Source organism: Apteryx rowi, unplaced genomic scaffold, assembly GCF_003343035.1.
Source record: "Apteryx rowi isolate R43461 unplaced genomic scaffold, aptRow1 scaffold_148, whole genome shotgun sequence".
In the NCBI taxonomy this organism is placed as follows: domain Eukaryota; kingdom Metazoa; phylum Chordata; class Aves; order Apterygiformes; family Apterygidae; genus Apteryx; species Apteryx rowi.
The window spans coordinates 1,068,350-1,129,297 of NW_020447730.1; the positions used below are offsets into that span (position 1 = coordinate 1,068,350).

The 60,948-nt window shown below is 41.3% G+C and overlaps 1 protein-coding gene across 2 annotated transcripts; it reads left to right on the forward strand.

Moving 5' to 3' along the window:
- The first annotated feature begins 17,839 nt into the window (after positions 1-17,839).
- Positions 17,840-58,549, forward strand: DENND3 (DENN domain containing 3). 2 transcript variants are annotated; one of them, XR_003252295.1, is made up of 24 exons: positions 17,840-18,018; positions 23,254-23,527; positions 23,866-23,981; positions 24,501-24,640; positions 29,850-29,961; positions 31,476-31,595; positions 32,561-32,779; positions 34,130-34,251; positions 34,710-34,865; positions 38,306-38,402; positions 42,268-42,371; positions 42,689-42,870; positions 43,474-43,995; positions 45,173-45,435; positions 45,981-46,151; positions 46,769-46,898; positions 47,367-47,474; positions 49,269-49,408; positions 50,668-50,828; positions 52,441-52,574; positions 53,660-53,775; positions 53,910-54,047; positions 56,931-57,182; positions 57,214-58,549. XR_003252295.1 is itself a non-coding variant. In XM_026058517.1 (23 exons), the coding sequence occupies exons 1-23, from the start codon at positions 17,935-17,937 to the stop codon at positions 57,129-57,131; spliced, it is 3,810 nt and encodes a 1,269-aa protein (XP_025914302.1). In that variant the 5' UTR covers positions 17,840-17,934; the 3' UTR covers positions 57,132-58,549. The 2 variants fall into 2 exon arrangements, 1 of the variants encoding a protein (XP_025914302.1); XM_026058517.1 differs by having other exon boundaries at positions 56,931-58,549.
- The last annotated feature ends 2,399 nt before the right edge of the window (positions 58,550-60,948 follow it).

Consider the following 60,948-nt stretch of genomic DNA (forward strand, 5'->3'; position numbering starts at 1 on the left):
ATGACGTCTGTGTCCGAGTTAAAGGACACAGACACAAAGAGGTGGATAGTACTCTGACTTCTAACGATCACGGGATATTTTAGACAAGTCATTTAGCCTTGTCCTGCCTCTCTCCCCATCTGTTCATTAGTGGGAATGTTGCAGATTGGAATTTCAGTCACAGGAAAAGACCTCACTGTGACTGAAGCAATAAAAATCTGCAATGGAAAGGTAATCCTGCCCCAAATTGCTTACGAGGTGTAAGACAAAAACCAGCAGATGGGTACAGTCACTGAGGGGAATTTAAGGCAACAGGGAAGCAATACAGATCCGCGTGATGGGCAGTCACCACAGGATATAAGCTGTTGTCGGGGCTTCTGTATTGTGGCAGAAAAAAATTAATGGAGGATTTGAAAAAAGCTAATGAGAAAGCTCTGTAAATATTTTTGTAAGCCTAAAGCATGAGAGAAAGCACAGAAGCAACTGTGTGAACATCTAACTAATTTGTGTAGTAAGGATGATACCCATGAATTCATAATGCAGGTTACGAAGGTTAATTCATGAGTATKTCTAAGTGTGTTAAACACCACTGAAGAGCGGAGTATCGTTAAATTAAACATTCCAGGGACAAAAAAAAATCTTAGAATCCTTTTAAAGAATGGAAGCATGACTTTAGACAGGRGATGAGCAAAGAAATTGGAAGTGGCTGGGCCACATCCCTCTGGTATGAGCAGAGGAGGTCATTAACATGAAAATTGCCACGGGGATTTTTTAGCAATTGCAGACTGTGCTATATCGGATTGGATTTGATTTTTCATTTGCAGTGGCTCAAATAATTGGTTGTGGCTGCTCTGACTTCCAGGGTCAGTGTGTGGGTCCTTTCCCAAACTTGGTTTATTTCAGGAAGCAGAAGACATTTCACTGGGGAAGAGAAAGCTACTTACTCGTGTTTTGGGATAAAAGAACTAAAATATACAGTAAGACTCTTAGCCAGCATATTTTAGTATCAAACGGGTTAGCCTATGTGGGCGCAAGTGATGTAGCTATAATGAAGGAAATGTCTTAACTAGAACAAATGTTTCTTTTAAACATGTCTCAGCAACACATAAAATTTGATTTTGAAACTATTAGTTGGAAAAAAAAAAACCCTTAAAAAACAACAACTTTTAATCTCAGAGTCTGCTCCTGATGTAGCCCGCTGACCCTGGATATTTTTGGTCGGCTGTCTGCGGTGGAAACAACCGGCAGGTCCATTGTGAAAAAGACTCTGTATGAAGTTACAGTTATCCATGACATGCAACAGCAGCTACCATGGATCCTGGATCACAGATTCTCTGGCCTGGTATCCTTTTGAACCACTGCAAAGATTTTTCTTTATTTTTTAGACTTAGGGAGATTTTTTCTGTCCTAGGTTTAAGAGGTGAATTTGGGGTTGTCAAATCTGATCTTTTTCCAGGAGCCTTGAAAAAGATCTTTTCTTGTGCAAGATGATTCAGGCCCGAGCAAATGTGACCTCTCCGTGCCCTGTTCCTGCCTAGACAAAAGCAGTCGCCTGCAGCTGTCTCCACCTCACCCCCAAAAGATTTTTAAGATGCCACTTGAAATGCTGGATGTATTTGAATGAATATTTTCTATCATTACCAATTGAAATAACTCGTGCTTTCTACTCACGACCCTCAGAGCTAGAACCCCACAGAAGAAGAGCGTTCTTCCCTTTTAGGACAATTAAAAGTCTGACCTCTCTATGATAGGGAGGAAGTTTATGACATGGGAAATGTTTCCTTGTTCYTGAAGAGAGGTGGTGGGTTAGAAGATCTTTGTAGACATCACAGGGAACTAATTTAACAAGTCCTAARCTCTAGTTTCAGGCTAGCTCAGACATGAGCCCGCTCTGTGGCTGTGGACACATGTGTTGGGGTATTTTATCAAGTCCAGATTTTTGAGTCTCAGTGAACATGAACAGGATTGCCAAGCCACTGTGAAAATCAAATATTCTGTTTTTGCAGAGAGTCTGGAACTGGGCTTAGCAAGAGTTAAGTGGTTGTGAACAGAAGAAATTGGGGTTTTCTCAACTAGAAGATACTGCACGTGAAAAGGAAGATAAAAGGAGTAGTTTGTGGTGGGGGAAATCCTTATCTGAATTTAGGCCCTTTGGAGAAGACAGGACTTTCATTTCAGTCCGTACACATGCTGGCAAGGAACAAATAATTACAGCTTTTTTTTTTGGCCTGTTATCAACAGTATTGGGGAAGGGAAGTCCACACTTCAGCATTTTATCAAACTTCTGCCTTTTGGAGAAAGGCCAAGTAATTTCCCCCAAGCTTCCTCAGAGAGATCTTTGGCTGCCAAGAAGCCATGATGGCCATACACCTCCAGTTTACACTGAATACAACTGGAGCTTGAGAAGACAGCGTTTCTGAAATTTTGGCCTAAGGTGTTTCAAACTCAACACATAAAAACAAACAAAATCAGCAAATACTTTTGAAATGCCTTCCCTCCTTGTTTATGTTCCAAAGAAAGAAATAAAGAAAAAAGTATATTCTTAATTTATGCTTAGATGAAGATAAGGCAGCTGGGTTTTTCAAAAGAGGGAAGGGGTTTGGTTTTATCCTCAAGTTTCTCTTTTACATTTTCATTTACTGCTAACCCAGGTTAGAATCTGAGCTGAGATACTCATAGCAGTTTTAGCCCAAATTGTCCACCCCGGTTAAGAAAACACTTTCTTTTCTCCCAGATCTGACGTGTTTTGAGTCTTCTTATTTGGGAAATTGTTGCTTGTTACCTGCTCCTTCACAGGTATGTTTATGAGTTAATGCTTGCACAGAGCTTGAAATAGTCTTGAGATAAAAAAGATAGTCTTTGTTTATTAAATCTGAAGACCAAGGATTGCATAAAAAAGAACAGAGGCAACCACTTCTGTATATCCAGCCCAGCCTCTTACCTGTCCTGTTCACAATGTTTGTTTGCTTTCAACAGATGGAACAAGGTAAATAAGCTGGTTAAAAATAAATGCTGTGGAGCTATTGTACCTGCTCTTTCTGCACGGAAGGCGAAACAAAGAAGCAGACAGCTCAGGTCCTCAATGTCAAGGCATGATGTAGTTCATCTGCAGCCAACTTTGTCTGCCCTACACAGAGGAAAGCGGCATGCTGGTTTCTCCCGTGCGGTATTACAGAGGTGAGTCGTGGCTAAGAGAGATGCAGCAACAAATATTCTATTTATGAACTAGAGGAGACATATGACAGCATTACTATGCATCATATGGAAAACGCTGGGGGTACTACTTAACACGAACGGGCTGGCAGGGAAGGGAGAGGCAGCTTGCCATTTTTAATTCATAACCTACAGTTCATCAGAACTGTAAAGTTTGGACAAATCTTTCAGGCAGGCTCATTCACTACTCTTAATAACTGCTTGTAAGCAGTTAAAATGGAAAAAAAACCCTATATACTTTAGCTTCTTCGTAATCTTTCCAATGACAGTATAAGCAGAGAATGCACAGATGACATCAGGCAAGGGATCTTTTCTCCCTTCAGTTGTAACTGGAAAGATGCAGATGTGCAAAGGCTTCTTGAGACGTTTGCAACTTCCTATATGTGTTTATTAGTTATTCTTGTGTCTCTGTAGTCTTATTAGACCAATCAGGCCAGGTTTATCACGTCTGTCTTTAGGTACCCGCTGCAGTTCCTAAGCTGAGATTCACCCTAAGCTCTCTCTGTTCTCAGTGGTATCTTCACCCCACTGTCAGTTTGAATCCTGGTCTCAGTTGCTCCACAGCTTCTTATGAGCAAGAGGTACAGACACTTTCCGTAACAACYGATCATCTCAGGCTCTTTAAAAGCAGTATCTACAAGCCTGAAGAATGACAGGCTGGATGGAAAAGACTTGCTGTGGTCTGCTAACAAAAAAATAATAGCAGTAACGGTCAGAAATTAAAACTGCTTGTGGAACATCCTTAATTCTCACCAGTTTTTGCAGGGTTAGTTACATGAGGGCAGTCCTGGGAGAGAGGGAACTTGTGGTTACAGAACTGCAATTATTTCTCACACCACGAGTCAGTCAAAAGTAGACCATTCCACCTTTGTTTATAGCTTCACGGTCTGCATCCAGGACGTTTGTACGCACTTACAAAGAGAGGTTCCTTCCCAACAGGACCCTGCAGTGTGTCACAAATAACCGTGCTATTAAATAAATCAATAGTGATACCGAATTTCTCCTCCTTCCCCAGGAAGAGTCATGGTTCCACCCAAGCTCTTTTTATCAGCTCACCTCCTGTTTTTTCTGTTCTTTGCATGAAGCTATTGCTGGTGTGTTGCCAGCTGGGGTGGCTAGATTTGTTGTTGTGAATCTAATGTGACAGACTTCATCTGGCATCGCTAGTCCCTTGGCTGTCATCTGGGCCTSGAAGTCTCTGCTCTGCAGCTGCTAAGTTTTCAGAGCTTTGCTTTTGTTTGATCTGCAAGCGCCCAGTTTTGAAACACTCAAAGTAGATCGTATCAACACATGCAGTATAAATACTTAGCAATACTTTACTAAGCAGTAACACCCTTCTAGAAGAAAAGTGGATGCCAGTGAGAGCAGAGGATTAAGACTTAAAAAGAAAATAGATGCAGTGGAGGAGGGGAGATAATGACTCCTGCTCACCTTTATGTGTGAAACTAATCAGTCCTTCACTTTGCAGTAAATAACTCTGGTTTGCCATCATCTAYTATTGCCTTAAAACTGTTCTTTCTTGTTTTTCTTAACCCTGTAAAGAGAGAGAGAGAGATTTCTGTGTTGCATTTATGTATCCTGCTTGTATTTATGCACCCAAAAGATCAGCAATGAAAGCAAAGAACTAATCTCGGTAATTGAAAATGTTATCATTTCTTAGTGTCGCAGGATGAGCCTGCATTAAATGATTAAATACCCTCTCTAATTAAAAATAGAAAATGCTGTCCAAGCATTGCTGCCACATTTTCTTTCATTCATATTTTCTTCAAGTACACGTATGAAAAATACTGGCAGTAGAATCTGTTAGCATCACTTCCAGGGTTTCATAAGGAAATATGCATTTACAGCGGTACAGGCATATTTTGGAGATATTGCGGGTTCGATTCCAGACCACCGCAATAAAGTGAACATCACAATAAAGCGAGTCACACAAATTTTTTGGTTTCCTGGAGCATATAAAAGTTRTGTTTACACTATACTGCAGTCTATGAAGTGTGCAATAGCATTATGTCTAAAAAAACAATGTACATACCTTAATTAAAAAATACTTTATTGCTAAAAAATGCTAACCGTCACCTGAGCCTTCAGCGAGTCGTAATCTCTTTGCTGATGGAAGGTCTTGCCTCGATGTTGATGGCTGCTGACTGATCAGGGTGGTGGTTGCTGAAGGCTGGGGTGGCTGTGGCAATTTCCTAAAATAAGACAGCAGTGAAGTTTGCCACATCGATTGACTCTTCCTTTCACTAAGGATTTCTTTGTAGCATGARATGCTGTTCGACAGCATTTTACCCACAGTAGAACTTCTTTCAAAATTGCAGTCAATCCTCTCAAACCCGGCTGCTGCTTTGTCAACTAAGTTTATRTCATATTCTCAATCCTTTGTTGTCATTTCAACAATGTTCACAGCATCTTCACCAGGAGCAGATTCCATCTCAAGAAACCACTTTCTTTGCTCATCCATAAGAAGCAGCTCCTCATCAATTAAAGTCTTATCATGAGACTGCAGCAGTTCAGCCACATATTCGGGCTCCACTTCTAAGTCTAGTTCTCTTGCTATTTCCACCACATCTGCAGTYACTTCCTCCACTGAAGTCTTGAACCCCTCAAAGTCATCCAGGAGGGTTGGAATCAACTTCTTCCAAACTCCTGTCCTGAGCAGTCAGAACACACACAACATTTATCGATTAAGTTCACCATCTTGCATGGGTGCAGTTCGTGGCTCCCCAAAACAATTACAATAGTAACATCAAAGATCACTGATCACAGACCACCGTAACAGATATAATAATAATGAGAAAATCTGAAATATTGCAAGAATTACCAACATGTGACACAGAGACACGAAGTGAGCACATGCTGTTGGAAAAATGGCACCGATAGACTTGCTCAACGCAGGGTTGCCACAAACCTTCAATTTGTAAAAAACGCAATATCTGCGAAGTGCAATAAAACGAGGAATGCCTGTACTGTACGAGACACGTGTGTGAGCATTTTACACTGTGAATGGCAGAGTGCAACACCTTTTCAGCTCTGCTGTGCCCAGGCTCCACGGAGTTGGTAGTGGTGATGCCTATGCGCACTTGAGTAAATCCACTGAATTTCACAGTGTTCATATAGTTAAGGCGATCTGGAGATGGCAGCAATGACTTGCAAAGTTCAACACCTGCTGTCATAAAAAATAGAAAAAAAGTCAAGTTGGAAGGGATMTCTGGAGGTTCCAAGTGCAATCTCTTGCTTAAAGCAGGGATAACGTCCAAGTTAGATCAGGTTGCCCTGGAACATAAAGTCCACAACCTCGGCTTGTCAATTAAAAGGAAGAAAAGCAGGATGGATAGATGACTGCAAGAGTAGAATCCAGAGCCTAGTTTGAAATTCAGGCTTAGCCATTACTGCGAGTGGCTGAATGCCATGGAATTAGTAGTGTGTTTGAAGAGAAATCAGCGTTGGCATCCACCCYGTTTGCAGTGGAAAGTGGTCACGTAACAGCAATCATCATTACAGTTATCATTAAGGGCTTTCATGCTGCCTTGGGGGCGGATTGGGGAACGAGGGCAGAGGAAAGGTGGAGAGGGAACGTTCCCTAGGGCACAGACTATGAGCTCATACCGCATTTAGCATCAAGTTGGGATCCTGCCGGCTTTAGGTACTCCTGGAGCACAAGCGCTGATGACTTCTGTAGGAACCATTCTGAGCTCCGTTCTCAAAGGTCACGTGCACTGTGGAGGAAACTACATGTAACTAGAAAAACTGATGACCTCACCCTCCTTCCTGACTCTTAGCTTTCATACGAACCCTGCAGGCTCCTCTGCTGCAGATCAGAATATGTCTTGCAACATGATGAAAGGAAAAAAATGATTCACTGGGTATTTCTGTGATACTTGGAGTGGTGCTACAGCTACAGGATGAAAGCAAAATAAAAATAAGCTAAGCACTGAAAACTGGAGGATACCTATAAAACCCCTGTTCTTCAGACAAAGGTCATTCATGCTTATCATCATTGCAGGCAATTTGAGTAGTGGCATCTTAAGGAGAGAGGACAGGCGCCTGGCTGGGACAGGGTGCCTCCTGCCATGGGAAACAGGAGGAAAAGCAGACGGAGTAGATCTGGGCTAGAAAACTCCGGGGAAAGCCTTGGAGATCTGGCTTTGCTCTTTCTGCCATTGAGGAGAACGGGAAAGCAGAAATCCGTAGCTGTTGCTTATGGGGTGGCCCCTTCTGAAACTTCCCCTCCTATACCGCCCTTTTCCCTTGCTGCCAGCTGCAGAAGCAAGCTTCAAGGCTCTGCCATAGACTGTGGAGGTAGCCAGAGCCGTGGAGGTTTTGTTATCGTAGAGCTGGCATGCGTCTGGAGCTGGCTTTGCTCTCTGAAATGAGACTGGTAGTGAAAGATAATAAGGGGAAAACATCGCCTGATGATACGAGTGAGATGTGGTTGGAATTAATTTGAAAGCAAAGCTGCAAATTCTGCATATTTATGCAATCACTTGTCTGGAAGATGTAGCTGTTATATTTAAGTTCTGATATTTATTTTAACTTAGCAGAACCGAACACCATCTGTACTCAGAGAATCAAGACAAAACAAGCCCAGGCTGCTTGGCTGTTGCTACTGCAAGCTCTTTGGAGAAGACACTATGCCATAGGTCTGCAGCGCACTTAGCACCAACAGCATCTCAAGCCCCCATGGGGCCTCTAGGTGTTAGGAGAAATAAATCAGATTACAAAAATATCATATGGGGGATCCAATAGCTGGCTCAGTGCTGAACTACAGATTCTGCTTAGAGCCAAGGTGTGCTGTTTAAGGGTTGCTTTGGCTGAGCTGAAAAATAGAAGGCTCGAGTGTTGTCACTTCACAAGATGTGGATAGGTGGGGATCACTTGCACAAACTCAATTTGAGGGCTGCTTTCTACCAGCCAAAATCTGCTGCTTTTTAAAGATGTTAATTTGGAAATAAATGCAGCCTTTATAACATACTGTAAACATATTCTGCAGCACAGTGCCCTGTAGCACTTTTTAAGGCATTGCTTTATTAATAGGCTCTTTGATTCCTTCCTGGTTAATTCAGATTGGTCTTGTTGCAGGAACTCTAAAGATTTCCATAATCAGATTCAGTTTCTCTCCACATCAAGAGACTGAATGTTCCTGGGCAGTAGGTAAATAAATTACCTTCTCTCCTTTGAAGTCTTTATCATAATTACATGATTAGCAGGGGCAATCATGCATGTCATTACGAAGCGGTGATCATGTCTCGTTCAAGCCAGTTAGCTGTATGCTGGTGTTATAATATATTGGCAGCAAATCACTGTAACAAAGCTGCTGTGAAAAAGAGTCTTTAAATCTGGGAGAAAAACAGGAAGAATGAATTAAGGAATAGACTTGACAGGAAAATCTGTTGATAGATTCATCTCTGAACTCTGTCAATTTTCTTTCTCAATTAAACAATGCTGCTTTCTTATAACTACAGCCAAGGAAAGACACATCCAATTTTGTTGAACCAGCTTTTATGAGAAACATGTGTGCTGGTCTTTAAAGACATATGGATTCTATCAGTGTATGATCAATTTTTGATCTATGATCAACTTGTGCAGCCTGAAGAAAGGCCTGGAGGGGAATGCCGTAGTGCCACAGTATGTACTCCTAGCGGGCTTTAAAACATACCTCTGATTTGGTGCAACAGGGAACACTGCAGAACAAAATATTTTGTAATTTATGTTAATGTCACTTCTGGCCACATTTGGTGAAGGGGCCCAAATGCGATCTGATGAAAGATATAAACCAGCTTTCCTTTAAAACAATGGCAGAACTTTAACAAAGAAATACCAGAAAGCCATTAGTTGCTGTTGTGCTCTTATGCAGATGCTTTGGATCAGTGCCCTGTTCTGTAGGTAACTCAGGGAAATGTTGCTTGCTCCCACGCTAAGGTATTTAAAGTCTAAGGTTGCAATCCTGTAAAGAGTTGTGTGGGCCTTATCCTGAAGAAGAAACTCAGGGCTGAGGGCTTTAATTTTAGAAAAGATGCAGCAAGTGAGCGTAGCAATACATAGAACATGTGGATGAGAACAAAACCAGTATGAAAAAATAGCTGTTTAAGCCATCTGTCTGCATAACAAAAGAAGTCCGGTTCTTTCAGCCAAGACTTAAAAATAGTCGCCATTCTCTGTGAAAGTACTAATAGATGTGCTTCCTACTCTAGATCAGTGTATATCCATTTTTAGTTTTTCATACAAATGTGATACTTACATTTAGGAACTATGAGGTCTCAAAATTCTGTATTATTTTAAATTGTTTATGGAATTCGCTCTCAGTTGGTGAGCAGCTTTGGTAACAATTCAAAAGCTATGACCAAGGCTTTCTGAGGCGCTGCTTCTCTTAGGAGGAAGCTTCCCCAAACCACAAGACAACCCCTTTTTTTCACTCTAGAATTCCATAATAATTGCCTTTGCACTCATAACAACACTCCACAAAATGAAAAAAAACTTCTTCATTGACAATCATTTTGAGCACGTCGGTAATGTTCACCAGCTGACCAAACTAAGGTCCTGAYGTTGAGTTTGCTATACAAACACAGAAAGCTAACAATTACTCTTCAGAAAGATCCGCTTAGGCCAGAGTAGTCATAAATGGTTTCCTCTTTCTGAGACTTGATGACTGGACATCAGGTTAATCTTTGTGGAGTATGATCCTACTTTTATAATTTGCAGTCATTTCCATTTATGTTGGGCTATTTTACTTCACCAAGATGAAATGTTGTATTTAGACCATTTTCTGCTTCTTAGAAGATTTGCGGTAAATTAACTCTGAAAAATTCTCCAAACACCACGAAAAGATAAATCCAAATAGGGAAAGACAGCATTAGATTCAGCTGTGCCAGAAAGGAAAGCCTGAATTGCTCTAAAAATGATTTCTTAAACTACCTTTGATGAATAATTCACCTTTGTAGATGAAATATTCTCTCTGCTCTTTGAGGAACAGGATATCCTACAGAAAAGTGAAATTGCTGTTATGGAGGAATAAAGACGAACCATGGAAAATGTGGCAGTGGGAATACACTTACAAATAAGTTTTCTGACCCCAAATTTGGCAGTTTTTTTTTTTTTTTTAATCAGGAAAAGTGTGACAAGGAAAACAAGCACTATTGGACAGTGTTTGTACTGTTGCCATCTTCCTTTGTGTAGTCAGCTATGCACTATGCACATAGTCCTCCTTACCTTGTGGCAGTGAAGGATGTCTGCTCTTGTGATAGACAGGTTGTCGCATGATGTCCCTATGCAAATCAGGGATTCTGAAGCACTAAACAGAGTTAATTGTTTATGAGAAGTTACGTTCTTTCTGGTTACAGCCATACATGGTACTGCAACATGTGCCAAATTGCCATATYTGTCAGTGTCAGGCAGTATTTAAATGTACCCTTCTTATAGTAATATAGAAGTGCGCCTAAAAGTATATGGTATGTTTAGCTATGCAAATGTTTGAGCTGTGTTCTCTCTCTGCTGCACTTTTAAATCTCTAAGGACCCTTGGATGCAAATAAAGCAATCTGGGTTTAATTATTATAGAATCAAAGACAAATTCTGGTTAGAAGGGACCTCAGGAGCTCTCTAGTCCAACCCTTTGCTCAAAGCAGTGATAACTTCAAAGTTAGATCAGGTTGCTTGCCTCGTCCAGTCAAGTTTCAAAAATCTCCTAAGAAGCAGATTAAAGAGCCTCCCTGGGGAACCTGCGCTAGTGCTTAATCACTCTCATGGTGAAAACTTTTTCCTTACATCCTATCAGAATTTCCCTTGCTGCAACTTGTGCCTGTTGCCTCTTGTCCTCCACTGTGCCCCTCTGAGAAGACTCTGTCTCTGTCTTCTGTACAACCCCTCTTCAGGTAGATTGCATCACATGCCTCCCGAGCCTTCTCTTCTATGGTTTTATTCATACGGTCCAGTACCCAACTGGCCTTTGTTGGCATGAGGACGCTCTGCTGACTCCTGCTCCAACTGTTGTGTGCAAAGGACACACAAAAGTCCTTTGTGTACAAAGACTAGGTCCTTTTCTGCAGAGCTGCTCCCTGGGCAGGCAGCACCCAGCCTCCAGGGCTGATGGGGTTACTCCACCCCAGATGCAGGACGCTGCACTTGTGTTTGTTGAACTTTGTGACGTTCCTGTTTACCCACTTCTCCAGCTTGCTGCGATGTCTCTGACCGGCAGCTCTGCCCTTCAGCCTGCCAGCCTCTCTCCCCCGCTCAGTGGCATACGCCAACTTGTTGAGGGTGCATTTCATCCCAGGGGCCAGGTTAGCGATGAAGATGCTAAGCAGTATCACCCCAYGTAACAAACACCAAGGAACGCCACACATAACCAGCTGTCAGTTGACAACTGTTGACCACGACCCTTTGAACCTAATGGTCCAGGCAGTTTTCAGCCACCTTGTGGTCCACTCATCAAGTCCATATTCCCCTAGTTTGGCTAGCTATAAGGATGCTAAGGGAGACTGTCTCAAAGCCTTGCTAAAAGATAAATGACATTCACTTCTCTCCCCTCTGCCACAGAGTTGGTCATCAAGGAAGGCCATCAGGTTGCTCAGGGGCGTTTGCCCTTGGCAAACCCATGCTGACCGTTCCTTGTGTGCTTAGAAATGGCTTTCATGAGGTCTTGCTACACAACGTTGCACTGCCTGCTAYAGAGCCGGGAACTCCAGCGTGAAATGCTGTCGAGTCAGAACGGTCCCTTGTCAAACAAAACCATGCTGGTTAACACCCACGGATAATCTTCTTTTAGTGTTCACGGTAGACTGCTGTAAAGGATACGCACTGTGTACTGCCYTACTTCGGTTTCTTCTTGATGCATTTCTTATCTGGTGATAAACTGAGGTAATTTGGAAGCTAGTTATTTTATATGGAAAATACAACTGTTTAGTATTCTGGTTGGATCTAACCTGGATTAATCTTCTTCAACAACCTTGTAATATGAATACTTAAAAATGAACAACCTTATCATAACAAGCTTACATGAAAGTTGGTTTAACATAATGCATTTTATTTATATATGCTGTTTTTTATAAAGAAAGTGATGTAGGGGTAGCTACAAAGAGGGAAAGAATTTGGCTTATAGTAAGTATTTTGCTAAGTTAACTCCATTGGTGAAGAGGTTTAATATATTGTGGTTTTGTCAAGCCTACTATGAACTGCCAATAGACCTTTTCTGAACACAATGGAGCCTCCCAAGAGATTCTTGAAATTCCAGGGACAGAATCCAAGTTTCCTTTATTTAAAAAAATGTTGTTCGTAGTTGCAAATTATGACATCTGCACTTACGTATTTTAAAGTTTCTTAGGTTCCTGTATGCGTGGAAGAAGAGTTATTACACAAAAACTGTTCTACCTGAAATTTTATTTTCTGTATCTGACCTTCCATCTCTCTCGGCTAATTGACCCCTTCTCTATCTTCTCCCACTCCTTCAATAATTCTGAATCTGCACTTCTTTTACAACACTGTAGTATAATGGCAAAAGTTACAAAGTCTTAATGCTACTACAAAAGCAGCTGTAAAACTATCAAAATCCCATTGGCTGCCTGAGATTGTGCAGGATGGTAAAGAACTGGAAGCCCAATAAATGTCACATTAAACAAATCGGATCTGAGGGACAGGTTGTGTGTTCCTTGTAAATAAAATACTTCTAAAACTGACCCTGTAGTGATTTGATTCAGGAGGAAGCTCTTCTGCAGGCTAAGTAATATCTGACAACATTTGCAATGCAAAGTGTTGCTAATATTCGGAGCATTCATGTTAGTTTGATTCTTTGCCAAGACGTGACACATTAGTGTTACTGCATCTAGATGCAGGTGTTGTCATGAAGCTCAGCTTTTTTTTTTTTTTCCTCCCAGGACTTTCAGCAGATTTTACTGCTCTGGAAACTAAAACTACTGCCAGCCTATTTATCAGAAAYATAGAGACAATGGGGAAACTAAATGCCGCATTTACACCCAAAGCTATTTCCTTGTGGCTCAGTTATAATCCTGTCACAAAAAATTATTTGTTAAATGGAAACGTCACCGATTGTACAATTGGCTGAGGAGTTTCCTTACTTGGTTGACTAGATTTCTAACTTTGTTTCCTTCACATGAGAAGTCTTAACTCTCTTGCTGTATTTGTATGCAGAGAGTCACTGAGAATGACATAACCATCCAGGCTGGAAGGGAGCCCTGGAGGTCTCTACTCCAACCTCCTGCTCAAAGCAGGGTCACTGCTGAGGTCAGACTGCCTTGCTCAGGGCTTTAGCCCGTCTCATCTTGAAAACCTCCAGTGATGGAGGTGGCACATCTCTAGGCCCCTGTTCCCACACTTAATTATTCTCAGATCAAAAAATATTTTCCTTGGATCCAGGCACAGTATTGCTTGATCTATCTTTATGTATCGAAGGAGATAGCAGTTATTAGAGTAATTAATAACAACCATAATATGAACTATTATCTATACAGCATATTGAATTGATCTGCTATTTTCAGAGGTTAAAAGACTGCTATTGACAGTCTTAGGCTGTGTCTGTGCTGCATGCTGCAGTGCAGGATAGCARTACTAGCTCAGGTAGAGGAAACTGTCTTCCCAGGGAAAAACGGCAGACCTCACTGCTCCCTGTTTTTAGTACTTGCTCTAGCTTATTTAGAGAAGGTGGAGAAACGCAACAAAGCCCTTCAGCATACGTGGACGTATCACAAGGATCTGAGCCTTAACGGGTGCRTCACCCTACTTAAATTCGGATTGGGGGTAACTTTTCATAGCTTGAGAGCTGTGAAGAAACAGCAGACAGCAGCTGACTTCTTTAGTACACAGGCAGTGCACAGCACAATCTGTGGAGAATACAAATCCCATCTGGTGATGTTTTATAAAAACTGGTCTTGTGCTGGCAGTTTTCTGTAATCTCAGTGAAACATATCTATTATTAAAGATATGCATGCTACATGATATTTAACCTTGCAAAGAATTTATATTCTGCTATACCATAAACTGTGGCAGAACAAACCAGACRAGCCAAGTAAAAAAAGAAAAAAGATGCAGATGCAACTGTTAATAGCTGCTAAGATCCCTGAACTGTCCTCCTTTTTCTCTGATACATTTACTCCGAATCTAGTGATCCTTTACAGGATAATATTGGAGTCAAAGTCAACACACTCGGTCTGACAATACCTAGGACAACAAAGAATTCTCACTGTAGGTTTTTGTAGTGTTACTAAGAATGGCAATAAATATTTGTGACTCAGAGAGAGAAATTTTAAGACCATGCAGGGCCCTTGTCTGAAGAAAAAGGTTCCAATTTGCATAATCAGTTACCAAGTGGTTGCTTGGTTGCTAACATCAGTGTAAATTTAGAAAGTGTATTGTCCTGCAGTGAAAGAAATGTCCTATCTTTCAGCAAAGCTCTTTCTCTGCTGATTCATGGAATTCTCCTGCTTCATTATTTTGAAAAAAGGAATGTAAAACTGGGAGACACTGAAATTACAATATGACAAGCTGCACTCCCCAAGTTTTGTTTAGAACAAATCCTTCCCACTATGAAAGACCTAGTTAATAAGAATTGATTTTAGAGCTAGAGGGCTCAAAATCTTGAGATGCAGGGGTGTTTCACAGACTGCAGAGAGCTAGTCTGATGCATGTTAGAGCAGGATAATTCATGCTGTATTTCCTGTCTTGTCTTTGGCTAGAGCACACATTTCTTACYGGACAGAATAAAGACTTATCTATGCAATCTTGCACAGCACAAAAAGCAACAGAGAGTTGACACAGAAGTGTGTATTCATGGGAGCCAGGTAATGGAAGGAAGCTGTGGGCTGAACCTCAGTTCTCACCTACAAATACWGCTCTGCAAAAACGTTAATCGTAAGAGAGAGAAGATACTGAACTGAGCAACGTATCAGTCAATGTGTACCGTATGAGCGATGTCCATATTCGGTTTTAAAAGAACTATTTTAAAAAATAGTTCTTCCACAGTGAGGYGACACCCTTCATGGTGAAAATCTTCAAAAGTTCAGGTACAAAGTCCTGAGTTAGAAACTATATATAACACCCTACCTGGCCTAAATGTAGTTCTCAGCACTATTTGAAAAAAATGCACAAGCAGGGATAGAAGTCAGCACTAAAAGATTAAGACAGCATTTTATAACTTAAGCACTTTATAGCTTCCAGTCCTAGTAGCTGTAGGGAGGACAAAGTCCTTCCCCAGCCTTACCTCAGAGCTGTTCTTGTCAGGCAGTTGTACCATAGCTGTTGAGAGGCAACTCATAAGGGTTGAGGACTGAGTCCTAAATTAAGAGTATCATAGATGAAAGAAGACGTGTGGGAAGGTGGTACAATGAAAATGCAATGTACGGCTTTACTATTACATGGGCTAAGATTCCTCTGACTAAATATAGGTGTTTGCAGTGTAGAAGACTTGAAGAAGACTTTGCACAAAGAAAATAGATAATAAAAGCTATTTCCTCTGTAGTTGATTTTTTTTCTTAGAAAAAATTAGATTTAACTATATGAATCTTTCCATAGCAGAGAGGGATTCTTCTCTGCATGAATTATTTTGCCYCTCAACAGTGACTCCATATACCTTGTTTCCTATTTCCAAAGGTCTTGAGATTTTATCACAGATTCACATTATTAGCTTTCATCTAGTAATTCTGTTTTGATAGTACCTTGACCACATCCTTGCTTTGAGGGCTGCATTAAGAATAAGAAGCATTCAGTATTTATCATTGCAGATAGCAGAAAAATCTAATAATCACACAGATGAATTAACTACAGTGAGATCTGCAGTGCTTAATAACCTGGGTTCATTTGTATGATTCTTTTAATATAATCAAATGCCAGGCTACAGGTACAGGTCAAAGAATGTAAGATGTAGGACTGTCACATTGGAAATAATAACCCTAAGACGACTGTAGGGGGATACAGTGGCTAACCAGTTAAATGTCACACCCTTTTTGAATGTTTCGTAAATCAGTCTTTTACTGTTTCAGTTCGGCGGGGATATCCATTAGAAATATTGAGGTGATTTATTATGATGTTCAGCAACAGTAAGTCTATTTTTGGTGTTCATAATTCAAAAAGAATACTGGAAAAATTGGAGGAGGTTGGCAAAAGATGTACAAAAGTGATTAGGAGAGAGAAATCTAAGAAGTATAAACCAATTGCTTAAGTTTCTGTTAAAAATAAAATGAGCTTAAGAATTGACTTGAACACTCTCTAAGTTCCCTCTGCAAGGAGGTCTTTTCATAATAAAGAATCTGTTCAGACAGCAGGCAAAACGTAATACGATCCAGYGGCAGAAAGCTAAACTAAACAGTGAAACTAGAAATATGGTGTCTTTTAACAGTGATGGTTATTAACTCCTATCCCAGGAACTTGTGCATCAGCCAGAAGTTAAAATTGAACACAGGAATCACTCTGACCCTGTGGCCAGCTAAACAACATGATTTTAACAATCCCTTTTGGCCTTAAAGTTTCATTTATATAAATCTGTGAGCCCCTTGAAGAAGTGATCTCTCATCTTCCAGGTTTTCAAGAATTTCCTTCTTTCAGCGCTATATAGATGTAGTTTCCAACATTCAGCATTTGTGACTTCCTCTAAAGAAGTTATTYGAGAACTCTGGAGGTCAAATACAGTCCGGAGCTGTAATAAAAGAAAAATTCAGACAACAAAATCCCCCCAAACACCGCATCTTGCATTTCTGTTCTTTGTACTTCTTGAAGAAGTTCCCAGTTCCCTGAACGCCAAACTGACAACAAGCTCTGAAAGCCTGGGGTGTACTGGGATTTTTACTGGTTTTAATGGATGTGAACAGTAGCCCATAAAAAAAAGTTTGTGACTGCGGTGAAACTGCATTTGGTCTCTTCAGTTTCACAGAAACRTCTCTCTACGGTTTTAGGTGCCTTACGGTAAAATGCACCGATCCCAGGGGAAACGCATTCCCCTCAGCGAAGACCTATTCAGAGCCATCRCAGACCGGGTGACTAATTGCCTGCTTTGATTAAAGAGCTCAACAAGAAATCACRGCGTCCCGGCGGTCGTTTCTCCGCTGCGTGGGCAGCGCCGTCCGCGAAACCCGCCGCTCTGGAGGCGAGGGCGCCACGCAGCCTGCCGTCAGCTCCCAGCTCGCTGAAACCGTGACAGGTTATAAAGAAAAGGCTCTCGCTTAACGGCGCTCACGCACCCTGCTGAGTCACCCGGAGCAAACAGGAGGCGAGCGGCGAGGCCTCGCAGCACGGGGCCAGGCCGTGACTTCCCCCCCCTCCCGGCCAAGCACCGGGACGGGCCCGAGGCGCCTCCACCTCCCCGCAGTCCCCAGCCTCGCGGCTGGCGGGGAGAAAGCAGCGGGTTTCCCCTCGGGGCGGGAAGCGGCCTCCCCGAGGGCCGTCCCGGCGGGCAGGGAGGGAGGGAGAGTTGCGCACCAACGGTCGCCACAGCCCCTCACAGGCCCAACGGCGCCTCCGGCGCGCGCGGCGGGAGCTTCGTCTCCACAGGGCGCGCGGGGGGGGGCGGTGCCAAGGCGCGGCGCGRCTCTGATTGGCCGCAGCCTGCAGACAGAGGGGGCAGATGGCCAATCAAAGAGGGAGTCGCCATCTCCGAGCGTTTGGAGGCCCCGGGGAAGGGGGGGGGGGCGCGCGCCTGCTCGCGGGAGGGGGTGGCCGCCGCGGCCCGGCCCGCAGGGAGGAGCTGGGCGGCTCCTGGGCGAAGGAGCCGTCGGCGCCCGGCCGCCGGCCGCTGCCCCGCTGTGCCATGGAGGACGTGCTGCCCTCGGGCCTGCTGGAGATCTGCCTGCTGGTCGGAGTGCCCGGCGAGAGGGTGCGGGCGCTCCTGCAGGTGAGCCGAGGGGTCGGAGGGCGGGCTCGAACCCGCGGCCCCGGGAGCGCGGGAYCGGCCGTTGCCGCCGGCTGCGGCCGTTTAACGGCTCCCGGTTGCCTGCGCGGGGCGGTGGCCGCGCGCCCTGACGGGGGTTTAACCTGGGTCCGAGCCGGGTCAGCTCTGCCCCTCCTTACTTCAGTAAAACCGCTGGCTTGCCTTGTTGTTGCTGTGGTCTGACTGAGCAGAAACGCTTTAAAAGTTGGTTAAAACCCCTCCTTTGACAGGAGACCAACGATAGGGCGGGAATAACTTGGTAGAGACTTCAAGTAGAAACTTAAACTTTTTGTGAGGAGTTGAGCTTAGGTGAACACSAGCCTTATATAAGCCGAAGCAGCCAGCAAAATGCTTGAACGGTGYGTAGCCTTTCCTGGGTAATATCTCTTTGCCCATCCTCTGGTGGAGGTGAAAGCTAAAGAGAGGGGAGTAAAGCCTGGTGGCTTTTATCCTTAGGACAACAAAAAGGGTGAAATCCCTGTATCGAGACTGCCCTGGGAGTCATTACGTGCCCTGAATTTGGCAGAACCTGCTCAGTTCAGGTAAGGTAGAAGTCGATAGGTTGGCTTCTGTTTTGAACGACTGGTTTAATAATTTGTTTATAGTGAGCAGCGTCCCATGTGAATTAACAATTAAAGGCCTCTCCTTGACTTTATTAAAATGTGCAGAAGGTTTCGTTAGGGCTGTCCGTGCTGTCTGCCCGATGAGCTCTTGCTCCCACGGATCTCGCTTGTCTCGCTTGAACTTGAATTTGGTTGCGCGCTCCAAGGGCGTTCGATAAAAAGGTCTTTGTCAGACTTGTGGCTGTTCACTCACTTGGGAGCTTCCTAACTGACATTGGCTAACGAGTGATTCCATTTATGGAATGTCACTCACGTATATATTCAAATTAGGGAAGTAGTCGGGCCATAAAAGTCACCACCCACTTATTTTGAAATAGGCGTGTGTGTGTTCTTACGACATCTGCTTGAGAAGTAAACCTAAAATGGGCACTTTTTTTCTTTTCAATCGACTGTATACTGCTTTCATACTGTATACTCCAGATCTCACTGCTTCCAAAAAACCTGTTGAACCACAAATAGGAAATTGGCCCCCAAAGATGGAACCCTGTTCTGATCGCTCTACCTGTTTTGAATCCTCTCTTTGCTCTGGATAGCAAATGTAGTGTCAGAAACGAAAGTATTCTCCGAGCACGTTGAGTATTACTATAGTAACATCACTGCAAGCTGTTGCACCACAGAGATTTTAGTCACGGTCTTAGGGCAAGTTTGTAGATTTTTATACCACATCCTTTTCCTTCCCAGCACTAGTTACACAAGGAAATGGTGGCATGTGGTTTGTGTCCAATTTTGGCAAATGCAGAAAGAAGACACCTGATGATATTTACAGAGAACAGGGTAAAAATTTGAAAGTGCTTAAAATCTTGGTCATGAAAGTGTGTTGTGCATTTTAAATTTTATTGCAATATGGAACAGTGAAGTCAGCGGGAGCATGATATTTAAACCACTCCCAAAGTAGGAAAAGGTTTAGCTGACTGATCTGTTGCCAGTGTGGTTTCCGGGAACAGGAGCAAAAACACATATGGTTTTGCAGGGAAGCTCATGATACTGATCTTAAGTTTCCGTGCTGTCATTCGTTAATTGTCCTTATTGTCAAGATCATTGTCCCTGTAAGATTTCAATCTGAAGAGGTCAGACAGCTATTTTCAGCTAGAGAAGACGTTTTTAGTGTTGGGAGTGTGCATTTTGTCAGAATGGGATGTAAAATAACGAAGATTGTAGAGCCATCTTTGATAAGGCTTTTTTCCCCCAAGCTGGCCTCAGATAAGAAGCTGGGTTTTGACTTGGCAAGTGTTACATGCAAGTTATCTGCCATCCTCAGATCTCCTAATTGCTCCATCCCTGGGTTCTGTATCTACCRCAGGCGGTGGTGCAAATCTTGTCTCTTCCGACGTCTGTATCTTGTTTTCTGACCTGGCTAATTCTGTAATCCCTTAATCAATTTTTTGCCTTTTTCTGTAATGGTTCACTGGAAATGAGATGTCATGCAGTGCACAATAAACATGTTGTGATCAAACATTAGTGAGCAGTGTGCACTTGTGGCAGTGAAAGCTAACCGCATATTGGCCTGTGTTATCGGGAGTCTAGCTAGCAGATAAGGAAAGTGATTATACCCATTTGCTTAGCGCTCCTGAGGCACATTGGGAATACTGTCCCTGTTTTGGGCACCTTGATGCAGGAGARCTACTGATAAGCTGCAGGGAGACCAGAAGAAGGAGCCTAAGATATCTGATGGCTGGAGAACATGTTGGAAAAGGGGTGGACTGAGGGAACCTGGAGAAGAGAAAGCTAAGAGGAGATCTAACTGCAACTTTCATCGCTTAAAAGCGGGGTGGGAGATTACAGAGATGACAGACTCTTCTCAGAGGTTGAAGGGTGAAAAGTAACAGTCACAAGCTGCAGCAAGGGAAATTTTGATTGCATATAAGGAGAAAAGTTTTCATCCTGAGAGTGATTAAGCACTAGTGCAGGTTCCCCAGGGAGGCTCTTTAATTTCCTTCATAAGAGATTTTTGAAACTTGACTGGACGAGGCCCAGATCAACCTGATCTAACTTTGAAATTATCACTGCTTTGAGCAAAGGGTTGGACTAAAGAACTCCTGAGGTCCCTTCTAACCAAAGTTTTCTGAGACTTCGTAATATTCCCTGCCAAACTGTTCCTTAAAGAAGTAATTTCTTTCCTAACGTTCTAAATTTAGTTAACTTTTTTCAGTGACGGGGAGAAGAGAACAAGATCACGGATAACAACAAATAACTGAGCTCCGCTCCATTCTGTGGTTCCAGCACACTGCTTCTTGTTTGTGTCCAAAATAGTGTGGTCATTGTAACAAGCCTGTCTCCTATCTGTGTCCTGTACAGCACCATTGTCACAGGAGCATAATAAGTAAATAGTGTTGGAATATGATCACTGACTTTGGGGATCTTGCAAAATTACAGGGAAGAAAAGGCATTAGTGTTTATAAGGAAAGTATACTTCAAGGACATTTGATAGCAAAAAGCAACGGTTAGAAGAGAAGCCTTCCAAAATGAAGAAGTGACAGTAGAAGCAGAGAATATAAAATGTTCAAAGAATAGTAGAGACAAGTGAAGATTGTTCTCTTGTGGCTTGTCCACTATCCCTGAACTGAGAAGATTAAAAAGAAAAAAAAAGAAAAAAGAAAAAGACTACTTTGGCCATGGAAGTTAATATGAGCTGACTTGAATGCTGACAACTGGGTCACTGGGTCAGTGGCAGCGCTGGCAATGCCGTTCTGTGAAAAAGTTGGTGCTTAATGCTTCTGTTGTAGTCCAAGACATCAAGGACSTGCCCTTTTAGAGGCTGTTACACTGTGAGGCTGTTAAATCGCTGGCTATAATCCAGCACTTTGTAGCAAAGAGATGCCTTCAGTGCAAGTCAGGGATTGCCTTGTCGAAGCAACTTTGTATTAAACCCTCTGCAGGGCCGATCTGCCAAGTAAGTGCTACTATGCAAGGAGGTCTGTGTTTTTCTTACTTAACAGCCTCAGGGCTTAACCTTAATTCTTAATTTCCTTCTGAAATGTTTAGCAGCATGCTGTTTGAGAGTGATTATGCTGGATTTATCTCTGTTCCCAGTTTCTTCAGTTGAAACGGATGTCAGCTGCCAACTAAGGAAAACGATGCTTGAAGCTCTTAGTGCGTCAGGATATAGCATTGGGTTCCCCAAGCTGTAACATGCTTTTTTAAAGTTATTGTTATCTTTGGAATAACCCAATGGATACTTGTCTGAACGTTTATCTTTTCCACTAGTTCATCTTTTCTTTCTAGTTCAGACTTTGTGCGTTCTGTAAAAGAATATTTTTTCACTCTATTTTTTTAAAGTATTTTCTTTCAAGTACACTATTATAGATACAATAACTAATATATCATGAGGATAAGTATTCCTCCTTGCTTTTCCTATGATGTTCGAATGTGAGGAAAAGTACTGGTGGGCTCATCTACTAGGACAAATAAGCTGAGACTTTCTGTTCCAAAACTTTGATGGAAGAAGACTGGGCTTCAGTGAAGCAGTAGAGCTTTGTATGTTGTAGCTGCTTTAAAAAGTGGGGAAAAAGGCTAGCAGTGGTTCTCAAGGAATAACTTAAATGCAAATAATACTGTTGCATTATATCTAAAGGTGAAAGTAAGAAGTGAAATGTATGCTTCATCTATTCTGGAATCGGTTAGCAAAGACTGAACACACAGCAAAGCATTTTTAGCCACAGTGAGACTCGCCTTTCCTGTCTCCAAATATCCTTTGATTAAACGAAGCCTTTACTTGATTTTTTTTTTTTTGGCCAGTAGAATGAGTTAAAATTATGAAGAAGTATTTCAAAATGCAGCTACTTGCATCTGTCTCACTGTAAAGAATAAAATAAGCACTCCCAAGTCCATGGGAATCTCCTCTTCTGATTAATTCCTCCAAAGGTTTTTTTGAAGTGAAACAGCAAGGACTTTTAGCACAGTAATACTTTACAAAGCTGTGTATTATGGAATTTTGTAATTTCATACCTAATCTTGGGATATATGTTCTACTCTCCATCAGTACATGCAAAAATTTTCATGACCTGGTATTTTACAATGTCCTGTGTTTATTATAATTTTTTTTTTTTTTTCACGGACTTTCTTAATTGCCTTATGAAGTTAAAAGTTTGTCTTGTGAAAGTTGTTTTCCTGTAAAGCTTATTCTGAGTAAACATGTAGCTTTTCCGAAAATTGAACAAAGACGTATCTGGGGAGTTCAGCTTTCTCTGCTTGTTTTCATTTATTTGTTGCCAGGTTTCTCTTACTACCAGTTTTTATTTTAGATATAATTTATGCTTAATCCTAGTGCTTCAAAGAAGGAAGCATCTTATTTGCTATTTGTTAGTTTTATTATGCCAAAGGTGGACTACTGATATAGTGTGTTTTGAATGATGAAGAACATTTCTTTGCCTACTGAAAATGACAAGAGTATTCACATTGTATTAACGTATTTCAAACAAGAAATTAGAAGGAAACATGAAGAATTTAGGAAGGAGAAAAAACGCGTTAAAAATTCACAGTTCTAGGACTAGAGAGAAAACAGGAATAACAACAATTTAAAAAATTAGCAGGATGAGTGTCAACTTCATGTATTAACATATATATTTTGTTTTTATAGGGTACTCAGAGGAAACCCAAAAACCTCCCTCCCCTTGATCCAGAAGTTCTTTCTGTATTTGTGCCTCCATTTATCAGTAAAGATGATATTCAGGTGATTAATACAAGTAGTAACTTGAATAAAAGTAAACGTCGGTCTTTCCGAAAGAAGAAAGAGAGACCAAAGATTGAGAATGTGAAGAGTCTCCATGGGGACCAGAAAGCAGCTGATACTGAAGAAATTACAGTTCCAAAGGACATTGATCTTATTGGTTTGCCACAGCTATGCTTCCCAGGTACTGTGGAGTTCTCTCTTCTTACTGAGAACTGTTTTTTTAAATATAGATAGATAGATTAAGAAAAACAAAAAAAATCCAAAGCCCATCTGTTGTATTTTGCCATTTAAAGTGCAAAAATGTTAGGTAATACTTTTGCTTCTTCAGTAAAGTGTGGCTTACAACATTCATATAATAATTCTTAGATTAAATAGATTGTATATGTGCATTTGAGTCCCTTAAAATGAGACGTTTCTCTTGATATTCAGTGGAAATGTGCAATACTTGTCATGACTAATCATTTTTCAAGCGGCTGTCAGTATATATGTAGTTATAAAAAGTTTCTGCCTTAATTACAGGAGGACTTTATTTAGCTTCTGAATCAAAAGAGGACCACATTCATTTCCTGGTCTTCACAGATGTCTGCGGTAACAGAACATATGGTGTCGTTGCACAGTACTACCAGCCTATGCAAGTATGTTATTTGACTTATGCTTTTATTAAAACRTATTAAAAGATATAAAATAAAACACATTGAAAATAATGGCAAGTTTAATTTCTGAACTTAGTTAACAATTATGTTTTTATGCTAGTAGGAACAGAGAACAAATTGTACTTTATATCGGCACTCTTATTTAATGCAATGCTGTTCCAAAGTACTTGGGAACAACTGTTACGGATTTCAATTAGGAGTTTTGACTTAATTTTTTTAAGAGCAGACTTTGGCCTTTGGGCATGTTTTTAGTTCTAAGAATATTTGTGTGATGATTGTACCCTGTGTTCTTGGTAAGTGTCTTGTGCGCTAAAAAAAATTTTAATATATGTGTTGAAGTCTTGTAGGCTGAAATTTTTCTGAAGAGCTTAAGGGAGATAGGCATACAAATTCCCTTGAAATTTAGTGGGAATTGGGTATCATATCTCTTATGTTCTCCTGAAAATATTAGCCATAAATTCATGATTAACGTCAACACGTTAATCTGTAGTTTTCTTGTAGGATGGCTGTATTTCCTCAAATGGGCAGGAGCAGTGGGAATCCGTGCAGACTGGGAAAACGCTTGCCTGTTTTGTACCATTTGCCATTTGTGTTATATCCAGATATCCATATTTTAATGCCCTCAAGGACTGCCTGTCTTGGTAAGAATTGCTTTCCTCTGTGTTTCTGCTAGAAATAACTATGCAGGTTTTAGTACATGAATTTGCATTATGTGTGTGATAGCTGCATGATGGTAAAACTGGACTTAATTTTAAGTTAAGATGGCATGAGATGTGAGGCAAAGGAGAGGAGAAATGTCATGTGAATGGTACCTAGACGGTAAGAAAAAGTAAGTTATAAATATCAAGGAAAATTCATATGTTCTTCTTTCGAAGTGGATTAAAAGCTCCTTGCACCAGGGAGCCTGTCTTTATACATTTGGTTATTACTGGATAATCTGCATTTACAGACCTTCTGTTGTCCAAAGGCGAAAGAAGTTTTTTCACTGAATTCCAGACGAACTCTGTAGAGTTAAATTTGAGGTCAGATGGTTTGCTTTTGCAGGTGTTTTCTTCAGCAGGTAGTATTTTACATGTAAGCTCAAAGGTGCTAGGGTTTTGCATCAGAGCTGAACTCTTCCGATTTGTTTCTGCCTACTGTCCCTATGCTGAGCAGGTGAGCAAATAACAGCATTTTTTGGGGCTGTTTCTCAGGTTGTGAAGCTGCTTCTAAACTTCAGAGCTCAGGAGAGCTTCCTGGGCGCTGGCCGCGGGGGCGTAGCTAGCCCCTAGCCTGACTCTGTACCAGGATGAGGTCTGAGCACTCATTTCCCCACCCTGCGTACCTGTTCCTGGATCTGGCTGCAGCGCTCGCTGGCTCTCCCTGGTTTAGATGAGGAGAGCCCTGGAGGTGCACAGCAGCACCTTCCTACTGGCAGTTCAGAAGTTGCCTTTAAAAAAACTGTTATCAGAAACAAGTGACTGTTGACTGCTCTTAAGCAGGAGCAAACACACTGCTGGCGTTCATGCTGGTGCTACTCTGTCATTTTCAAAGCGTTAGGCAAGGGGTTTAATGTGGAAAACAGGCTTTGACGTGATGGAAACCAGCTATTTATGAATTTGTGCAAAATCAAGATCCTCAGTAAAATAAAAAGGAAATGTATGTCTCCCTTTCTCCCTTTTCTGGCCAGATCACTTTTTCTACTTTTCAAGTTTAAGTCAGCTACATCAGCCCTCGGTATTGCAGGAGCTGATTCATTGCTGCTTTTTTAAGTCTCAAATCTCCAGCAAGTGCTAATCTGTATGTGTAATTGTTAGAGCTGTATAGCTGAGCTACTGTGGGAGCAAAACCTTAAATCTTTATGCCTTATGGTACTTTGCCTTTTATATACAGTCTTTATAATAAGATTCATGCTTCTTTTATACTTGTGAACTTAATCTCTTTGGGGCCTACTGTGCGCTAGCTTTCCACTGGGAGGGAAATAGCATAGATTCAGCTTTATGGTTGTGGTGCTCATCAGTGGTTTATATAGTATATTCATAAGTGAGTCATTTCTCCTCCCAGTTCACAGATGTCTCACTTCAGAGAAGCGGGCAATTTGTGAACAGATTTTTAAACAGCCCACTAAGGGAGAGGAGGGAAAACGTTCAGGAAAAGCAAGGAAAATTCGAGAGGTTACAAAAACATTTCAGGGCGTCTCGTATTTGTTCAGAGCAGACAGGAACTAGCCTGAAAGAAATTTGGAGATGGAGTCAACTCTCCTGAGATGCAAACGTCTGCCTCAGGGTGGGTATTTTAAACATCATGATTAAGCATCTCTGCTTTGATCGTCCATAATAGGTTTCCGCATATACTCAAAACGTTAGCCCCTGAGCTAAATGCTGTGGATGGCTTTCCCCCTTAGGCTGAGTCTGTATTGGTTAATAAGGGGGGTTCAAATTTATCAGTAACCTGCCTGCTAAGTTCTAGGTGATTTATAAATATGTGACTAATTACAAAGGAGATCTGTACGGTAATAGCCTTCCATGTTAGTATTGTGTGTAGTCCTGGTTATATGACAGTGGAATTTGTTGTACAGGCGCACAGCTCTCCTCCGTCCATGTTAGCAGCTGTAACTGGATATGAGTTTAAAGACTTGATCAAAGTCTGTTTAACTGAAAGGAGTGGGGAGAATGAAGTGACAAAGCTGTTTTTGGTGTTCACGTTTCCTGCTCTACTGGAAAATCAACAGATAATGTTTCCATGTTGTTTTCTTCTGTATTTTTTTTAAAGTCATTATCACAATGTTTTTTTTCTTTGATATCATTTGATAGATAAGTTCAGAATGCCTGCCCTTATTTTTTTTTGTGTGTGTGAACACAGTATGTATTTTACTTTGCCAGAGTAAATTTAAGTGGGAGGAGAGGAAGGGGTGGAGAGGTAGCATTTTCCTTTGTTTGTTTTGGTTGCATTACTGCATTTTTTTTTTTCTTCCATGTGGCACAAAGCAATTAGCTAGTGGGATGTGCGGCTGCTCTGGGTGGAATATAAGCAACTATAATAAACAAGACCTCGGGGATGTCTTTTGAGCATAGTGCACCTTATAGTTGGTGATTTTTCACCTTTTTGTAACCTAACAAAATTTTAACATTGTCTTCCTGTAAACCAGAAAGGGTATTAGAGTTATTTTCATTTCAGAGGTCTTAGCTGTAATCAGAGGGCAGTGGATTATAAACTTAATTAAATAAATGTTCTAATGGAGAAAGAATATGCACTTAACAAACAATAACACTTTCAACAGAGGTCTTATATCCTTGGTATGCTTCAGTGATGTTTAAACTGATTTATTGTTCTGCAAGTCTGAGGATTCAAAGACACTAGGTGGTGGACTTGAAACCACCTATTGCTAGTGTGTAGCCCTTTCCTGGTGGGAGTTAGTGGGGAAAAATATTATTTATTATTGATACTATAGGCTGGATGTTGAAGCAGCATCTGAAGGGGTTCTGCTTCCACTCAGGATCCTTGTTGTAGCAAAAGATTTCATATTTCTCCAGAATTTTGCCATGCACAGCTTGTTTTCTCCAGGACCTGCAGTGAACAGGATTGCTCATAACTGGGGTAGTATTTGTATTCATTTAAGAGATTCATCCAAGGTATTTTATCATCCTGAGCATTCCCATTCCTAACCTTTTTCAAATGGCAGAGTATAGTAGAAATCACAACTGACAACTAACTGAGACAAAACTAAAATACAGAGGCTAGGTCAAACTATAAATCCCTTAAGGTGCCTCCAACCACAAAGGGAACTTTCAAACTTCTATCGTAATGATGAAGATCTTCATATTCTGTGTCATTAATTTTATAATTAATTGACATATTACTAATGTACAGTGCTTCCAAATGCAGAACAACTTGAACAGAGTGTGTATGTCTCTCTCCAAGTAAACAAGTATGAATCTAGACCATTTCACAACAGTGCCACTGCTGAATTACTCTACAGGATTATTTGAAAAGATTGGGTTTTAAATTGAGAGGTTTTGGCACTTTGCATAATTTCTTTTATTTATTTATTTATTTTTATTACCCCAATCTGTTACACTCCATGTAAAGTGAAATATTTCTGGCAGTAATCTGCTTTTGGAGGAACTGCCATCTCGGATGGGTGAATAGGCTCCACTAAAACAGTAAATCTTCCAGCCTGTGTGTTAGTCCTTTCAACTGCCTCGAGAAAAGGTGGAAGTGTGCAAATAGCTCACGGCACTGAGGCAGTGCAAAAGAACCATTCTTAGGTGTTCTCGCTTTCCGAAAAACCTTTCTGCGGACAGTTAGTAGAGGTAATGGAGAGTTCATAAACTCCTTAGCTCCCTGCTTTAATGTTTCACGCATTACTTCATTTATAACAGCAGACATTTGCAGTGCAGGGCTGTCAGCTGCTATTACGTTGCATTAATGGGCACAGYGTACTGATTAAGAAGCTCTTACTGTCCCTTCTGTACGTCTACTGCTTATTCAGTGTCAGGGTCAGGCTGTTTCTGTTGTAACAATTACTGGATGTGCTGATATGTTTTTTTCGTCTCAAAAAAACGAATAGGTCTGCTTATGTTGTTAGTAATGTATTAGATGTGGCAGCGTACTGAATTAAAATGTCTGCTTTTCTTTGAGAATTTTTAAACTATCCACTTTTGGGAAAATGTTTAATGGCATAACAGTCAGCCCAGGGCAGTCTGAATTTACTAAATGTTTACATCTCTCTAATCCATTAAAAAGCTCAGTAATATAAAGGCAAAATATTTTGATTCAGGAATTTAACTTCCGTACACAAATGTGATGTCCTGGATTCTTATATATCTCTTGATGTATTCAGCTGCTTTCTAGACCTCTTTTTTCCCCCAAGAGCAAATATTCTTCTTTAGGAAATCAGTAAAACTATGAACCAAAATAAAACCTCAAGGGCTATTATAACCTTATTAAACTCCTAATTTCTTTACATATAAATCTGCAAGCTTATATTTCTGTTGGTTTTTTTTAAAGAATATAAATATATAGATATTTCTTGCTGTAAACATGCATATGAGACTTATTGAATGAAACACTGAACCTTTCCAGCTACAGATGCTTAATTCCTTAATTGTTACATTTTACTAATGCTGTTGGACTTACCAGTTTACAGTCTTAATATCGTATATGTTTAAATGTTCATGAATTGGGCTGACATTTAATATAAACCTTTAGACCTTTGTGGCTTTGAAACAGCTAAGGTAATAGAGTCCAGAACAGAAATATTTGACAGGTTTGCACAACTGTATTTGTTCTTTGTGTGTGTAGGAATGATATCAAAGAGCAGTGTTCATGCAGGCCTGCAGGGCCTCATGCTGAGTATGCTTCTTGCTTTGCGTTCCTCTGCAGTTAAGTCCGTCTTTTATACCTACAACTTCTCTTTTCCTCTGACCCTTTTTGCCAAAACAGTTGCTTGGGTGATGGATGCTTTCATTCCAGAGCTGACGCCTGATGCAATGGAAGACCCCATGGTGCTGTGTTGCAGCTGTGGGTGCGTTGCTCTCAAAGCAACATCTGTAAGCCGCTTCGTCTAGCTACGTTCCACCTCTAGGTCTCTCTTGTCACCACGCGACCCAGTGTGCTAAATTCATCCTCTGATATGTGTGATATAGCTGTATTTTATGTGTGAAAGTAGAAGAAACTTGAAATGTGCTTCCAGCACAGCAGCATCATTAAAATTAAGTGGAGCCACTAAAGTATCTAATAAATTAGAAATTAATTAGCTGAGAATAATAACTTCATTGCTCCCAATAATCCTTTTAGTTCTAGGTTATCAGCAAAAAGTTCTGTTTGTGTGTTAGTATTTATAAATAATTTGCTATAATCTAATTTCAGCTTACTAGTGCAACTGCGACCTTTCAAGAATTTCGATGTTGATGAGCACATAAAAGAATTTGCAGCAAAGTTATTTTTAATACCCAGCCCTCCACCAGGACCACTCCACTTGGTAATTACCTTAACATTATGTATTGTAAAGTACTAGGATGCTGCTTTGTATAATTTAAAGAAAATTCTTCACTGTCGGAACAGAGCTGACCTGCTGGCATAAAATTGATGTCAATACCTATGCTCTGAAAATAAAGGCTGTGTGTTATTAGCAGATCAAATAATGATGTTCACAGCATGCAGGCTTGCACCTCGACATACCAATTGGTTCTACTGTTTAGTTTTTAGTATCCTGTTGGCAAGGATTCAGCTCATGCCAACTAGGTACTGTCTGCAGTAATGCTTGGACAAGTCCAGGGGATAACGTAATATAGCTTCTGGTCTCTGGAGGGGCAGCCCACATAATCTCTGCTTAAGGCAGCTGGAAGCTCCAGTCTATAATTCCTTTATCATAAGATTGGAAGCTTACCTTTTGCATGAACAGCGTACCATTGCCATCTCACTGAATATGCACGTATAAACCCCAGTATACTGCATAACTCTATTACTTGACTAAAATATGGGATGGGTGTATGTTTGGCCATGTGCCTGAGAAGTAGCATAGCCCCTGTGAAAGATAAGGGGCCAAAGAAATAAGCTACTGGAACAATGTGTATAGCTCTGGACTTGTTTTCTTCTCGTGTCTGAATGGTTTTGGGGAAGCAGAACAGCGGGTGGTGGATTAAACGTTGTGGTGTGTGTGTGTGGGTTGGCTGCTGCCAACCCGGAGACCTAGCTGAGAGGAGAAAGTCACGTAAAGGTTTGTATTCAGTGTAGAAGCTGAGATGTGTGGGCTATATTTCTTCTTTATAACCCTTCCCAAGCCATGGTAGGTGTTAGCCGAGTTGATGATTTCAGCGTGCTCTCTTTGGCCTGGCTGAAATGGCTTCTAGGGAAGCAGTGCTTCAGCTGTGCGCTTTCCTCTGCTGCTTTCCTTGACCCTGGAAAAGGTGTTAGAGGCAGAGAAAAAATAGCATAGCTGGAGAATTGTCTGACTGATTTGCTAAACCAGCTTCCAAGGGCTGAGATGACAGAACATGCAGGATCTGGCCCACAGAGATTTGAGCTGGAATATTTGAAATACTGAAAAAGCTCATTAGTTTTGGCTTTTTCTTTCTTAAGTACCAATGCAGAGTTCTTTTGTTCATACACTCGTTTCCATTTCTAGTATGATTTTATCAATACTTTGATTTCTCAGTTGTATCTATAGATACAAATCCCATTATTTTACTATGCTTATAACAAAGCAGCTTTTATAAGTCTGTTAAAAGAATATTTCATCATTTCTGTAGGCTTTATTAGCCAAACAACCTATGAGAATGAAAGGAAACAAAGTCCATGCTAATCTTTAGAACTAGTTCTAATGTCTTTTAATATTTCCCCTGTTTCTCTTCCAGTTTTCTGCAGTATGCAAATATCTGTCTTTTTGCTCTCAAGTAATCTGAATGTTTTGTGGTTGGAGCTAAAATTATGAATACAATGTGTTGTGGGAACACTTTCATTAAAGAAGTAAATGGAAAACATCTCTTATAACAGGTATTTAATATGAAACCGCTTCAAATAATAATTCCTTCACGAGAGGATCCAGACAGTCCAATTATTGACCTGGATCTTCATCTTCCGTTGCTGTGTTTCAAGCCAGAGCAGGTTCTGCAGGTAAAACCAGCTAACAAATACTTTAAAATGGGTTTGAGATTGACAGTACTGGTGATCTGTGATTTAAAAAAAAAAAAAAAAAAGTTATTGTAGTTACTCAAGAAACACTATAAACCCAGCAATTCAGAACAGTCTTAGTTCTGTATTCTAGAGATACTGTCAATAAAGTATATTTCTTATTAAGATATTTTGGTATGTATGGCCAGATTAGATTAAGGCATATTGGATTTGTTTCTCCTGTAGTGGTGTACCAACGGATGCTAAATTTCTTAAGCATACGTTTTAAAATATAAATGCCCAAGCTGATTGACAGATTTGATTTTGAATTCTCATAAAATGCAAGGTTAGAAGATTCATAAGATTTCTTTTCATGTGTGAGAGAGGGACTGAATCCCTGCTTAAAGGCAGACTTTAGCTTACCTGTTCAGATGCCATTGGGTCCCTCTACATCAGCGGAAAACAGTAGTTGTCTCCAGATAGCTTCCCGAATTGCTCTGTGCAGATACCTCTCTCCAACAGCGATATGAGGAATCTGACTGGCTGCTATCCTGAATTATTTGGCTGAGATGTCTAAAACCTAGATGGTCTTTGTGTTCGATATCAATCAGACGTTAGTTTGCTCGTATTCTTCATCTGGGTGCTGTAAAGGCCTAACACTGTGACAGAAAGAGGGGACGGTTCTTTCCAGCATTTCCAGCTAAATCCTGGCCTTGCTGATGTTGGGGGCAAAACTCTCAGTGACTTCGCCTGCCACTTAAATTTTCTCTCCATTTCTGCTTTCATCTCTGGAGAATTTTATAAGAATTCTCTAAGTGGACATTACTTTTGTTTATGAATATGTGAGGTAGTTATTAGCAGACAGAACTTGTGAGGCTGCGTTTCACTAGCAGATAAAATATTTGCGTGTATATTGTATTTTCTAGGTATAACTCTTTGTAAACATTTTTTTATTTTGTTGTTTCCAGATTATGACCTGTATTTTAACTGAGCAGAGAATTGTTTTCTTCTCTTCTGACTGGGCCCTGCTGACGCTCGTGGCTGAATGCTTTATGCTGTACCTTCATCCTCTTCAGTGGCAACACACTTTTGTGCCTATTCTCTCTCGTCAAATGCTGGATTTTGTAATGGCCCCGACATCTTTTCTTATGGGATGTCATACTGATCATTTTGAAGAAGTTAGCATGGTATGTCGTAGAGTATTACCACTCTTGCTGTTCAGTTTTAGCACGTCTGTGTGTCCCTTGCTTCTTTCAGGTGCACCTCAGAAATTTGTTTTTGTCGTTTGAGCCTGTAAGAAGTGAAGAAATTAAAACTAATGGAGCCATATTGATGTGACTGCTGGCTTTTCGGAAAAAGCTTATTGCTGTATCCCTTGGATTTCTTTTCTTTCCAGGATAATATATTCCTGAATTCTATGAGTTCAGGTTTCCTTCTGGGAAAACCCCTGCTTGCATGTAGTTTTTATATAAATAGCTTCCCCTCAAATCGGTGAGGTTACTTTTATTCAAAATGGTGTGTGGGATGAGTTAGGTGCCTTTTCCAGGCATGTGGTTAAGAACTGAGCATGAGTTTGGAAATGCTCCGTGTTGGTGCTGCTGTTTCTCATGATGGACTTGAGTATTCGACAAAAAGAAAAATAGCAGTGTAATGAATGTAATTTCAGAATTTATTCTGCGTTTTCCTTCTTTTCTTTCAGAATCTTAGTTAAATAAGCCTCTTCCAATGGGAAATAATATTTTGGTGTCTCAAAATGATAAAAAGTGTCTTGGCTTCACAGTTGAGCGGTTTACAAATATATTTTTTGAGGGTGGTCGCATAGGTTTCCTGCAAGTGTTGGAAACCAAACACAGAAAAGTTGTCTAAGTTTGTTATATTAATCCATCTGATTATATTGATCCATCTGATCTGACTCTAAGCCAAATTGTAACTGGTCAGTCTGTTCAGTTATTCATTATCATGAATAAGTACAGATTAATCTTCTTTGATATCACTTGAAGATTTTTTTTTATACACTGTGTTACAGTCTGAACTTTTAAAATTGCAAACTGAGAGATCAATGCGGAATTTACCTCCATGTGACCTTTCCTGCATTAATATGTGCTCTCATGTTTGAGGCTGTAATGTATAATCCTTCCCGCTCCACCTCACCCCTTAGAATAAGAACAGAAGTAAAGGCTGAATGGAGACAGCTTTTAGGGAGTTTCTTTGCAATAATTTTCAGATGATTTTGTATATATCTTCATATGTATTCCTTTTCAAGGAAGGGCTTAGAGATTTAGTATTAATTTAATTCTACACAGAGAGCGTATTAGGTTACCAAATGTTTGTGTACTGACCTTAATATCTGTTAAATTAACGACATTTATTTTTCTTGAAAATCATTGTTTAGTTATCAATATAATCTTGTAGTTCAATTCTGTTCTAGTTTATCTTCCTCCTGGAATAATTCATTGCCTCAGGAGTATGTAAAGAAGAAATAGATGCTTTTATAATAGAAATATATTTTTAATTATTCAATTTTTATCCATTACAAGGAGGCTGAAGATTTAATTCTAATCAATATTGATAATGGGGATATTACACATTCAAAAACACYTGAAGAGGAGCCTGAAATTCCAGATGTTCCAGCACAAGCAGCAGAAACTTTCATAAAAAGGTAAAAAGAAGCTGCAGCTGTGTTTATCATAGTTGCATATCTTAGTCCCTCTTTGTAAGTTTTTTATTTTGTATTATTCATCATTATTATTTCATTCATATAGAAAACACTACATCTGATGACAAATTAAAGATTGCATTTAATTAATATACAGGAAACTTTAATCATAACCCTATTATTCTGTAATACCCATAATGCTGCTTTCTTTTTGGTTACAGATACAGATTTTTCTCTGAACTTTGCTGTTCTTTTTTACTGAAAACTGAATGCACCATGATCTATGTGTACTAGTGAGATTCCAAGAACCTTGTTAGTTTTGTCAACATTTGTAAATTGCTTTTTGTACTTTCTCTAGCTGAAAGGTGTGTGAGATCTTTAAGATTTTTTCTTTAAAAGACATGACAAGAAAACAAATGGTGTTAGCATGTAACTTGATGATTTTCTTCTTTTTTGTGTAGAGTGGAGAGTCTTCAGCTGCATTATGATCTGGAGCTCTGCCATCTCGGTGCCAGCACAGATCTTGGCGAACTCCAGATGCGTAGAAGGGCTTGGCAGCAGAAACTGAACAGTGAGGTTCAGCAAACTGCTTTGCAGTTAATTGTTAATATCTTCAGGTAAGGGGGTACAGTGTTTTTTTATTACGTGAACACATGGTACTTGTTAAGATGGACACTTCCACTGTCACTGAAAATACTCTTATTTTGTCTTACTTTATAGATATTTTGTAAATCTCTTAAGTTTCGTGAGGGAATACGAGAAGGAGGTCCTGCTAGCCTGCCAGAATATCAATAACTAATGTATTCAGGTGCATATCATTGCCAGGACATCTTCGCTTAATCCATTCTAGTTTTGAACTTAGGTATCTCTTATATGAAGATTCCAGGAAGGGAAGTGCAGCCCTCGTATCTTGACAAGAGTTTAAGACTCAGTATGTGTATTTATTTGTGTCTCGTAGATACTGTCTTGGTCACTTGTGCTAGAGAAAAATGAATTCAAACTGAGACAGGGGAGAAGATCCTGACAGCAGGATCAGGAGATCAGAAGACCAGGGCATATTTTGGCTAATTGAACAAATGCTGAGAAGGGATGAGGTATTTGCAGATCACAACCATATGAGAATGAACACGAAGGAGGGAGAAGAGCTGTTTAAGCCCAAGGACAGTGTTGGCCCAAGAACAGTTGGGTATTGACTGTGGTTGTGGGGTGACATTTTAGCAATGGTGTGGGGTATAGATTAAATAGCTTTTAAGATTAAATTCTATAAAATTGAAAATCAAATAGTATAATAATGGGGAACCAGATTCAATGACCCAACTACCAATTTTACTCTTATCTTTGTAATGATTATTGTCAATAGTCATGTGAGTGAGTCCAGTGCCTTGTAGAGCTGCACCGCTGTGAGGACGGTGAAAAAGGGATATTTTGCACTTAGGAGAAATGGATTCAATTGTCCTAGCCGGCAGACACTGCTGAGAGGCTTGCTGCTTCTTCGTGACTCTGCTCTCATATCCCCACCTTGTGATCTGGTGACTGATCTCTGTAGTTAACCGGGGTGGTTGTTGCTATCAGTCAGGTGCCATGAAGCTGCTGTGAAAGGCATTAAAAAAGGGAGGAAGAGGAGGGGTGAGAAAAAAGAAGAGTAAATAAGTGATTTTAAGCGTGTCGTACTCCATGCTTAGATAAGGAATTGATAGCAGCCTAAAAAATTAAATTCAGCACTTTGGCAACAACAAAAAAAAAAGAACGTGCAGTTTGCTTTGATTTTCTTGTCAGTATGAGTATCTGTCATAAATCTGTGCTCCAGAAACTTTTCATAATTTATGCTTAACATTTCTGATAAATTCTAATTTGGTTCCATGTATTGTCTTTATTAACACAATATTGTAGATTTGTGCAAGAACAAGTTCTGTTTTGCTAGAACATTACTCAAGTACTATTGTAACCAAAGCTGCCCCCACCCTCCTCCCTCTGGAAAAAGGTCCAGCTGCACTAATTTTCCTGGTTCTTAATCTAACCTAATGTATTGATACCCATAGTGGGCTTCATCTTATCAGAGCCCTGGCTGCAAATCCTGCTTTAACGTGCTTGTATTGGGTGAGGGAATGGTAGTGTGGCAGGTGATTCTTTCAAAAAAGTGCAGAAAAAGGATCGGTTTGCACGTACTTCATTTCTTTTTGCATAGATATTAACACTCTCAGCCATGAGAACGAAACTGCCTACCTGCCATGCCTGAGGGATCTGATTGTACGGCTGGTGGTCTGCAAATAGCTGTGCAGACGCACGTCCCCAGCTACCTCTCCTGGCCTCTGGCTGGAGATGATGCTCCCTTTGGATCAGCTGCTGAACTGCTCACCTGGATGCTCCCCAAGACTTTCAGTCTGAATGTGCTGGGTAATTTAAATAGTCAGAATAGCAGGTCTTTGCAAACCTGCTCTCTTTCACCGAATTGGCTCGGGGAGAGTTCGTACACGTAGCTGGGACCTTGGGGAGGGCAATAACTGCTGAGCGTGGAGGAAATGGCAGACTACACAGCTGGATCTGGAAAATGAAACCTATTCACAACCTGATGTGCTGCTGCTGTGGGATTTGGTGGATTTCTGTGTTTGGCAACAATATGTTTCAGATAAAGATGAGCAGAAATGAGTTTTGCTGCTAACAGCTTGAACCCTTTAACGCACTAAACACTTGGCTGCAAAAAATGAACAGATGCTTTGCTCTCTAAGAGATAATAACATGTTTTGCAAAAGGGATGGTTCTTTTCTCGCTTTCTTTCTCCTTTCCTTCAAACTTTCTCTTTTTGTTCTTTTTTTCAGCATTGTCTCTTCTATCTTCTAACGCTATATCTACCAGAGTCCAGGAGTGAAGGAAAGTAAATCTCTGTTGATGCAATTGTGCTGCCAGTTGCTACTGTCTTCAGTGAAGCGTTGTAGTATTTTTGTGTGCCGAGGTTCCATGTTTAAAACAAACCCGTGCTAAATTATGTAGAATTATATGCTTGTACTAGCTACCATTTCTTCTGAACCCATATGGCTTGATAAACTGTTATGGGCTTATATCTCTGATTTGTGAAAGACAAGTGCTGCGTAGGACTTCTGTTGGGTCTCTGCATAGGTATGAGCTTCCCCTGTTGTGCTTACATTCAAACTTTAACTCACCAAATTAGTTTCTTCATTCATATGTTTTCAGGGGAATCATTTTTTCTTCAATATCTAGTATGAACAGGTGAAATAACATGCAATAAATAAGAGGAACCCTAATTTTAGCTGCTGGCATGCCTCTAGGTTAAATAACTTCTCATTTCTTACTCACCGACTTGGGTTCAGAGAACAGCTTTTTCTCTGACAAATTCCCTTTTCCTGTTCCTGAAACAATTTGTTTTGGCTCATCTCTAGGACACAAAAGTTGCTGATGATACCTGGTTTTCCAGGGGTGGTGTCAGGCCACTGCTGCCCAACATATATAAAATAYGCTTCAGGTTTCTATCTCACTTTCTCTTTTATTCCAATAATTCATTTTCTTTATTTTAACATGACCACCAGTTATTGCTGGCTTTATGAGCAGAGTTTGACAGGGCAGCAAGAAATGCCGTACTTTGTAATATTTTGCATGGACATTAGAGATGCAATCTAATGGGGCAACGGGAGGCCAGATCACATCTTTCAAACTGCCTATGTGGACAGGTACATTTGTCTTCATAGTGCCCCAAATGGATTGTATGTGATTCAGGAATTGTGTATGTAGATATAATTCCAGGACTGGAGTCTAAATCCTGACTTTAATATATAGATTCTCCTCCRTGAAGTTGATCCCAGAGCCTCTAAGTGAATTTGCCGACTGGAAATGGCAGTGGCAGCAGGTAKCCTGTCTCAGTTCTCTTTATAAGTGTCTCCATTCTTCTTCTGTGATTCAGTAACTCGGGCTTGTTCAGAAAACTAAGTTTGCCTTCTGATATGGCATCGTGTTTCTAGTAGTGCCAGTGGGCTGCTGCTGCAGAAGTGCAACTTGCTTATAAATCTCCCAACATACTTACTTACTTATTTATTTTTGTCTCCAGGGAAGTAAAAGACCATCTAAATTATGAACACAGAGTGTTTAATAGTGAAGAATTTCTGAAAACAAGGGCGATGGGAGACCAGCCATTTTACAAAAAGGTAAATTCAGTGTTAAATATGTTTTGATTCTCTATTAAATCTGTATTTTAAGGATTAATGCTAAAAATTAATGGAATGGTCATGATTTGGTCTGTGTAGCGTTACTGAACTACCAGCTTTCAAAAAATGCCTTACCAAATTTATTTTGTTTACTGTAAACAGAGAAAATATTAGAGAGTGTTTTGGAGAGCGAGATACTAAGTAATTTCAGAGCAAATGAAATGTAATTCGTCATGGGTGAAATTAACCTGTGGCAGATGGTCAGTAAAGCTACATCTAAACTGTATTTTAAACGCAGGCACCTGTCCAAACTGTTTGGACAGAGGCCCACGCGCAGACGTGAGTTTTCCTCAAGCCTGTGAGCGCAGCCAGAGAGAGCTTGAATGACACAAATCTAAATACCTGCTTTATCTGCAGCCTGAGCACCAGGGCTTGGAGTCGATAATGCCCGTTTGGCTCCAGGCCACGAGCCGGTTTCCGGTGACGCAYGCAGCGAAAGCTTGCTGCTGGTGTTGAGCACGTGAGTTGGCCCGTGTCAGGTGATAGGGAGTAGGGGCTGTCAGGCCCCTGGTATCCTTTGGGCTTGCAGCGGGACCGAGGACATGCTGTGGTTTAGCTGACCTGTGCTTTACYGGCTAATACAACTGCAGCCTACCTGTCTGCTCCTTATGTCCCACCAAAGCCTCCAAAATAATACTTGATCAGTGCGTAGCCTCAAGCCAGGCCCAGGAGGCCAATTTGTAGTGCCGTAGGCTAAAGGACACCCTGAAATCCCCACTTAGCTCGCTYTTAGCCCTCCTACCAACTCTGCTTATTAGGTATTTATCTGAGCTTAAAAATCTGTAGGTGTGTGGAGTTCTTCTTCACCAGCCTTGAGTCCCTCTTGCTCCTGCAAGGTCAGCTTAATCCTTCTGTTTGCCTTAGCCTGATCTGGGTCCTCTGCTGAAGCTCCCCAAGGACTCGATTTTTGCCCAACGTACGCAATGAGCTSTGTTTTTACAGAAGATGGAGGTCTGTTTTCCTTAGAAACACTGACAGTGCTGGTGCACGTATCCACGTATTATGTAACAGCTTTGTACGTGCTAAGGAAATGAGGGGGTGGGTTTGATTTCCTCGTTAAACGGAGAGCGTCCTGGTCACCAGGCCGTAGGACTTGGAGCGATTTTCTATTCCTTTGGTTTAAGGCTGTGTCGCTGAGCCTCAGAGGTTGGAGATCCTGGGGGGGAAAGGAAAGGGAGGGAGAGCAGAAGAAGGACAGGAACAGGAGAAGGAAGAGAGATAAAGAACATACGGATTCCTATGCGAGCATCTTGCATTAGGGTGCTTTGCCCAGAAGTGGGGAGGTTGAGATTTTTGAGTTGAGACTGTGATTTTTACATTAAACTGCTTACACCTAATGAAATAAATATTTATATTTGATGAATTATTACTGTTGTGTATGTGAGAAACAGAATCCATATGTTTTAAGGCTTTGTTGTGTCTAGTCACTTATAACATGTTGGGAGAATTCTGTTGTGACACTGCAAACCAAAATCCAAGAGTATGAACTCTGGGTTTTTTTAAATATCAAAGCTAATAACCAAATAAAAAGCATACCTTATTATATAAAAAATAATTGTTTGGAGGACTTATACCTAGAATTGGGAGGGTCTGTGGGTCAGTATCTAGTTTCTGAAGGGACATGGCATTTTCCACAGTTCCTTGCGCCCTTTGATCCAATTTACACAGTTGTTTTGAACAGATACTTTATTAAGTAGGTTCCTGTTCTGACCTATGGTAAGACATTTTTTGTGTTATTGTTTAGGCTTATCAAAAGCAAAACAATAGAATTGTATCCTCTTCGCTTTGTTTGTTTGTTTGGTGATACTATAGTTTGTTTGACAACGTGTGGGTCAAAGCAGAAGCTTAAAAAGGAATGTAAGAAAGTTCACGTGCCGTTTTAGATTTGGTCTTAATCGTGTTCCATGAATATTTACAAAAATTATGGAAGTTTCCTTTGCAATTAGTATTTGGCAATGGGGTCCCTAGAGTCACTGTTTGCAGCTGGCAAAGAGATTTGTTCATTAACACCAATAGGCTGTGGTCGATAACAGACTTTATATTTCCTGCTTCAAAACCTTTTCTTATCACATGTGTGAACATCCGTCTAAAGGAGATGCCAGGATTGGAAGAAAAGATCAGAAAGACATCTTCTCATTTTACTTAAGCAGGTGCCTAGGAACTTTGCAGAGTTTCCTGCAATTCAAACGTTAACGTATTACCGATTTCTTGATATGAAATAATGTTTATTGGATAAGGCTTGTAACACTAACAAACTTTCCTAAAACAAACAAATGAAAAGGAAAAAAAAAGCCTATTAATATGTCCTCAGGTCAGAAATTCATCAATGTTCTGACAGGGATTTCTGTAGAATAGAAATAATATTTTCAGTATCARTTTCCATGACTGTAAATGAAACGGTGTAAACTTTAAGACTTAAAGCTTAAAGTAGACATACACATTTATGAAAAGCTTTGGGCAGTCGACTTGCTGAAATACTAAATAACCTAGTGGTAGGCTAGCTTTAAAGTAAATCTAACAAGATATGGAGCAGTTACTAAYGGTGTCTAGGATCATATTAAAGGAACTCGGAAACCATTAGAAAGGACTATTTTTCAGTTCCTGCAGCTTGTCATCTCCCTTGCGTACAACATCCAACAGAGGATGCCATCTACAGGGGAAATACTTAAAAGCAGGAATCTCTGTGCTTTGGTAGATGCCATTTTATGGAATACATTGCAAATGGATAGATAAGGTGCATCCTCAGTAAGACTGGCCCATGCATTGGTGAAATGTTTCCATTCATTTCAGAGTAAAAAGATTACTTATGAATCTTCCTCGTTTGCATTTTTAAAACATAATAGTGATTCACTGATGTCTGATCAACGTAAAGGATTTTTTTTCTTTTTGGCCTGTGCTAAACTCCAAGGCTAACGAGGGTAATTTAGGCAAGCTTCTGGGGTATAGCATTAATAAAAAATCATTTTTCATAGTTAGATTCAAATATACGACTGTCTTTCTGTTAGTAAGTTTGTAAAGGCTGGACGTTGCATAAACATGAAGACAGGTGACTTATTTTAACACTGTTTTCTCCTAATGAGACTTGCATTTCCTTTTCTGAATAGAGGAATTTGCTGAATTGTTTCATTATCAAATAGCACTAAGAGGCCTTTGCTAAAAATGTTTATATAATATACACGTTATATTGCCCCAGATCCTAGCTTTCAACTTGTTTTAATTTGAAATGGTGGGAGAGGGTGGCTTTTTTTTTTTTTTTTTTTTTAATCTCGGCATTTCTTTTGGTTTCCTCAATCCTAAGAGTAGCAATTTGACCTTTCAGAAATTATTTCTGGGTGACACCAAGATAATTACATTAGCAGGAATTATTTTGGGGGTTACTGTGGGGGGGAAAAAAGTGATTTGCTTGTCTTTTCAGTTTTGTGGCATAATGTGTTAGTCTGAAAGTACCGCAGACGTCTTATTCCAAACCATAGAGAACATTAGCATTGCTCAGTTATAGGCAGAAAACGTAAAGTTCAGGAGCTAAAACTCTGTTTTACTCAGTAGCTCTTATTTTTGGTTTTTTTTGGAAGGCAGTTAAGAGATCACTGTTTGTCATTAAGCAAATATCATAAAATTACAGAGTGGGAATGGTGGCTGAGTTAGTGCTTCTGTTGTTGAAGTTTTCAAATATTTTGATTTTTGTGATTACTAAACTCAGCCTTCTCAGCTTTGCATAGGTAAAGATAATAAAAATGAGGAAAATGTGCTAATAAAAATATCACTTGTAAACGATTGACAATTAACTTCAGTTTATGTCTCACAGGTTTTAGAGACCTACATGTTTCACTCTTTTCTTAAAGCTCGTCTGAACAGAAAGATGGATGCTTTTGCTCGACTTGAGCTAAGTACCCAGTCTGAAGAGGATAGGTAAAGATTTTTCACTTCTTATTCTGGTTTTGAATAATCTTCCATTATTTTAATAAACTAAATAAAACTCCTTTTGACTCCAGTGCTAGGAGATCAGGTCAGCTGTGAATAAAATTATGACTTTTTGATAGGTCATTCATTAAGCTACTGTAAAAGGGTGATATCAACATGTCCAGCCGTGGCTGTAAAATCATGTAAATTGTAAGTTGATGCTATAATACAAAAAAACCCAAGTAGTAATGTAGTATGTGTGTATACTGAATTTTAGTATAAAGTGTTATATAACTAGCTACATAATTTTTAATTCTTTTCCTCAGATTAAATGTGATGTTTAATAGCCCAAGAAGACTGACAGTGGAGAAAATGGCTTCTAAACGATTTAATCCACAGTACGTGATTAGCAGGCGGATGGTAATCAGTATGCCTAATCTGCAAGATATCCAGCTGCCAGAAGGCCCTACTAGGATTTCCTCGCTTCGGAGACTAGAAACGGGCCGCGGTAAGGGAAGAACGTGTTTAACAAATAGAGAGACTTTTCTGTTGATATCATGGGTGACATCACTGAATGATTTCCCACAGAAACAGTGTCAGATGAGGGAAAGAGATGGTGAGCTGGGGCATTGTGAGCTGGGGCATTTTGAGCTGGGCCTGTCTGTGCTTCTCCTGGCATGTTTTAAGCCAGTCTGAAGTCTGCTGTTAAGTTTTGGGGTGCTACAAGAGCCTGAACGCTCACGGGAGGCCTCGCACTGCAGAATTGCTTCCTGAGTCAGTAATCACGTTTAATCCTTTCCCACTTTAAAGCCAGTGCAGAATTGGACGTGAACATAGGCTAAGGCTAATCACTGTTTAACAAAGCAAGTCCTACAGAAGTCAAGGGTGTGCGTAGTACTTTTGAGAATTGGTGTTATCAGAATAGGGAATATTTTGATAAGGACAATCGGCATAGGAATATGTTTCTGTCCCTAGCACAACTGTAATCTTGAATGTCATGCGTTGTAATTGCATATTGCTATCTTGGGGGGTTCTTTTGCTTGTTTATAATATTGATGCTTGTGAAGATACTCACTGCTTACACTAATCRATATATTCTTTTCGTTTTTAGCTGTGAAAATGCCCTCCAAATCAGTTACTACATTCAAAATCCCAGAAATTCACTTTCCTCTGGTATGCCAGTGTGTCCAATCCTACTATGCAGACTTCTTCAACCATCTCAGCAAAGCTATAAATACCTTACCACCTGATAACTCAGCACTGCTGGCAAGGTACTTCTACCTCCGGGGACTTATTAGCTTGATGCAAGGCAAACTGCTAAATGCACTTTCCGACTTTCAGAATCTAGATAAAACAGATTTAAGAATTTTCCCTACTGATCTTGTAAGAAAAATTGTGGAAACCATGCCACCTTCTGAACGTTCTCAAGCGGACCGCAAACCTGAGCTGAAGAAGCTGATAAGTCGCGTGATGGAAAAACAAAGAGAAATTATGAAAATAGATGACCACGTAAAAAAATTTGAATTGCCAAAAACGCACATGCAATTGGAAGATTTTGTGAAGCGCATCCAGGAATCTGGGATTGTCAAAGATATAGACACTATACATAGGTTATTTGATGCCTTAACAGTAGGTGAGTGGAAAATGTATTTTTAATGAACATCTACGCTGGTGCAAAGACAATTTTGAACTTTTGCAGAGAAAGGATTTAATCTATACATGAATTATTGGACCTGTGTCCACAATAAGCACAAGGAATCTGCTTACACACAGGCACACAATTCAGCTTTTTAGGTTGTGTGTGGGGGGGTGGTTTTGCAATCTGATGGTGTGCAATTCTGTTTTGGCTTGGATTATGAGTAAAGTGAATGTAGAGCCATCTTAACTGCTAATGGAAAATTATATCTGTGATATTAAACATCAGTAACATGGTGAGATAGTAATTTGTTAAAAATGAACTAACGCAACACAAAATTCAAGTAGCTAAGGCTTAAATTCGTCTCGAATGGCCCTCATAGCAAAACGGGAGATTGTTTATATTTGAGAGAACTTCTTTCTTAAATGAGGTCTGAATCTTGTGATTGATTTCTGAATACACAGTTTGAGAGTGCTTTCATAAAATCCTCTTTGCTTTTCTTTTTGTGCTTAGTTACTACAATAATTACCATATTTTTTGGCCACAAAGTATTAAACATTGGTCAAAATAGCAAGACTTTCTGCATATAAGCCAAAGATAGCATACAACTCACAAGAGTTTATATTCATTTGGAATTTTGCTGTCCAAAACCAGTTAAATTCTTAGAATAGCTAAGTACTTAGAATAACTRTTGCTGAAGTCTTTAAACTAACTGTCTGTTATAGCTGTAGCTTTTATCCCAGATTGATAAATGTGTGATGTAGTAGCATTCAGTAGACTAAAGAACTGGAAAACCATAATGAAAAGTATTCAGTTTAGTAGGGAAGTACAAATCCTTTYCTAGTGGCTAACTGGATTTTTGGCACGTATTTAAAAAAAAATAAGAATGGCAAGTGTTTGCCACTGCCTTTGTAGAGCAGGGTGGAAGGGAGGATGTCAGATGGGTGGGGCCTATATCATAGGCTAACTGCAGAAGCGTCTCTCTGCCTCAGGAGAAGAGTTTTCTCTCTCAAGTGTTTGGGGAGGGAGGGGGCTGGTTTTTGTAGTTTTTGCACCCTGTTTACCCTTTAAGTTGTTATAGATACAATTTGAAAGTTAGTATCTTAAAACCATCTTTCTGTTTAAATCTGTATAACAGTTTCAGATAGTAAACAAGTTTTAAAAAAATTTTTAGGACATCAGAAACAGATTGATCCTGAAACATTCAGAGATTTCTACAACTACTGGAAGGAAACTGAAGCAGAAGCTCAGGAGGTTAATCTGCCGCCCACAGTAATAGAGCATCTAGATAAAAATGAATGTGTCTACAAGTTATCCTGCTCAGTAAAAACTAACTACGGGGTAGGGAAAATAGCTCTGACCCAAAAGCGCTTGTTCCTTTTGACTGAAGGAGGACGTCCTGGCTATGTCCAGATTGCAGCTTTCAGGGATATAGAGGTGAGTATAAAATAACTTGTTCTTTTGCGTGAGTCYGGGTGATAGGCCAAATCCCATTCTGCCAGAAGATCCGCCTCTCAGGCTTACAGTTTCACCGCAGATTGTAGGAAACACCTATAAAGTCACCAACTTAAAAGTGGTTAGATAAACTACTAAGACTTCGGACCAAGAGTTTCMGGGTTGATGTACTGTGTGCTAGGTGCTTAGATGACATGGCATAAAAATCTACAGCTCGTAAACTCTAGATTTGCAGAAAGATGCAAAGCATCGGAAACGGGCTATAGAGTTAGAGAAGCTTAAGAACACAAGGGTGGCAGCAAGCAGCTTGTTTCTGCTGTGTAGCAAAGTCTGTGCCATGTTGTTTGGAACTTACATTTTCATAAATCTTGATGAGCGACCATCTGTGCTTAACGGTGTTTAGGGATAATTGAAATAATCAGCTGTGATTAGAAATAGAGAAAGTCGCCCTGTAGGATGGGTACTGYGCCTTACCTGTGACTGTATCTTACATGTTCCTTGCTGTCTTTGTTTCTCCCTGTTTCTAGGATGTTAAGAGCACGACTGTAGCTTTCCTTGTTTTGAGAATACCCACTCTGAGGATTAAAACAATATCTAAAAAAGAAGTCTTTGAAGCTAACCTTAAAWCAGAGTGTGATCTCTGGTACCTGATAGTGAAAGAAATGTGGGCTGGGAAGAAAATGGCAGATGATCACAAGGTATAAATATGGGAATTTCTAACTGCAAAAAATCTGAAGTGTGTGCTTGCTGTCTCTAAATTCACRTAACAGTCTTGGAAATTCCAGGTTTCAGCAAACAATTAATAGCTAAGTTAAAAAAAAATTGTTTTTGCCATTGTTTCTAAATATAATACATCTGGACACAAAAAAAGTGAAATTACATTAAAAATATAGCATGTCTTTTCCCATCCGTTAGCCTTAAGATTTTGTTTAGGCACTAATTTTGTAAAATAGTTCCTTAGTTTATGCTCACAATATGAGAATAATGAACCTAAAAGAAAAGTTGCCCCATCTTGCTTCGTTTTCAATGTGCAACATTTTACAAGATTTTGCCACGCTGGAACCTTGGAGGCCATAGATCCTCTGAATGAATAGAGCAAGATATGTTCCTCTGCCACAGAAACCTCGGGAAAAAGGATCATACAGAAGCAGGGTTTCCATCTGCAACTAGCATGGATTATGCTTCAGGGAAGGAACTGGCTAGTGAGTGCTTGTGCTAAGCACGACACGCATTGCGATTATTGAAGGCAGAGCCTTGTTTAAAAAGAAAAAAGAAAAAAGTAATAGATAAACTACAGTAAGGCTTTTGTCTTTAGGATCCTCAGTATATTCAGCAAGCACTGACAAATATTCTCCTGATGGATGCTGTGGTTGGTGCCCTGCAGTCTTCCAAAACCATATATGCAGCCTCAAAGCTATCTTATTTTGACAGGATGAAAAATGAAGGTCAGTGACRTTGCAGTGCCACAATGCCTGCTCTTGTTGCATCATCTGTCTCAGCTTTTTCTGCTTTATATTCCGTTTTTCAAATGGATATCTGTAGAAGTATAAAAAGATGCTGGCCTGCTTGCACTTTCCCAGACAGAGTTTGTTAAATAGTAATAATGGAAAGCTTAGYTTTTGCTTCTGTGCATTAGAAGCTTAGGTGGTATGTCTGTCTTCATGYGGGCTGTTGTGTTTTTGTTTTGCTTCTTTAGACTGCTTTGGTGTTGTGTGCATGCTTCTGCTACGAGAATTCATAGAAGTGATGCTTGAGCTTTCATAGTCAGCCGAGGTTAATGTCAGAAGAAAAGAAAAGCAAGATGTGTGAATAARTGGTGCAGGCTTCTTCTGACTTTCGTAAGAATTATATGTCTATTTCAGGCTTAAGTTTGCACTATTTTGGAATTGATGACTTTTAAAAATCTGTTTTAGTGCCTATGATGGTCCCCAAAACAACCTCAGAAACACTAAAGCACAAGATCAACCCCTCAGCTGGGGAGATGTTTCCACAGGCAATAGATGTCTTGCTTTATACGCCAGGTAAGGTGATTTATTTCTTCCTTCGCAATAGCCCCGTTTTAATTAGCCTATAAAGCATGTTATCTCCTAACACCTGGTATTAGGACTAACCAGTTTTGTTCATTCTAGCGTGCTTTGGTTGTGTATAGAATACCAAAACATAAAATCATTAAAAAAAGAACAGTTATACTGCAAATGTAGACACTCCAAGGCATAGCTTTCRCTCTTTTAATTTGCCTGCCTGTGTGTATATGCCTTATAATAGTCTTCAATTATGTGTTAATGTACTGTTTTCCCATTAAGACTCCTGCAGCATTCATTGAGCAGGCTGGATGAATGATGCTCCCCTCTTGATCAATATTCATGGTTATTTTTTATCTTCCAGTAGAGTTATTTGGGGGTGTTTGRTTCACCCACAGTGCAGGGAATAGTGTACCTCCTCTTGAAATCCCAGCCAGACCCATATCCCTGTGACCTCCACTGCATAGCGTATGGTTTCATGACTTATCTGTCACATGTAATTTAAGTCCATCCCTGAAGAAAGCGTTATGAATTTTCTTGTGAGTTTTTTCTGTGATGCTTGGCACATTTGTATCTGACTAGTTTGTGGATGCTAATGAAGTTATTTTCGTAACATGCCTGTCAGAGGAGGTATATTACCTTTCATTTTAGAGATGACACAGGATCGCTGGAAAAAAGTTAAGGCCAAAAGGCTTCTCTCATTTTCAGATGCCTCATTTGGGATGTCTTGGATCGGATAGCCATATCTGGCACTTCCTGTGTTCAAGCACAAGTCTCATTAACTGTAGCTTTGCATCTYGGAACTGGCATCTAGAAAATGAGGAGCATGCTGTTAGCACATCCATGAGAAATTTTGGATCAAATGGTTCGAGTAGCAATTCTGATTCAGAGGCACTAAGATCTCACTAGAGATCTTAACTTCTGCCTCACTCGCTCCACGTATTTGGCTAAGAAGTGAAGCAGGGATTCTAGCAATAAGTCTCCTTTTGCTGCAAAATCCTGATTCATTTCAAGAGCAGATCTACAAAGCACACTAAATCTAGTAGTGGGTCTGAGGGGAYGTAGTATGTGATTATCCATTTAAAAAAAAATCCCCACRTACTTGAAGCTCTGTGCAAYGGGTGTGAATTTAGGTAGCAGAGATGATGTTAATTCTGAAAATTCCTGAGTAGTTTCTCTTCATCTTAAACCGTGTGATAACGTTCATTTCTGGTTAAACCCATTTAGGCYTTGTCTTTTTCTTTACCAAGTTGCTTAGCGTAAGTGGATGTACTTTGGGGCATGCCCTTAAAGTTCCCATGTTCAGGCAGTTTAAGACCAAAGTGGAAGGTAAATTCCAAAGTGAAGAACTTGGGCAGGAGTAACTTGTGGGGTTTTGTTAGTGCTTTTTTCTTTTAAATATGGGTTTTTTAAGCAGAACTCTCGTGCTGTAGCAGTTAGAATGAATGGATTTATCAGCTGCMTTTTATAGGATCTAAAAGCCTGCCTGCAATCCCAATTAGCTAAGCACTTACAGTCATCAGTGGAGAAGATTATCTCTGCTTTGAATAACTTCAGAGTGTGAGATTAAGCCATCAGGTGGGCTCAACAAATAGATGAGAAGGAGCACAAATTCACTGTGAGAACTGTGTCACCCATTAACTGGTGCTGTAAGTTCCAGGGCACAGACACAGTTCACCAGGAAGATGCTCTGTGTAGTAATAGTTTCTCCACGTGTCGCCAGCAGTGCTGCCCCTACTGACTTGTGGGATTTTGTTTCTCTTTCCTCTCTCACCTTCTCCACTTCCTTCCTAGGACAACTTGACCCTTCAGAAAGACCTGTCAGTGTTCATCCAAAACTATGGTGTGCTTTAAATGAGGGGAAAGTGGTGGTCTTTGATGCATCTACCTGGTCTATTCAACAACACTGTTTCAAAATGGGCAGCTCTAAACTGGTAAGACTGACACATGTCATGACTGCTGCTTTAACTTGATGTTTCTATTACTACAGCCTGTATGACCCCGAATCATGGGCTAGGCCACACTGTGAGGCTTATTCCTTAAAAGCTGTAGAAAGACATTTGGGTTTTCTGGGCTTCAGTTGATCTGGAGAAATGAAGACCCTTGAGAAAAAGGGAAGGGAGAGAAAATGAATTTGTAGTGACCAAGTCAGCTGATTGGAAGTGATGGATCAGATGTTGGGTAGGTAGTGGCCTGAAGGTATGAGTTCTTGGAGCTGAAAGACTGGTTTCGAAACAGTTGAGAAGAAAGAATAGTGGAGATAATCAATATAAGAGAAGAGGAGAACATGAGAAATAGATGAAAAGTCTTTTGAAGAACTGGAAGTTGGGGAAAGGTGTAAGGAAGCCGGTGGATGATATTGAAAGAGTGGTAGCAGTCTAAAAGAAGGAGACTCAGCCAGTGGATTAGAGGGAGTTGCTTGGGGAAGACCATTTGAAGGGAATAACTCTCCTGAACCAGAGCTGCAGGCTGAGTGAAAAACATTCAGGAGAGAGAACATGAACCAAAAGAGTTGGATTAGGTCACTTTTGTGGAAGCTGAGAAACGTCACTGTGGATGAGTGTGAGAGATGGAAGAAGAGAGCTGAAAAGGGAGAGGTAAAGCTGATTGGTGAGGGGCTGGGTGGAAGGATTACAGAAATCCTGGAGATGAATCCGATGCAGGGGATTTTCTAAAGAGGAGRAAGAAAGGAGTAAGTAAGTTTGAAACTTAAGGGAATTGGGAGGGAGAGAAATGAAGAGGTTCTGAATGGGGGAAGGTCATTCTGAAGACAGTAGAGGAGAAGACAGCATTTTGCTTAGGCATCGCTTCTAACTGAAGAAAGAAGTATATTTATATCAGATGGATAGGACAGCTTCCAATCCATGAGAGAAATGCACAAACTTATGYGGTTTCCCCGACACCCTTTGTAACTTTTAGTTCRTTTGAGCCAGGAATCAAAACTTTGAGTCAGTTACCAAGATACATTATTAATCCTGTTTTAATGAAGGATAAGCTGGGCAAAGAGATCCATCCTCTTCTTTTATTTATTGAGCAGAACAAAGCATGGAGCGAAAAACCGGAGTGTTGAGTCTTGATCTCTTACTGTAATTGCCAGAAAACTGCAGCATCTTAATGTAACTTTTTTCCATGTTACACTAAAGATTGATTTTGCTTCTGGGTTGTGTTTAATCCTGTTTTTTTTTCTCCGCAGACTTGTATGGTAATGGTAGAACAAAGTCAAGTGTGGATCGGTTCTCAGGACTCCTTTATTTATATAATCAACACCCATAGTATGTCTTGTAATAAGCAACTAAATGATCATCGTTCTGATGTTACAGACATCATTGTAGAGAAGAAGAATGGAATACCCAGGTATATTTAACTGCAACATTGGACAGTATTCACCAGCTTGGAGAATTTAGGTTGTAATGAGCAGAGAACCAGCTAAAGATCCAAGTGACMTAGTATGATGCTTGAATTATTTGAAACAAAGGCAAAGTGTTAATTTTTGCTCAAGAAAAACGAGCTCATACAGGAAACCAGTGACTGGCTTTCCAAGATGTGGGAGCAGTTTATTACTTTTAACAGGGGAAACTTATCCTCCTAACATAAGCCTTCATTTTGCCCAGTGTGGTAGCTCTCATATTGTATATGGTAAACTAAAAATTTCCTTTTAAAAAAAAAAAAAGAGCATTATGTGCTTTGGAACAACAAGGATAAAGGAATGCTTTCTTGGACAAAGATGAGAGCAGCTGGGAATTGGCAGCATCCAGCTGCAAATCAACACAGATGCGGTTTAAAGACCACTTCATTTTTTGCTTTGAGCACATCATTGACTAGATTTTTACAGCGTACTTCTGGATTTATCCTGCGTGCTTGTAAAGGAAATAATACATTTATTGTTTTGTTCAGGCAGAACGCTTTTGATCTTTTGGTAGYGCCAGGAACCTTGTTGGCCGGGGGCCTTTAACCTGTTGTCTTCCCATGGGGGCGGCAACTCCCAGGCTGGACCAGCTACAGCTCTGCCAGTGGTGCAGCAGTCTTAGCTGGCTTCTAGGGAGAATCTGCTTATAAATGTTGTTGGGACCTTCAAAAAAGGTTTTCTCATCTGAAGAAAACAAGTGTCAAGGGTATATGGAATAGTGCGATTTGTTTCCTCAGGTGCAATAGCAATGAAAAACAATTCTGAGATATTTCGGTCCTAACCCGAGAAAGAGAAAACCCCCTAGGCAACAGCATTCAGGAGAACTAAAAGGAAAGTTTTGTTCTACTTAACTTCTGATGCATAACCATAATGCATGCTCTAGATCACTTAAAGCTCTGAATTAGCCTAAGTTTCCAGTGATGCAGAGTTTGCAAATTGTAATCTTAAAAACAACCAAACAAACAACCCTCACCCCCACCCTCAAATTCTCTGTACTTGGAATCCTTTGATTCCAATAAGAGACATAAACAGCTTGAAAGGTGGATGCCTGGCTACAAACTAGAGCTCTCTGTTGGTTGCTTRAAAGCACTGTGCAGTGCAAGGGCAGAGCTTGGGATCAAGAACCTGGCATCAGGATGGGATGCAAAGCTGTTCTGATAAGCAAAGTGCCTACGCAAGACACAGCTGCCTAGAGCCAGCTCTTTAGAAAATGGTGAGAGGATTTAAATCCTACCCTACGAGTCATGGTGGTCACGGGATGTATGTGCTCRTGTCTATCAAGCCTCTGGTCACCTTGTTTCAAAGAACTGAACCAGGCTAATTGTTTGCTATTAAACTAACTATAGTGTCAGGCTCCTCAGCCTTTTGGGCTTCAGTCCATTTTCTGTTGGAAATCGTTACTATACTTTAATCTTTCACTCTGTGAAGTGAAGGTCATTAATTTGGCTTGGTGTAAAACCTGTTATGCTGCAAATGACGGTTTCTCCTGTGTTTAACTTTTGTTCTGAACATGAATGCACACTGTACTATTGAATTTCTTTTTTATATCTGTACCAACAGTGAGGCATACTCATGCAGCTTAGATGGGACAGTGATTGCTTGGAACATCAGCACTCTGAAAGTCAACCGTGCATTTCAGCTGCCCTGCCAAAATCTCACTTCTGTCAAACTTCATAATGATCTACTGTGGTGCTGTAAGTTCATTCCTCAAACAATAAAAAAAACCCCACCCAATTTTACGTATTACACTTTTATTAGAAAAAAACAATACATGAATCCAAAACTGACTTCTGCTTACATAACCAGTTTTTCTCCCRTTCTCGACTCTTCCCGTTCTCCACCTAGTATGTTTGAACAGTCTTACCAGTAGGTACGGCCTCCAAAACACCCTCATAGATGCCTAGGTTGGATCTCTACTGAAGGTAGATTACATGCTTGCATGTATTGCACTTGCCCCAGGCTGTGACTTCTGGCAGTGCTGTATCTGTCTAACCTCCACTGGAGATGTCTGTAAATCGGGATGGAAAGCTTTGACAAAGTCCTTTTCAAGTCTAGTGGGGTGATAACAGTTGGAAATTGGGCTGGGTGTTTCACACAGACTGTATGGTATGGGTTTGACTTTGGTAATCCCCAAACCTGCATTTTAACTGCTTCTAGAAACCTGCTCTCCCCCCTGTAGGAATTCAGATGACTTAAATAAGGCTTTGTGACAGTATATAGGATCCTCTTGAAGTTATTTCCTAAATAATGACTGCCTGAAGAATTTGCTCTAATACTCAGTACTGCCACACACGAGAGCCTGGATCCAAGCATACATATAACTTAACAGGACAACAGTTAAAGCCTAGGGAAATTCCTGGTCCTGCTGCAGTCGGTAGTGATGCTGCCACTGTTTCAGTGGGGTCAGGATTCAGCCCTGTAACTTTGTAGCACAGACCCTTGGTCTGGGTTCTGTAGACAAAAATAATTGTGTACTTGAGAACCTGAGTATGAGATCTAATTTTAAAGAACTTGTCTCCTCTCCTCTTGTTATTACTGGACTCTAAACTGATGAGTACGTGCTGCAGAATAGCAGCCAGCATTTGGACGAAGRCAGAACAGATCTAAGGCCTGGGTATTGGGAAAAGCAGCATGAAGTACATCTAAGACTTCTCTGKGCATTGAGAAACGAGACAGTTGTTAGAGACATCCATTTATGCTGCATTTTTTTCCCCCGTGGTTTGCGGCGGTGGAGGAAGTGGGCACTTCTGCTACTAACACTTTATCTTTAATATTGAAGGTACTGGAAGTTGCATACTCGTAGTGTCAACTCATGAATTTCGACTACAGATGAAAATTGAGCATAACCTGAAGGACGTGTGTTCATGTGTTCTCTGTTTCCAGCTGTTTCCTGAGGTATTAAATTTAAACTGTTAATTTGGTTTAGAGCAAGTGTGACTCTGTGGCATTAGAAACAGTGCTGTATAATTACTTCTTGCAATATATTTGCTATCAGCAGTGCTAAAGTTAAACATATCTTTGTGCTTTAGAGAGATGAAGTATGGGCGTCTTATTCAGGGAGTAGTGACCTGTATATTTGGAACACCAGAGATCTTGCAAGTACACCTCAAAAGATTCATCTTCAAGATTGCTCTGAGATTACATGTATGATAAAAGTTAAAAATCAGGTGAGTGACATTTGGACTATTTTTACTTGTTATGGAATTTGTTGCCAAAGTACAAAGAATTGTTTGTTTGCAGCTCTCATGGGCCATCATTAGTTAGCTTCCTTACTGGGTGCTTGCGTATGGGCTGATCTGAAACATGAATTCATCTTTGAAATCAGAGAACCTAATGACAGCCCAAAACAACTGACTGTTACAAGTACCCGGCAAGCATGGAGAGCCGAAAGCCTCATCAGTAATTAAATGCATGGTGACTTTCATTAGCCATTGACATTTTCAAGGAACTGCATAAACCAAAAGTTTAGGTCCCTTGATATTTAATCTCAGGGGTCCTAAGACCAAGCCTTGGAAAAGGTTAATAGACAACCAATCAATGCTGATTAGCTGGCCTATTTTTGTAGATGACCTTTTCCTTGTTTAGTCACCACATGCCTAACTCAACAGAGACCAAAGGAGCGAACAACCTACCTAGCCGTCTTGCGTCCCTGTCATGTTGGCCTCAGCCTGTGTAGCAGTAGCTGTGCAAATGACTGTATGTGTGGTACCACATGGACGAGTTTAGGGTTAATTTACAAATAAATAGCCAATGTATGTTGGGAAAGCAACTGGTGCAGTGAGTGCTCCTGGGTGTCTGATGGAGGAGAGACCACGAGGCTTCCTAGGGCGTTCACCTCGCCTAACACCTTTATTATCACAGCAGCATCTGCCTTAGCCACATGCTCCTGGGATCCTGCACCAACCTATAAAATAGAGGATTGCTTGGAAACCCAAAGACATTAAGTTCTCTTTTGTTCTAGTTAAGAGTTTTGTTCCTTTCCTCTTCCACTCATTCCTAGCTCAACTCCACCTTAATTAGCATCATAGCCCAACTCATTGATACAAAAGAGAAAACTAGAAAACATCCTTGTGCAATCCACCTCCTGAGCCTGAGCATTTAATGCACCGTCTTTCAGCTTGCCAACACCTCAGCAGCCTCAGTTATCCAAGGGATAGGCTGGAGCCTGTGGCAGTAGCCAGAACACCCATACTCCTCCTCTGCACAGCATTACAACATTTACTGGGATGCCGGAATGGACTTGCAGCCTGGTAAAGGTGAACAACAGCATTGTTAGTTGTCTGCCAGAGGCTTGTTTTTAAGTGCTTTAATTGAAAACAAACCACTGTTTGTCTTTAAGAAACCTGAGACAAAACCCAATTACATAGTGCGTCTGTCTGAGAGAGGCTGCTTTCTGGCGGAGATGCAACGGTGAGCGCTTACACCGTACAAAACTATGCACAAGAGCACCGCGACTGGGCCAGACCAGGTGCATCCGACCCAGTATTCTGCCTCTGACAGCGGCAGCTGCAGTGCTGTGTATGGAGCGAGCATGAGCATGRCCTCTCTCTGCAGTCCATTCCTCTTGAACTCGCTTCCCTGTCCATGGCTTTTGTTTAGGGATAGCAAAGTGTACGTTTCTACCTCGATCTCTTATTGTCTGTTTTTGGACCTGGTCTCTGTGAATCCGATTCCATTTTGAACTTGCTGCTGCCGCAGTTTCCTGTAGCAGCAAGTTCCAGAAGTTCCCCCACAGGCGGGTATGGAGAAGTACTTTCTTCTTTCTGAAACCAAACTCTTACTAGTTTCCGCAAGTGCCCCTTATTTCTCTAACTGTGGGATCTGGTGAACAGTGGTTCTGCATTCAGCTTGTCAGCACTCCTTGTGATCGTGTAAACCTTGACCTCATCCCTCCTTAACTGTCTTCTCTCCAAACTAGAGTCCTCGTGTTTTTTCATCTTCACTCCTGTGGTGGCTGATCCATTCCCTTGACAACTTCTCTTTATCTTCTCTGTGTCCTTGTGGTGCAGAGACCAGGACTGCACACGGCTCCCGAGATGTGGGTRTGCTGTGGTTTATTCTGTCTTGTTCTTAATACCGTTCCTAGTGATGCCCAGTGTTTAGCTGTCTTTTTTCGTCTGCTGCTGCTGCACATTTAGTTGATAGCGGAGAATGTCAGTGATAACTCCAGGGTCTTTCTGCAGTTGTAACTGCCACCTGCAAGCTCAGGATTATGAGGGCATGGCTCAGATTATTTTTCCATAGTGCATTACATTGCAGCGAAGCTCGTCTGCTGCATTTTTGCCCACTCACTTCATTTTCTGAGGTCCTTTTTAGAATTCCTTACTATTGGCATGACATTTGACTACCGGAAAGAGGTCAATATCATTTGCTAATGTGGACATTTCAGCTCATGCACCATTCTACAGGTCATTGATGAAGACTTTAAAGAAAACTGGCCTCCACAAAGATGCCCAGGGTTCCCCACTGTTGACTCTTTTTTATCTTGGGAAGTGTCCATTAAACCATACCCATTGCTTCTGGTCATTAACTGGCTTTCAGGCCATAAGCGAACGTTTCCTCCAGTCCTCTGGCAGCTTATTTTGTTTGAGTCTCTGTTGTGGAACCAGAGACAAGTCAAGGGCTCTTGGAAAATCAAAATCCCCGGGCTCCCGTCTGTCCACGTGGTTACTGATGCCCTCCTGGACTCCAGCAGGTCACCGAGGCAGGTTTTCCTCCTGCAGAAGCCCAGCTGCCTTTTTCCCAGTAGACAATGTTTGTCTGTGGCCTCAGAGATCTTATTCTCTACTACAGCATCTGCCATCTTACCAGGGATTAAAGACTTATTAGTCTGTTTTTTTTCCCAGGATCCCTTTCAGAACCTCCTTCTGCAGAGGGGAAGCCGCTAACTCCAATAAATACGTACACAGGAAGTTTTCAGTATTACCCTTTTCCAGCCCAGCAAGAGAGAGCCCTCGCTGTATCTCTGCGGCATGTAAAACTCCCGTTTGGACTGTGTCCTAGACTGAAATGTAAAGAATAATTATTATTTTTTCTTTATTTCCCCCCAGATGTGGATTGGCAGCAGGGGAAGATCACAAGGGAAAATCAAAGGGAAGATCTATGTGGTCAGCGCTGAGAAGAAGACCGTGGAGAAAGAGTTGGTTGGTCACGCTGATACAGTAAAGGCACTTTGCTCCGCAGAGGACAGATATGTCCTCAGCGGCTCCGGAAAGGAAGAAGGGAAGATTGCCATTTGGAAAGTTGAATAGTTAAGCTATTAAAAAGATGGATACCTTTGCTGGAAAAAGTGAAGACCTCAGGCTTCGTTTAGTGCAGCATCCCGCATATATTTCAACCACCCATCAGTGTTATTTGTGTGTTATTTATTGAGGTATTTTCGTAACTACATTGTTGTAGGAAATCAAAACAGAAGTGAATCTCTTCCTGCACCTTGTCATGCGCCTGCACAATCGATAAGGAAATGGAAACGGGAACGAGAGGGGTCGCTGGCTTTAAACTTGACGGCCATCGCTGTGAAGGAGCAGGGTTACAGAGCAGACGGCGCGACGTGTGCTGCGCTGCGAGAGCCAAAGCCAGCGCGGAATAAGCTCGGTAACTCCGCTGGAGCTCTTTYGCGGCGGCGCACGGATTGCCTGCAAGCTGGGATTTGATACTGTCTGTACAGCCTATATAATAGCTTGAAATGTTCACGGAAAACGTTTTAAATGCATTTGTTGGATTTATGGGGTTACTGTAAATGCTAAGTATCTTTCTAAACTAGCAGCTRGATTTAGTTGGGAAGACTGTCCAGTACTACTGTATGTATATTTATGGTGCTGTATTATTTAAATGTAGATACAGACGGGCTCCCCCTAATAGCACTGAAAGCTCCCTGCTAGCGAAACAAGATACTTGGGTATTCTCCTTAATGGTTTTACTTTTTACACTTGTTTTTCCTTTAAAAACAATGCACTGCACTTGGCATTTGTAATTTTTTTTTATTATTATTATTTTCCCACCAGAAGCACTTAATTTATTTAATTTCAATATATATTATACCTGCTTTTGGCAGCAATCTCTTCGTTACTATGCAGACAAACTTCTACCACTCCTTCCTTCAATCACCGTTTCTGTAATGGGAGGAACTGCTGTTGTTTAGTGCAGAACCTACGTAATTTTTAAGTTTTCTGAAGTCATCGAACATATTCCTTAATTACTGAAGTAAGCATCACCAGATTGTGGTCTAGGCGTTTCTTGTGGTCAGTGTTTCCTAATCACTTCTTTAAAGACAGCATTTGTAAATTCTGAAGTTAGTACAAACCTCATAAAGATACCGGTATCTGTTTTCTCATTAGTCACAGAATTATCTGTATGTAAAACAAGACATATAAGCAGAACAGTTTTGTCCGTATCATTGCTTAGTAAAGTGGAATAAAATATTTTAAATATTGTAAATACATGGAAAAAATGGGCTGCTACTCTTAACAAATATGAACTAAAATAGTATATGCCTACTAGAAGTGTAAAATAGTGGTAATATACTCCATGCAATGTTTCTAACTCTTTTAATGTGCTGATGAAAAAGATGTTTATCGTATGATGGTAATTAATTGAAATTTTGCCTTTTTATTTAATATTCTTAAATTGAAAAAAAATAAAACACTATATTGATATTCTGGCCTCCTTATACCATGTTCTTTTTTTTTTGGTATAATTCAATACAAGAATGAAGATTTGTACTATTGACTCGCATTCTTTGTATGTACTACAGGGAGATTTGCCTGGATTTTTCTATCAATCAATCAATCATCTTCATTTTCTCCTTCCTAAAAACAGCTTCTGCTGCTGCTGTGTCCTCCACTGAGCCCCTCATCTGTAACTTTCCGGTTCCTCMTTTTCTTCTTGAGCAGCTGGTAAGTGAAATGAATTATTTACTGAATTAAAAGGTTTCTCTGCCCAGAGACACGCAAGAGCTGCTAATGCATTTTCAGTTGGTGCAAAGATCTCCCTGCTATGCACCAACTCGCCGCCTGCCTGCCTGCCCTTGCCTTCATTTTCACATCTGCAGAGGGTTTCAGACCTGCCTTTGCCTTCTCAACCTGTTGAGAACCAGCTCGTGAGCAGGGCAGATGCCCTTGGATGTGTGTAATCGTCTTTTATTGAAAAAGGACTTCAGTGCGATTTATTGAAGCAATGATGTCTCCTTTTTAAAATACTCCTTTCTATAATGCCAGCTGCTGCTAGGGCAGCTGCCCATCAGCGGAGAGGACAGTTTAACCACATCGACCAAAACCCTGAGGAACAAAAACCCTTGTAGATAACTAAAACAACCCCAAATCCCCCAGTACACGTGCCTGGAGTAGCAGAACAGCAGCTTGGGCTGTCTCGCCTGGTGGGAAGAGGAGGGTCAGGTGGGTTTACTCAATACTCTACCCGTGATTGAGTTTCCTATCCTGCCAGCAGTGCTCAGAGGACACTAGGAGGTTGCTGTACAAGCAGAAAACAGACGTTACTGCCTGTGTTATTCACCGGGGCTTGGAATTGTATAGGTTTCTGCAAAATTTTTTTGAAAAATATCCTATTGAGCCACCAGACGGAGCTGCTGCCTCCTTCCAGCCGGCATCGGAGCTAGACATTAGTTCTGTCTTCTGCTGCCCAGAGCGGTTTTGGCTCTTCTACCTGTCTCCGTTCAGCTTAACACCAACCTCCTCCGGGAGAGGCGGCAGAGTCCTTCTGAGCTGTAAGAGGCTGCTCGCAGGCAAACAGATGTGGCAAGTGGCCCATCCGAACACACACTCTTGCCCCCGCGGGGGCAGCCAGCCGTGCCCCATGCCTCCCGCCCCAGCTCGGTCCAGCCGTGCCACTGCCTGGCCTCCCGGCGCTGCTTGACGCATTGCCCAGTTTTTCTGGCAGCCAGATGAAGTTCGAGGTTAAATTTGGTCGCTCCTTTTTTGCTGTTGAGTTTTCGAACCGGCGGATGGCAGTGTTTGGCCTTAGAAAGCCCCGCGCGCGCTGCAGCAGTGGGAGCCGCTGGGAGAGCCAGGATCCGGGCGGGCAGCGAGGGCCAGCGGGGCCGACACGGCCTCTGCCGCTGCGGTTCAGCCCGCGGTTCGTGGGCTGCCGGTGCGGTGGCTCTGTTGGTAGGAGAAGCCCCYGTTTTGCCATCGGCATGACAGCTCTGCTCTGCCCTTGCCGCCTCCTTTGCCACCCTGATGCTATTTGCTCGCCCTCCGCATCAGCCCAGGGCCCCGCGGTGCTGGGAAAGGCTGCCGGCACGAGGGCTGCGCGTTCCCACGATCGGCCCAAGRGCCGCTTCCCTTCCCGGCTCCCTCCCTCCCCCCGCTGCTGCCCGAGGACGCAGCGTGCCCCACCGTGGCCGGCCCTCGCCCCATGGCTCTGGCCAAGAGCTGAGCTGGGGGCTGACGCCGTTTTGGGGCTGAGGGCCCAGGTAGGTGTCCTTGGGGGGACGGGGAGCTCCAGGGCGCTTCRGCAGAAGTGGGGGGGCAGAGGGCTGCGCTCGGCCCGTCCTGGGGACAGCGTGGAAAGCGGGGGGCAGCGGCAGGGCAGGCTCCTCTCCGCCGCGTTCCCAGCCGCTCCAAGGCCGCTGCGAGCTATTTTGCAGCAGCCGCATTGAATTGGGACAATAGCTGGGAGGAGTGACGCAGGCGCTCTTTCCTCGGCACGCTCCGGCGAGCCCGGAGCCCGGCGCCCTGCGAGGACGGACCTGCCGTTCCCGGGGCCGGGCCCATTCGTATCACGTCAGCCGGGGCTGGGGCGCCCGCCAAGCCGCTATCGGYGGGATGAGTCACTTTTCCACGGAGCCGGACAATGCACCTTCTCGCCTCCCCTCCGCGCTGGAGGATCACTGGCAGCAATGACAGCACCGGGGAGGTTCCTRCTTCCCACCGCTCGCCCCAAGGGCATTTTCCTGGCACATCCCGCCTGTCGCTGCAAAGGAAACGGCGGAGGCGGAGGGCTGCCCCGGCCTCTCCCTCTCTCTCAGCTTTTTCTCCTTCCAGGCTCCCACCAAGCAGCTCCGCCAGGGCCCGTGCAGACAGGGGCGCGCGATAGGGGCCACCAACCAAC